Here is a 63,070-nt window from a genome sequence, read left to right as displayed (position 1 = left end):
ACTTATTTAAATAACTTAAAGAGTCATGTGATTTAATACATATAGATGGTTTTATAAATCTTTATATAACCAAATTGGAGGAAATATTTGTCTATAAAATATTGGAAAATGCTTGATGTGGGGCCTGTTATTTAAAAAGATATAGGAATCCTCAGAAGTGGGCTCAGGGCCCAACGGCCCAATCCGAGGACGCTTAGTTATCCGAGGATAGTGTAAAAGAATTATTGAGGGGATAATATAGGAGAAAGGGATGGATATCGTGTATAGTGGCATGACGCACGTCCGAAGACACCAAAGTCCGAGATGAACGTAACTTTCATTTTATTCAGGAGACTCTGCAAAGTTGTATCTGAACAGGAAATTGAATATAAACATAAGGAGGAATCGGGGAAGGTAGCAAATATCTTCCAAGGCTATCACCTCCCCATTAAATGCTTTCCAGCTAACCCTCTGGGCGCATTAATGTGGAGGTGATACCTGAACAGTAACTAAGCAGCTTTATGGCCACTGAGCAAAGGTTCCGGTAGGTGCTGGATGGGACAGAAAGGAGTTCCCAAAATAAGAACTACATGTGTACGATGGAAATGGAGGAAAGAACGTAGTATATAACATGGAAACGGATGACATTAAGGGGACGCTGGGAATTAGGAGGAAAAAAGAGGGAGAAAGGAAGAACAGATATTCCATGCATAAGAGAGGCTCACTAAAACCTAGCCGAGGAGAATTTTTCTCATACAATCAGCCTGACATATCCCTTATTACTCAACGAATATAACCTTTTCTGTCGAACAGTACTAGTTCTTGTACCCATGCTCTAAAAATTTATTGTTTGGTCTTGTTGGGCTGAAAACTCATTCATACTCTGGGTCCAATCCAAGTTGAGTCCCCACACTTGAGATACAAAATTTTTTACAAACTGTTGATATGGTGAGTGGTTATTGGTAAATGAAAAAGTAATGTTAATGGTAGATTCAGATGAGAAACAGTAAAAATTGGCCACAACAACAGTTTATAAAAATGTTATAAAATAGTTTGTTTCTATAGTATTACTCTGCAATATTTCTAATTGTGAAATGTAGTATGATATTAAATATGGGAGTAATGTTACAAATTATTTTACAACTTTTTTACAAAATATTTATGTGCCAACTTTTTTTATTGGTTTTCATTTAAGCTCACCATTAAAATCACTTTTTCATTTACATATAATCACTCATCATATCAGCAGTTTGTAAAAATTTTAGTAAAATAGTTTGTATTTCTAGCATTATTCTAAATATAAATTTTATGCAATTGCCCAACATTAATGACATTATTTATGGTGTCTTGTATGTATGTAGTTCCAATTCTCCTTCTCTCTCCCTATTATTTACCTATTAAAAACGAAGTACAATAATAAAGAGGTTTTTCAAATTTACGTAGCAAGTAGAAGTTGTCATCTAATCTAACGATGTGCATACTCTTATAGGATTAAATCATTAGAAAATAATTCATCATAATATTTTAATCTAATAATATATTCAATGTGTTCTAAATCTAAATGATGAATCAATATGTCTTCAGTTAAAAAGGAAAACAGGTAATACACTTCTAATTTTACAATTATTCTTTAAGAATAGGACATTTTAATCAATTTTTAACTTCTTTATTTAAAAACCAATGTTTAGGATATTTAAAAAATAGTAATAATAATGGAAGAGAATCAGTTTCTGAGTTGTCATTCATGTTGCAGCACCAAAGAATTTGCGTTTTTATAGATAAATCAAGTAATTATAGATAGGTTTATTATACTTTATAATATAAAAAATCTCCAAACCGATTTAAAGGAATCTTCTTTAACTTATTATATAATGACTCATAAAATCATTTATGTATATTATTTAAAAAATTTACAAGATTCATTAAATATAGGGGTGTGCAAAAAATTGATGAACCGAAAAAATTGGCCGAAACCGACCAAACCGAACCGATTTATATATATGTATATATTTATGTAACTTTAAGAAGTAAATGTTCAGTAGCTCAATGGCATACTTCCTGCGTTTTAGCTAACTAGTTCCCAGTTCGAGCCTTTGCGCGTGGGTTTTTGCTATTTAATGTTTTAAAACCCTAATAGTAGCATGATATAAATACTCTCCTTTTCTTTTCTTTAGCCGTCCCCTTTCCTAAATTTCTTTGTCTCTCTACCCTTCATGCTTCAATGCCTCCTCATTCTTTTTTTTTTTTCCTCCTCTGAGTCCCATGGTCCTTTCTTCAGCCGCCCCCTTCTCCAATTTTCTGTGTCTCTCTCTACCCTTCTCGCTTTAGCGCCTCCTCATTTTTTTTTTCTTTTTTTCTCTAAGCCCATGGACCATGGCCATGCCTCTCTCTTCTCTCTGAGTCACATATCTCTGTTCTTTATTGAAAAATCACTACAGAGACATGGTGGTAGGCTCAAGCATGGTGTTAGGCTCCTACTATGGTGCAGCAACGGTAAAGTTCTGTCTGGACCTTTTTGCTAATTCAAAATATTTTCAATTTTATGTTGGAATCTGTGTGTAAATTGTTGAACAAATATTGTTGGAAGTTTTTCTTTCTCTGTCGTTCTGATTTTTTCAACAACTCCCTCTCTGTTGCTCTATTGCTTTGTTTTTTATATGTGATTGAAGTTAGGCACTTAGGGTTTTGAAAATCTCAATAACCCTCTCTTTGGAAAACCGAAAACCAACCGAAACCGAAATACACCGAAACCAATTGGTTTCCAGCCATTTCGGTCGGTTTCAGTTGAGAATTTCACAAACCGAAATATTTGGTTTCGGTTGGCCATACTCATTAAAACCAACCGAAACCAAACCAAGCACACCCTTGATTAAATAGATTATGTAACTAAAAGTATACGTGGATAGTTTTATCAATCCACACGCAATGAGTTGGTCTCCAAATCGGTTTGAAGGTAAAACGTTTCCTATACTCTATCCACCTAAGGTTTGATTCAAAATCCAATTTGTTAATTTGTGGTTTAAAAACTGGTATTTATACATTACCCACTTGAAATTTAATTAATTACTTTTTTTTTTATTTAGGATTATAATATATTCAAATGATAATAAGTTTGATATGTTGCTTTATGTGTTTACTTTTTCAAACATAATTAAACTTTAAATACAAAGGTTTTTAACCATTTTTTTAAAAATCGATCTCAAATAGGTGATTTTAATTTTTTAAATCCTTGATATATCAAATTTATCCGATAAAATAATAAGAATTAGTCCTTTAATTTAGTCTAATTAAATAAATGAACACTTCTTATGGGTAAGGAAAAATTGGTGAGGTTATCCACCCTGATGGACTACCTTGTACCTCTATATAACCATAAAGAAAATTGAGACATACTCATCTAGGTCATTAAGTTCATTAAACGGCGATAGCTAATGACCATAACTCTCATTAAAAAAATGACTGTTACGTTCAGCATAATAACCCTTTTCAATTATGACAAATGGAGACATCTATGAGCATAACTGCTACAATTTTAGGCCTATAATCATGATTTTAAACATTAGAACCGTCAAAAAACTAAAAAGAAATAGATTTTTGGTTTCTAGCCAGTTCTTTCCTGGTTTTGATCATATTGATTCCCAGTTCGGTACCTGGTTGAACCGATCTAGTTTTTTTAAAACAATGCCTATAATAGGAGAATTAAAACTAAAAATTAGGTAGAGAACAAACTCTAAGAAAAACAAAATATTTTCATAAAAAGATAACACATACTGACTTAAGCATCAAAGTCTTCTCTACTAGGATACATCTTGATGGTCATTTTGATTAAATATTTTTTCCTTGCAAATTCTAGGAGATCTTCCGAAACTCGAAATTTGGACAAGCAACCTAATGAAAAATTTTGCATCATCAATATATATACACACACACATATATTGAGTCTAGTTAATAGACATCCTTAAAATATTTGTTAATGGATCATTTAATGAAAGTTTTGATACTACTTTTAAGAAAAATATAAGGATAAATTGAAAATTATACCCCTAAAGTTTGGGGCTGTTAGGATTTTATGCCCTGAAATTTTAAAATTTTAAATTTAGCTCTTGAAGTTTGGGGGTATTTAAATTTTACATTCTGACGTATGAGGGTAATTGGATTTTACACCCCCCAAATTTTGAAATTTTAGGATGTAAAAACCAAACATCCCTAAAATTTAGGAAATAAAATTCAAATACCTCTAAAATTTAGAAGGTAAAATCCAAATTCTGAAATGTTAGAATGTGAAATCCAAACACCCTCAAACTTTAGGTGGTAAAATTAAAATTCTAAAATTTCAGAATATAAAATTCAAACACTCCCAAACTATATAAATGTAATTTGCAATTTACCCAAAATATAAATAGAAAATAATCAAATTTAAAAAAAAAAAAAAATTATAAGTCAATATATATAATGTCCGCGACAAGTGTAAAGCACGCGCATGGGGGAATTTTAGGCGCAAGTGAGAAAAGAGTAAAAGACCGAAACGGCAAAACCGAAAGACCTCTTTTTTTTTAGTGTGAAATCTCGAATGTGCAAGCAAGACTGTGAGTGCAAGAAATGGACGAAAATACCCTTCCATCAATTAATATAATTCCGTGCTGTGGACCCTGTCGGTTGAAATGGGGTAACATTCTAGAAAGTCACAACCTAGGCAACAACAAATACCCCGTTTGTTTACTTGTGATTGTGAGGCATATTTGGGGTGGAATTACCTTCGCGACTTTTTTTTTTTTTTTTTTAAAAGAAACCGGACCCAAACCACACACACATAATACTATTATAAAAACCTGCAAACTATATAAATGTATATATTTATCAAATTTCATGATTAAAAAAAAGGCGCAGCTTCTATTTAGTGTCTCTAGTGCACTGCACTCAATACAGTTATGACACGTGTCCATCTTTAAATACGTGTTATGATCGTAGTAGATCCAGTGTCACGGAACACTAGACAGAAGCCACGCACTTTTAAAAAATATCCTTTGATTAAGGCAAAGTTATGGTCTATATGGTGTGTAAATTTATATTAAAACACTTGGCACAAGCATGGTGTGTAGTATGTAAGTTTATATTAAAATTAAAATAAATATTACCAAAATCAACGAGTCAATTTCGGCATGTGTTAATTTACTATTAAGGAAGTGGAAAGGAACTTCTCAGCGAAGGGGGTGGCACCTGCGTATGGGGACCATGAGTAGGGTCCACACTCCTTGTCAAATGGGGAGATTGAACAATATTTCGCAGTTTCGCTAATTCAAGGACCACAACGTTGTTATATATCATTTTAAATTTATATTAAAACACTTGGCACAAGCATGGTGTGTAGTATGTAAGTTTATATTAAAATTAAAATAAATATTACCAAAATCAACGAGTCAATTTCGGCATGTGTTAATTTACTATTAAGGAAGTGGAAAGGAACTTCTCAGCGAAGGGGGTGGCACCTGCGTATGGGGACCATGAGTAGGGTCCACACTCCTTGTCAAATGGGGAGATTGAACAATATTTCGCAGTTTCGCTAATTCAAGGACCACAACGTTGTTATATATCATTTTCTTTTTTCACGACTATTTTCACATTTACATAAATTTATTATTTTTTCTCCATAACTCTCGGTGTTCCACTTCAAAATTATAACACAAAAAGTATACTCCTAGAGTATTTTCCAGGGAAATTCCCCCAAACACAAAAACTTCTCCCACTTGAGATGTATATATACATATATATATATATATATAATTGCTAATTATTGTTGCACACATTAAATTACACATTTTTGTATATTGTCCAGTTGAAATCATGTTTGCCTATGTAACTATCACCACCTTAAAAATTTATAAGAGAGAGAAAGGTGCCACTTATATTTAAACAAAATTGAAATTGTGAAAATTTATAATTTCTCATTTTTTATTTATCATTTTACTTTTTAAATAAAATCACTGTGAAGAATGATGTTATTTTGTGTGGGTCAACATTAATAATTTGACAGAATTTGATGGTATATAATGACATCATTTTAATATTCAGTGGTGTAAGTGTGAGATTTAAAATTTAAGAAACCGATTTAGAAGCGACCCCAAATTCAAAGAATATTTTACTCTTTTTTTTCCTAATAAGAAAGCATAAATCATAAAAAAAAAATAACAATAGTTTAACATATGTACGTGTCGAGCTTGTACTTGATGGAGCATTAATTTTGCTTTTATATATTATATGTTTACTTTTTATTTTTTGGAGAAAAAGTACCTGGCCATATTATTCAAATACTAAAGAAGATCAAAAATTACAAATTGAAAAGGTCTAGAGGAACAAATTTCATTCTCAAAAAAAAAAAGAAAATAAAAAAAAGAAAATAAAAAGAGGAACAAATTTCATTCAAACTTAATGGACAAAAAGTCCTAGTTCTCCTTGCTAAATCATGAACGACAGAATTATCCTACTTTCTAGTATAGGAGAAGGAATAGGCTCTTGGTGAACCCGCAATAAACTTAACGTCTTTGACAAAATGAGCAAGTGGCGATAGAGCATCCACCCCTGGCTCTGATAATTGATATTATACGCTTACTTCATTTATGAAGTATTGAGCGATGTCAACGTTGTAATGTATGTAGTAAAATATAATTTCATAAAAAAGGTAGTAAAATATAAAGGTTATCTTGAGGGTCAAAATTACTTCTTTGAAATTATAATAAATTTTTCTTAAAAGAAAAGAAATTATAATAAATAAATAAATAATTTTGCAGGTTTTTGTTTTTTCTAGAAAAAAAAAAAGAATTTAAAACTGGAACATTAGTAGACAGTAGACATTTCCCTCTCTATTGACTAAAAAAAAAAAAAAAACAATGAAAGCCATATCAGCCCTATAGGGTAACTGAGCTACAAGATTAGATTCCCTTCTAGCATATTTAAAATGGCAAGACTCAAAACTCTTTGGTGTGTAGTCAAAAGTCTTATAAATCAAGGGAAATGTTAACGAGTGCTCTTAAGGCACTGGTTAATAAATTATTTTAGAAAAATTTTGATACTACTTTTATGAAAAATGTAAAAATTTGTCAAAATATTAATTACTTTTTTTTTTTTTTTTTTCATTTCTCATAAAAACTTTATTTGAAAGGATTATTAACCAATGTCCTAAGGGCACTCGTTAGCATTTTCTATAAATCAATTAACACTTCTCACTGTTTTCAATAAAAACGTATTTATCATTGTGCACTCTTAGTGTGGTGGTCAATCTACAAGTATAAGTGATTGTGGGTGTGAAACAAGGGCCAAGGTTCAAATCTACAGAAGGAAGTTTCACAGATATATACACTGTTGATACTTTATTAGTCAATGCAATTAATTATGTATTTAAATTTAATTAAAGAGCTTAATTTATTGCCCCTAAGAAACTTACCTAACATTTTGGTGTTTATTTAACCTTTCATGTATAGGCTACCTACACAAAATCACAAAATAGTTGCTTAAATAACACCCGTCTTTTTAAAAAAAATATAGAATTAACACCCCTTATAGAAAATGCTAAAGTCACAAATTATTATTTTACAACTTTTTTTTTTTACAAACTGTTGATCAGTTATTGATAAGTAAAAAAGTGGTATTGGTAGTGGACTCAGATAAGACACAGTAAAATTTGTCATATCAACAGTTTATAAAAGTATTGTAAAATAATTTATGATTATAATATTACTTGTTTGTAGGTATATTATAACTTTTATGAAAGAACCGATTAGTTTTGTAGCAATCATAATCAATTTAGGTTGAAAACTAACTAACAAAACTCCAAATTAGGTATCCATATCAATACAATGAAGAGTCTAGGTTCTTTGAATTGGGTGTCTTCATCTTCATCCTTTTTCTTTACTCTAGATTATAACATTTGGTGGCTCACAGGGACCTCCTTAATTAATGTCACACTTGCTTAATTTTATGTTTGGTTTGACTTTGGATATTTATTTTTCTTTTTTCTTTTTTGGCATGAAGAAAAGACTGCAGAGACAACAAATTTAATTTGTTGTCTTTGCAATCTTTTCTTCATGCCAAAAAAGAAAAAAAAAAAAAAAAGCTCGCATTTACTACTAAGTACATGCATTAATTACGTAAATAATACACGCAAAATGCCTTAAGTAATTTTATAATATATAAACAAAGTTTAGTTATAAAATTGGTTATAATATAAGGTTACAACTTTACTCAATAAAATAAACATTACTGCATATTTTAAAAATCTAACCGTTTAGTTACATGTTCTTTACACTTTTAATATACATGTCAACTTTTGTGTCAATCGAATATTATTTACTATAGGATTTATAACCTTATATTTTATGCATAACTTTAAACTACAAAAACTTGCAATTTAAACAATTTATTGATGATATAACTATTATTCTTTAATTTTCTAGAAGTTTTGTAAGCATGATGAGTAATATAAGAAGAAAAAGTAATCCAATGGTAGATTTGTCAAAATTCATATATAATAAAAAGATATTAAGTAAGGTTGTAGGTTTAGGCTGCACCAAATTTTGTAGCTAAATTTTGTTTAAAATATATTATTTGTGAAACCTAACCGCCAATTTTCTCATTTGGAGGCTGAGGTAGCTAACTAAATTTTTAGGTATGTGAGTTAATTAGTTGCTAGTATGATTCATGAAAAAGTCAATTTTGGTGGGCTTTTTTTTTTTTTTTTTTTTGTGTGTGTGTGTGTGTGTGTGTGTGTGTGTGTGTGTGTGTGTGTGTGTGTGTGTGTGTGTGTGTGTGTGCGCGCCTCTATTATTATTAATGATTGTAGGTGGCTCATCACTCAATTTCCTCATTACAAAATTTGACAATTTTTGCCTAAATAATTATTATCTAAAATATTTTGGTTTTTATTTGATAAATTCCATAATAGAGTTATTTTAGAAAATCTAGAGAATGGTAATTTATTTTTCATTTAGTTTCAGCCTCTTATAATTGGTCTCTATATAATTTTTTATTTACAAAAAAAAGATTAATTTACTCGTAAAACATGTTGTCATCTTGAGTCCAACTAGGTATTTTAGATTACCTTGTGCTTTGTGTTGGATTGACGAGTTATTGATTTGGTTTTCATTAACCTCCATATTTTCCAGCATTACATTTTATAGCCTACATTATCTTCATTTCTCATCACATGTATAAGTACAAGAAATAATTGAAAGAAGCGGCTATTTAATTAGCTGAGGCTGACCCAAAACAAGAAAAAAATTAGCTGAGGCATATAATGGCTAGAAAGGACTGGGGTCGAAATGGCAATAAATTTTGGGTAGAAAATGTTATACTGGAGATAGATTCGCAAGTAAATTTAATGTCACAAACTTTTTACAATTTTATCATAACTTTACTACTTAGTAACTTGTAAATTGTAAAATTATAAATCTACATAGACTTGATATTTTAATTTTACTGTTTATAACTTGTCCTGTGCAAAGTCGTGGCGAAATTGTAAAAATATTTATGACACTGGACTTACCAGTAGATTCACACCAAACCTTCTCAAGTTGACTAGTCAAAAGGATCTATTTTACTTTAAAGACAACATATATTCTATACAATAACTTATTGCCTAATAAAAACCTCGTACTTCACACTAATAAAAACAAATTGCCTAATAAAATAATGTTTATATAAAGTGTTTTGTTTTTGTTTTGGTTTTTGTTTTTGTTTTTATGAGAAACATGTTTATATAAAGTTAAAAGACTTAAAAAGTCATGCTGAAAATTAACTTTTGTATAGAGTTTTTTATTTTTCATTTGGAAAATCTTTGCATTAATTATTTTGTGTTTTGACAAGACATTTTAAAAGTTTGATTGTTTTTTTTTTTTTTTTTTTGAGAAACCAGATCAAGGACCTGGACCATTTATTAAAACCAAACTAAAAACTCAATGAACGTCAAGGAGAACTAAAGGGGCAATGTCTGCTGGCACTTCATGCAGCCAAACCTGAGCCCCGACAATTAGCTTAGCTTTTTTAGCTAGAGCATCAGCTACTGTATTACAACGACGATTAACAAACACAAAGTCTACAAATTGAAAACCATCGGAGAGCATGCGAATATCATCCAAAATGTTACCAAAGCTAGATTTGAATACTCAATTTAGTTCACCGTTCAACCAGTGAAATAGCTGATTGGGGTTAACCACAAAAGCTCGTTTGATGATAAGATATACCCATTTAATTGGCTGAGCTCATCCATCCTCTCTATTTTTGAATATTGTCAAAGTTGATTTGTCAAGCACCCATTAGATTTTAGCGTTCAGTTCTGATGTTTAGCTTTTGTTATTGTTATTTTTTTATGTTGCTACTTCTTGAGGTCAAAAACCATCATAATAAGAGACAGAGAAATCATAATGCCAAAAAGGTAGCATTTTACATATGTACTAACTCAGTATCACTTAACTACCAAAAGAAAAACCCCAAATAAACAATTAGGATTTGTTAGAAGTAAATACTTGGATTGGATTTGACAAGCTATGCTTTTGTTACTTGCTACTATTTTAGTGTTTGAGCAGGTTTAATTTTATTTTGAATATATATTTCAGTAGGTGGGCACCTCAAAGCTCCAATATTACATATTTTGTCGAACAATATTTAGTGGATACACATACTACCCACAAAATAAATCATGTATATACCAAACACATATAAATGGAAGTGTGATTGAATTTGAATTTGCCTCATGACTAGTTCCATGAGACTAAAATTTAATGCGTTTGTTTCAAATACTAGGGATTGGTCTAATGGTTCCACATCTCAAAGTTATATTTTGAAAATTCTTAAACCCTCATTTTAGGTGATTTAGCATAAGCAACACGAGATTCTTTTATATATGATATGTATAGGCTGTGGGACTGGACAATATAAATACCCATATTATATCATAGGTTCTTACATCTTACTGCCTTAGGTGGTGGCACTTGATATTAGAGCAAAACGCACAACTCCACAACCTAGAAATCTTTAGGGCTTGTTTGGTAGAGGAGTTTGAGTAATATTGTTTATATTTTTTGAAATACGTGTGAGTAAAAAAATATGTAAAAAAAATATGTAATATTGCTTAAAAACCAAAAATATGTTGTTAAAATACTTTATGAATCGGGGCGTTAACTTTTAGAGAGAGAATTGAAAGAGAGATTATTTTCTATTTGGTCACCTCCACACAGGTTGAGGAGAAAAAGAGACCCAGCTTTTAAACATGCTATTTTGACCAGTTTTTAGCTGTTTGAGTTGTCACTTGAGTCCACTAAATAGGCCACCCAATTGGGCCAAAATGGGTCCAATTCCAATCTTTAACAAGCCAATTTCCGCACATGCCACTTGTACTTGGTTACTTGGCTTTTTGTTTGGTAGCGGTTTTTGAAATCTTCTAAAAAAATATATACCACACCTTTCCAAAGATTAAAAACAATTTATTTTTTTTTAATAAAACAATGGGTCTCCTCCAACCCTCATTTCAGAATTACAGTATTGCCATTACTAGCAATTATCTTATTTTTCAAAAGTTTGGCCTTGGCGGCAAGTTGAAAAAACAATATTCGAAAAAAAGGTAAAATACAAAGACTATTCTTCAGCTTTGGGTTTATAATGGTGTACATGAGTCGGGTTAAAAGAATTTTTTGACCTAACACATTATGGTGAGTTGAAAAAAATTCAACCAAACTCAATTTATCACATAAGTCTAACTTAACCTAACCCAATCCACATGGATCGAGTTGTGTTGGGTTGAACCCATGAGTTGGACAATTTTTTTTTTTTAATTACTATTATTATTAAATTGAGCAGAAAAAAATATATCGCACCTGCCACCTGAGTTAATAAACAAATTATACATTAATATATGAACTAATATACCAACGTTATACATCCTTTCTCAAAAAAAAAAACTTAGTTATACATTAATATATTAATTAATATATATTAATATTGGCTTTTATATAAGATAGGAAGAAGAGTTGGTTATTATAAAAAAAAATTATTCATTAATAATATATATTAAATATATGGGTGGGTCGGGTCGGGTTGGGTTTGGCTAGTTTGAAATTTTATGACTCGAACCCAACTTGACCCGCTATAAAAAAAAAAAAAAATTGTAACCCAATCTAACCCACCAAGCCCTAAAAACCGGCAGGTTGGGTTGGGTTGGGTTAGTTTTGGCGCGTTGGTGGGTTGATTGCACACCCCTAGTTTATATACTATAATATATTTTTTCAAAAAATCTAATTTGTTCCTAAAGTACAAAAATTCCCAATTTAAAAGTTCTTGTACTTCTTCCCACTTATTATTATTATTATTATTATTTAATCTCTAACTGTTCTTTATTTAATATTGGCTACCTAGATATTTCATTACACATATAATTTTCATGATATGGGGCTGTTTGGTAACGTTGTTCTGTAATGTTGTTTATATTTTTTTGGAATATGCGTAGGTGAAAAAGTGTGTAAAAATGCGTGTAATATTGTTTAAAAATTGAAAACATGTTATTAAAGCATTCTACCAAACGAGGCCTATAGTTACTATGAAACCTATGCAATCACGACAAGTGATTGGATCTTCTCAAAAAAAGATAAAGAAAAAAAGACAAGGGATTGGAAGGAAGTTGAGGACTTAGGAGAACAATACACTTTTAAACAACATTAAATATTGTTTTTTTTAAGGTTAGAGAGAGTAGTAAATTCCAACTAATTTAACTAGTAAAGTCTTAAGCGTCGAGATACCGCTATAGGTTGAAACTCTCTTAACAAAAAAAAGTTTAAAGAGTAAATTAGATATTTTTTGAAAAATCTTGACAATTTATATGCTGAGCCCAACCTCATGAGTTGTTTTTGACTTTTTGTATTTTACACTACAAACAAAATCATGTTTTTCTTGGTACACTGCAAATTCACAAAATCATTGGGGACCTAATCAAAATTATGCTTAAAAATAGGGACATTCATCACAAACCCAAAAACCATCTCAATCAAACCAGGGACAATTCCGTCATTTCATCCTCTTTCCCACCAAAACTCATCCTCCACATCCACCAACCTTCACCTTCGTTGATACAAAAAAAAAACCCATGTCTTTGCTCTGCTCTCCGTTAATGGAGTCAGAGTGGCCACAAACTCAGACCCAAAATGACTATCTTATCCTTCACCTTCTTCTCTCTCTTCATCCTGACCGTCGGATTAGATTACCAAGTGCTCGGCTTAACAACAACAACGGCCTCAGGTGAGAGGTATGTTCAGATGCGGGCGAGTGCACCGTTCAAGATAGCGCTGTTTGCTGACCTGCATTTTGGGGAGGCCACGTCGACTGACTGGGGTCCACTCCAGGACTTAATGGAGTCAGAGTGGCCACAAACTCAGACCCAAAATGACTATCTTATCCTTCACCTTCTTCTCTCTCTTCATCCTGACCGTCGGATTAGATTACCAAGTGCTCGGCTTAACAACAACAACGGCCTCAGGTGAGAGGTATGTTCAGATGCGGGCGAGTGCACCGTTCAAGATAGCGCTGTTTGCTGACCTGCATTTTGGGGAGGCCACGTCGACTGACTGGGGTCCACTCCAGGACGTGAACTCAACAAGAGTTATGAACACTATACTTGACGATGAAACTCCAGGTAATGTTATCGCTTCCATTTATTGATAATGCTAGTATTATACACTATCATACATACGTTACCATGATTATCTTACACGATAGACGGTAAGCAGTGGAGAAAAAAATAGCGAATTTATGAAATAGTAATAGACAACCAATCATGGTCTATGAAAATACATGATATGATCTAATGGTCTAATTTATTAGTACCTCTTTTTATCATGTGCTAGCTCTGTTTGTTGTTGTATTTGTGTCATGAAAGAAAGAAAGAAAGAAAGAAAGAATGTCCCACGTTATTAAAACTTTGGTGAAGTACATGTCCCATGTTATTATTGTATATTGTCCTACTATAGAATAAAGAATAATCCCATTATTTTTTTTTCGTTGCAAAATGTTCATATGCTGTGATTTGTGAAATTTAGAGATAAAGATATGAAAATCGGCCTTTGTATGTGTGTGTGTTTTTTTTTTTTTCATTTTTATTATCATTTACAAAAGATATACTGTAATTAGGTTTTTATTTTTTGATGTAAAAGATAAAAAGTAAATCAGAAAGCCTTTGTTATTATTATTATTTGATTTTTGTATCTAAATCCCAAAAGTGCCTTTTGTTTTGTTTTGTTTTTTTTGTTTTTGTTTTGTTTTGTTTTGTTTTTTTTTTTTTTTAATTTTAGACTAAAAAGTAATTTTCTTAGAAAGAGCAAAGGATAATGCTTTTTCAAAAAACACCTTTTAGTCTCTTTTTTTTTTTTTTAATTTCTTTTTTCAAAATAATTGCACCCAACCCTAATGAATTTTAGTATTAAAAAAATAAAAGACCCTAATGAATGTGTGTATATAAATTCATCATTTGAATCGATTTGAGAGCTCAAGTAAAAAAGACTTGGCTTGGATCCAGCGTTATACGTGTCATCATCCTAACATGTTTAATGTAACTGGACACTGAAACCCAAGCTTTGTTCATAAAAGAAAGGTCAACTCATGGTAACGTATTACTTGTTAATGGTTAGTTTGTTAGTACTTAGTAGCTGTGGATGCACATTCTCTATGTAAAGTATTATGTCCAATTTTCTTGAAGGGAGTTTGGGATTAGTAACCTGGGATTAGTAACTTAGCACTTGTTCTTGTCGATCATTTGTCAAGTGTCTTTCACAGATGACTCGAAATGACAATGATATGGCTATATGGGCTTTACTAGTATATGTTTGTTGTCTCTGAATGCTACTTTAAGAAATCTTTATTTGCTGTTGAAATGTTCCATCTACTGAACTAATATGCTAGGAATAAGTATCACTTGTTGAAGATGACAAGATTATTATTATTTTGCAGCTTGCTTAGCGCTAAACAACCATAAATTTGATCTCTAGTTGGATTCTTCTGAATTGTTTGATATTCAGCTGACTTAATAGGCTGCATTTCTGCCCTATGTTTTGGTCTACCCTGACAAATTTCCATGATTTCTGCAATGATTTTTCAATTCAAAAAGTGAAGCGCTCAAAGAAAGCTTGATATAGAGCACCTTCACATAGTTAATAACTAACTGATTGTATAGCAGATTTTGTTATATACCTTGGAGATGTCATTACGGCCAACAATATACCAATTGCAAATGCCAGCTTGTACTGGGATCAGGCAATCTCTCCAACAAAATCCAGAGGTATTCCGTTTGCCAGTGTGTTTGGAAACCATGACGATGCACCATTTGAATGGCCGAAGGAGTGGTTTCCAGCCCCTGGAATTCCTCAACTTATTTGCCCAGCAGTCAACTCAACGCATTCAGGTTAGCATGATGTTTGAAATGTGGTATAAATAAGCTGGTGACAACCAGTCATCACTAGTGACAGGCAACAGGCCTTGGGATTCTCAATGTTTTCCAGAATTATGATTGACCTCTCATTGTTTCAGACAGCTGCCTCTTTGGAACTGACCTATTATAAGCTGGGAAAGAGTCTTAGAGAAATTCACAATAATGGAGAATACTGAAATTACAGAACCAAATGAACCATGTAATAGATCCCACCCTCCTCCCTTTATACAAAATATGAACATAATATACCCCTTCTAATGATATTTGTAATTTTGTAACTTGAAGATATCATTTATGATAGGACACCACTTCTTCAGTTGTAAACTTAACCAATAATCATAAATTCATAACAATATATGTTGGAAAGAATGACATTTTGCACAAATTGTTGACAAAATCAAGGAATTGATTGCATGGAGTAAATCGAGGGATTGGAAAAATCAATTATATAGATATGAAATTCATATTCTAAGTATATATGTAAGAAATTGATTGTTGACCTATTTTCAAATCCTGTAATGTGCTATCAATCAGGTGAATGAAAGATGTAGCCATTTGGTGTTGTGGATGTAGGTCTTAGTCACCAAACCATGTTAATCTCTTCCATTCTTTTCTCTTCTTTTTATGTTCCATAACTGGCAGGAGAAGAAGCATGTAGCTTCAGAGGCACACAGCGTATCGAGTTGATGAAACATGAGATTGAGCATAATGTGCTATCTTATTCTAGCAACGGTCCTAAAGCGCTTTGGCCAAGTATATCCAACTATGTTATCCAGGTCTCATCATCGGATGATCCAAAGTCACCTGTGGTGTACCTGTACTTTTTAGATTCTGGCGGCGGGTCCTATCCACAAGTTATCTCAAATGCTCAAGCAGAATGGTTCCAGAACAAATCTGAAGAGATCAACCCTAACTCAAGGTATTAGAACAAAGAATTACCTTTTTTTTTACACTACTTTTCATGGCACCTTATTAGCATTGACTAGAATTAAGAGGTAACAAGGTTTAAATATCTAGACTCTGGTTTGTTGATTTTAATGGTTTGTAAGTGATAGAAAAAAATGAACAGAAAACTTTTAAACATTTCTCCCGGCATGGTTTGATTAAATAGAAAGTGAAAAAGACAGAAGGTTTATTCTACTGAGGCAAATAGTTGTAATTGGCAATGCTGGGGTTTTGGTTTTCTTTTTTGAAGTACACCAATAAGATATGGTGAATATATATATATATATATATTTTTTGGTTAAATAAATCTGTTTCCTGCATTTTCTTATCCAGTTTAGTGTTACCTGACAGTGTGCCCGAGCTAATATTCTGGCATATCCCAAGTCAAGCATATAATAAAGTTGCTCCACAGTTTGGAATTCACAAGCCCTGTGTAGGCTCAATTAACAAAGAAAATGTTTCTTCACAAGCAGCTGAATTGGGTATCATGGAACTTCTTGTTAAAAGGCCTTCTGTCAAGGTAAGTACACAGATAAGCATGCATGTACACATAAATATATTCATTTCAAAGATAATCATGCTTACGCACAACCATATTCACTTGTAAATATATAGATTCACACATAAATAACATAAATTCATGTAAGATGTCTGCTCTCTAGGTAATGACGCAAAGGAATTGAATAAGCATATGCATATATATACATAAAAAAGTACATGTCTCCATACACAGATGAGACATTAGTGCTCCTGGATATAGACTGGGTTTAGACTTTAGATTTGAACTTGAAATTTGAATGACCCCATTTTCAGCTGGATTGATTGATTACCAATGCCAAGTCAAATAGGAAGGTTGGAATTTCTTGATACACAAGCTGGCCAGGCTTTGCCTGGCTTGAAATTTATGGCTTGGCTTCTATGGCCCAAAACGACCATTTTTTTTTTTTCGGATTTTGTTATTGTTCCATTTGATCGACAGGAATTACATAAGAAACGAATGAAACTTGAAATCTTTTTTCATGTTGGGATTTGAGTACCTTTTATTTTTGTCTTTTATAACTTCTTTGCAGTCAAATGGTATTATTATTATTATTATTTTTTTTTTCCATGTTATGTTTCTTTTGGTTATTCACCATGATTAATTTATCGTGTTGTTCTACTGCTTCCCCTTAAATTCGTTCTTCATACTTGGATGGTACAATTATCATTTTTCAGTTCTATCACAATACATTTACAGGAAAATATGAGTTCAAGCACCCATGACATATGAGTCACACACTCGCACCAAATCATCTTAAATGTGGTTTAGGATGGTCAGCTGAGTTTTAATTATTGTAATTATATCTCTCTTTTAAATGTGGAAGAAGTTTAAGCAAAATTGTTAATGTGTTGGCAAGAAGGTTGAAAGTAAGCCGATCAGTTTTGTCTTAAGAAAAGCTCCAAATTGGAACCACATATATTTAATATACAATACGTGTGCTTATGGTTCTTGAAATTCAGAAACTAAATGAATCTATGGCTTGAGTTTGATGGATATGAATACGATCATGTTGAGTTGTTTTTCTCTTTATTGTGGCAGGCAATATTTGTTGGACATAACCATGGATTGGATTGGTGCTGCCCCTATGAGAAACTCTGGCTCTGTTTTGCTAGGCATACTGGTTATGGTGGCTATGGAGACTGGCCTAGAGGAGCTAGAATTATAGAAATCACTCAGCAGCCTTTCTCCTTTAGAACTTGGATAAGGATGGAGGACAATATAGTACACAGTAAAGTTGTGCATGGAAGTGCCAATCAATTGAGTTACAAAACTTTTGACCAAATGATAGTTATTTTGTTATGTTATTTTATGTGTTTAATTTTTTAATTTTTGTTAAGAATATATAGAGAGAGACTAAGAAGTGAGAATTGTCTGTATATTGATGTATATTTTGTGTGTATAACACTGTACAATAGAGAGTTTTGTATAAGCATAATATGCGTGAAGTATAAGTAATATGAGTGTACTACAAGTACAATACTTTGGGTCTAAGTCCAATGGGCTATACTAACATATATACTAATACCTCCCTCAAATTCGAGGTGGCAAGGAGGAAGCCAACTGGAGTTTGGATAAGATCTCGAAGACGACTAAGTGAGTGAGTCTTAGTGAATATATTGGTTAGCGGAGGAGATGGAGTATAATTAGAGATAGCCTTTCTTGAGATGACTATAAGTAATGTGTGAAGTATAAGTAATATAAGGGTCCGTTTGGTAATGTTGTTCTAGTATCATTATTTAAGTTTTTTGGAAATACGTGTGAGTAAAAAAGTGTTATGAAAATACATGTTGTGTTGTTTAAATAACAAAAATTATTGTTTAAATACTCCTACCAAATACCCCCTAAGTGTATGGGAAGTGCAGTACATTAGGCCCAAATCTAGCAGGCTAGGCTAATGTATATGCTAACAATTTTAATTTTTTAAAAATAAATCTAGGTGAAATTAAAATTTTAAAATCCTTGATATATATAAAAAAAAAAATTATTCGGTAAATATTATAGGACTCAATCCTTTAATTTAGACAAATTAAATTAAAAAGAATACTTCAAAATCTTTTTTTTGTTGCAATATGTTACAAGCTACACCAAATTGACGAAAATAACCTCCTCAATTAATTTAATTCCGTCACTGTACACCTTGTCGGTTAAAATGTGGTACATATTCGGAAAGTCACAACCTAGGCGGCAACAAAGACTCCGTTAGTTTACTTGTGATTCCGAGCGCACGTTGGTAGAATTACTTTGATGACCCTTGGAGTCTACTTTAATTACCAAATGTAAATGAGTCAAATTAATCTAGCAGCAAGGCGTTATCCAAAACATTAACAATATATATTTATTATATTTTTTTTTTTTTAAATAACAATCACATGGCAGTATTATAGTTATCAATTGATTTTTTTTTTTTGGAGAAATAGTTATCAATTTAAATTGAGTTTGAATTGCTCTAAAAAAAAAAAAAATTTGGGTTTGAATTTTGTATTATAAAGCTCAAAACATATAAGTAAACCAACCATGTCTTAATTTATTATTTATTTTTATTTTTAAAAAGTTTTTAACAAATGGGCCATATCATGAGTTAGCTTGGTTAGGTTACGGTTTCACGCATTTTTGCTTTGATTAAAAAAATTTAGGTTCAGGTCCAATTTTGCCATTTCTAACAATAAGGAGTCCATGTTCTTTGAATTGAGTCTTCATCTTCATCCTCTTTCTTTACTCTAAATTATGACATCTGGTGCCCTAACAAGACCTCCTTAATTAATATCTATTGCTTAATTTTATGTCTGTTTTGACTTTAGATTTAGTTTGTTGTCTCTGTAGTTTGCACTCTTTTCTTCATGCCAAAAAAGGAAAAAAAAAAAAACTCCAAAAGAATGCTCTTTGGGTTTGCATTTACTACTAATTATATATACGTGCATCACTGAGACATTATTTGTGAACCTAACGATCAATTTACTCATTTGGAGGTTGAGCTAGCTAAATTTTTAGGTATGTGAGTTAGTTGCTGGTATGATTCATGAAAAATTCAATTTTGGTGTTTTCTTTGCCTCTATTATTAATGATTGTAGGTGGTTCATGACCCAACTCCCTCGTTACAAAATTTGACACTTTTGCAGAGAGGCTAATCGAGCAACTATGCTAATGGCTAGATTTTGGCTTTGGTCAATCTTATGGATTTTGTGCCATATGACATGACTCCACAAAGTTGTTTTGATATTGTAAACTTTCATGTTTCCAATCAATCAAGCTGTTTTTTTTTAGATCGATATCAAGTTATATTATTGTAGAATCCTTAAAATCTTAATTACTGATGATGGTTAAATGAATAGTTCAAATTTTATCACGATATTAATATTTAAATGAGTATTAACTAACAGAAATTTGATTTTTTATTTAATATATTGATGATGTGGCAAAATATGATGATTAATCATGAATGATCATGGTTTAAAGAATTTTGGGTAGAGTAATTTTAAAAAAATCAAAAGAATCTTCAATCATTTTTCATTTTTTTTTTATTAAAAAAAACTATTTATTTACTTGCAAAACAAGTTGAGTCCAACACTCCAACTAGGTAATAAGATTTCCTTGTTTTGTTGGATTGATGAGTTATTGATTTGGTTATCACTGTCATCATTTTGTTGTTCAATTTCACAACTCTTCCTAAGAAAAAAAAAATGGTAAAAAAGGTCACATTCAGAGGATCCATATGCTAGAGAATATACCAAGGAAGTATACGTAATATAGGTTGTGTGTTGCATCGACTTGGTTGAGTGAAATGACCAATAAGTTCTTTAATTAATTGTTTTTTGGGCAAGTTTTAGTTTCTCAGTTAAGCTCTCAAACTTCTAATTTATTTCATTTGAAGCTCTATCTTTTCTGTCATTAGCTTTTATATCCTACATTATCTTACTTTCTCATCACTTGTATGTATACGTACTAACTACAATAAGAAATTAAAAAAAAAAAAAAAAAAACTCAAGCTGCTTTGCCACAAAGGCACAAACAGATTAAGAGCTAAACTGGTTTTAATATCTCTGTCAATGAAGATTAAGCTGTCTTAATCCTTAAAAAATGAATAGATAGTTTCATAATTTCAATTCTATCATATATAGCCGAGGGCCTAAGGGTGGTGGTGGCGGGCTATGCTTGGGTATGGTCGTGGCGGGCTGTGCTGAGTATCAGTGTATGGTGGGGTTTTGTTGAAGGTTTTGAGTTTTTATTTTTTTATTTTTTTTTCTCTCTCTTTTGTTGAGGTTTTTGGATTTGGAATTTGTTGGAGGACTGGTGATTGTGGTTGTAGTTTGTGGCAGTGGTTAGCGGTGGTTGTTGTGGTGGTGGTTGTAGCAATGGTTCTTGGTTGGTGGTGACTGCCGGGGCTGTGTTTGTATATTGTTGGGTTTTGAGTAAATATATTATTTTAATGTATTGTATATATTATTTTAATGTTTAGAATGAAAAAATAGAACATCTGATAAATAGTATATTGTAAAATAATGTGATAAAATAGTAAAGTAGATTTTTGATGTGTCAAAATAGCATTTTTTATGAGAGAGCTAATGAAAATGCTCTCAGAGCTGATGGCAATAAGTTTGGGGTTGAAGGTGTTTTCTCAAGTTGACTAATAAAAAAAGATTCATTTTACTTAAACGTTAAAAGACAACATATATTGTACTATACAATAACCTCGTACTTCACATAAATAAAAACTAGTTACATAATAAAATCATGTTCATGTAAAATAAAAGACTTAAAAAAGTCATGTAAAAAATTAACTTTTATAGTTTTTATTTATTTATTTAATATGGAACACTTTCGTATCTATTCTAAAAGTACTTAATAATTTTTAATTTATGATATTAGTGTATAAAATATATATATATATATATATATATATAACATGTATTTCGTTGGGACAAGATATTACTTGTTTGACAAGTGTACAATCCATTGACCTAAGGGGATCTACTATTTTGAAAAATTTGTACGATGCTATGATTCAACTCCCAATTTTGACAACCATTGATTCAACACCCAATTCTGACAACCATAAACTACATAGAATTATTCTATAGTCACAACAAAATCTCATAACAATTTCATGACAGCTGAAACATCAATCTATTATAGGTTAAGACAAAATTAAATAAACTACAACTAAAAACAAAGATGATATGAAAATGTTATGACATTTTGTTGCATCCCTAAACTTTCTGGACTATAAAAAATGCATTTTGGGATGGTAAAACAGTCACACTCTTCTATATATGGGATTTATATGTGTGAGTTTTTATTTATTATTATTATTATAATTCAATAGTTACAAGGAGATGCGGGATTTAAATTCTATTCTTTTTTGTTAGAAATACCCAGATGTATTAGTTGAGTTACATTACTCTCTTGGCATATGTATAAGTTTCATATGTGAAAGATATTCTATATATGTGTGTAGAGATGGGTTCAAGTTACACCTGATGTAACTGCATAAAAGTTACACCTTTTTATAGCCATTGATTTTCATGAGATCTAACGGTTAAAAATAAAACAATATTATTTACATCACTATTAAATACTTACCTAATTAATAGCATCTTCATTATCTCCCTCCTTATTAATTACATTTACAATTTTTCCCAAAAAAAAACATTTACAAGTATCCGAACTTCATTTGGACCGGTGAGATTTACTTATTAAATTGGTGGGATTTAAGTTCAATTTCGTTGGGTTCATTAGGTAAGGCAAGTTTCGATCTAGCTATGGTTTTCTTAAAATTTGGGGTAATCTGGGAAGGTGGTAAGCAAAGGACAAAGGTTACAGTTGGTTATGGTCCACCAAATGTGATGGATAAATCCCATAAAAAAATTGTGATGGATAAATAAAGAGAAATAAGGAAGATAAACTAGGGGTGGCAAATGGGCGGGTTTGGGCGGGTTTGGGGTGGGCATAATTGGGTTGGGCATACAAAACCCATTTACCCATTTAAAACCCATTTAACTAATTGCTTTTAACCCAAATCCAACCCAACCCAATTATTATGGGTAAACCCCAACCCACCCAATTACCCAATTATCAAAATTACCAAAATGCCACTAAAGTGAAAATGACCAAAGTACTCTAAAATATTCAAAAATGACCAAAATACCCTAAAACTTAAAAATTACCAAAATACCCCCAAAAACCCAAAAAATGACCAAAATACCCCGAAACCCAAAAAATAATCAAAATACCACCGAACCCCAAGAAAATTACCAAAATACCCTGAAACCAAAAATGGCCAAAATACCCCCGAAACCCAAAAATGACCAAAATACCCCCGAACCAAAAAATTACCAAAATACCCCTGAATTCAAAAAATGACCAAAATACCCCTGCAACTCAAAAAATGACCAAAATACCCTGAACCCTAAAAATATTACCAAAATATTCATCCCCACTACTAAAAAATTTGATATTTTACCTTTATTTTATTAAAAGATAAATATTCATCCTACTACTAAAAAATATGGTTAGAAAAAAACATAGTGCAATAGCATTTCTACTAGTTATTAGTATATTCCTTTTCTTTTCTAAGCTTAGAAAATCAGGGGCCATCCTGGGCAATAATAAGATAATTTTCTTTGATTGGTGACAGTTGTGTAATTCACAAAAATCCAAAGAAATTGACATGATATTTAGGGCAGATTAGGAAGACCAACATCACCGTTTTTTTTTTTTTAATAGGAATATCAAATATGACAGCTTTTGACAAATTTCTTTAATGACAAATTGACAAATTGTCCTAGTTTGGAGTGTGGCAATGCCAAGCAGAGGGAACTTCAGCCAGATTTATCCTAGTATAAATATTTCCAACTTGAATAATTAACATGCCCATTTGCCAAACTCATCATCAGAAATTTCAAGATCCTTGGACATGAACTTGCAAGCCTTGAATCTATTGACCCCAAAAAGATACAGTGGAAGTTTTAGCCAAACTTCGCATGATAGTCTTGGATTATTTTTAATATCATGAGAGTTACAAAGCCACATACACACAATATATATATATATAATTCAATACAAAAAACCTACACCACAAAGGACGTGGAACTGTGAAGGTCTTTCATTGGAACAACTTATATAATGGAGCACGTGGCATTGTGGCAATCCTAGTATTAATGCTCAAAAATATGCAGATAGCTAGTTACAGCAGTAGCAGCAAGAAGTTAAAGAACTTCATCCGNTTATTAGTACATCAAATACAAATTAATGAATATTGCAAGCACATAAGTGATAAAAAATATGATATACCTGGTACTCCATATAGCCAATCACGAGCACATAACAAAGCTTCTGCAGTTTGTGGCAAAAGAGAACTGCGAAACTTATCAAGAATGCGGCCACCAATACTGAATGCAGACTCCGAGGCAACAGTAGTAATGGGAATGCTCAAAATATCACGTGCCATCAAGGAAAGTTCTGGGAAACGATTACTGTGAGACTTCCAATACCCCATAACATTCAAATCCTCGTGCAACTTATGGTCAAATCGAGCCTCTTCCAAGTATAAATCCAATTGTGACTTGCTTGAATCTGAACCAATAAGTTGACTCTTATATGTCTCAAAACCAGAGAAATCATCATGCCTAACATAATGACCATGCACTCCACCACTACTTGACGCTACTTCAACCATATTGCAGATATCACTAGTAGAATTCTTATATTCCTCAAAGATGCCATACAATGTATCACGAAGATTCGCTGCCATAGATATTGCTTCCTGCTTATACAACTTGCTATAACAAAATTCTACACATTGCAACTTGTATCTAGGATCCAAAATGACGCAACAAAGAAGTAGTGCCACTAGAACCGGCAATAAAAGAATTTTGACATTTTTTACACTTTGCTCTCTCTTTCCCATCAGAACCTATAGGTAATATTTCAAAATCCGACCATACAGAAGAAGTCCTACATCTCATTCTTTTTGGAGCACTTGAAACAGTATCACCATACTCATCATTTTCTTCATTCATTGAATCCATATCTAAAATGTAAAGGAAAAAAAAAACCAACAAACAAACAAACAAACAAACAAACAAAAACTCAGCATTTTGAACCATTCTAAAACCTGACCACTCAAATAATTTGGCATAAAGAATTATAGGTAAACAATGTTGCTTGTGCTGTTTTACAACTTACAAGTTCTTAATCTTACAAATAAATAATTATAGGTTAAAACAGAAAATGGCAACATTCAACCCTGCGAAGTAAGAGCTCCTTTTCTGTAACTTTCGGATTAATAGTGAGCTAAAGCATAAAGGGTTGTCATACAATGGCCCATTACGAAGATCTTTGTATCAAATGAAGGGTCAAGAGAATGACACATTAGCATTCACTCAAACCTCTGTTGAGTCCTAGAGTAAATGCCAGAAAATTTTAATCAATAAGTCTAGACTCACAATTCCAGAAGATTTATATCGGATTAAATCAAATGGTTAAATCAAACTATGTAATTGGTTTTCAACTATAAAAACAAAAATATAGAAGTGTATAATGAGTCAACATCACCTCAAATCCAAATATACACTAATCAAAGTGATAGTATCTCTATTCAATATTTGTCGTCAAAACGTTTCTATCTATCTTTCTGTATTATTAGCATTATTGCAGGTTTAAAGCTGGGGACTGAATTATAGCTTTGCAAGTTGAGTGAAACCTAATAACTTGGCCTAAAAAGCAAACAGACACACATTGAGGTGGCATTCTCTTTTTTCACTTAACGTAAATACCTGAGACAAACCCAAGTGGATAAACAATACTATAGTACTAAAAAAGCAAGAATTAATCAAAAATAATCCTATAATAAATCTCTACTTGGCATTCTATCAAACACTAACCGTGCACTTTGAACATCACCACATTTCACACACATGGTAATCAATGCATTCACCACATCCACATCTGACTCAAACCCAACTCTGCTTTTGCTTACCCACCCACCAACACATTCCAAGAAAACACATCCCTCTCCTCCATCTTCCCAAACACATACCAAGCATTACTCAGATCACCAAACCTCACAAACATACTCAACAAAGCATTACCGATGCTTACCAAAAAGATAAAATTAGAAAATGTAAACTGTTTGGTAACAGAGAAAACGAAGGAAAGAAAAAGAAGACTTTTGAGTAACTAAAGAGAGGAACCAAATCTGAGATTCGAAGCTTACCGATGAGTGCTGGAGTGACCGGAAAGAACTCAGAAATCCGCTGAAGCTTTGAAGAGTTTTGATGTGTCCGAAGCTTTGAAACTGCTGAAGCCGTGATTGGAGGGCGAGAAACTGAGGGAAAATGAGGGAAAATAAAACCTAACTCAGAAACGTCTAAGACTTTGAGGTGAGGGCTGGGTCTTTTTTTTTTTTTTTGGTGGGATGGGCTGGGTTGAGTTTGTTGGGTATATTATTTTTGGGTTAAATGGGGTTCAATGGGGTTCAATGGGTTTTTAATTAAAACCCAATTATTTTTGGGTCTAACTGGGTTGATGTCCATTTAACCCAATTAATAATTGGATAAGTTTGGGCTTAATTAGAGTGGGCGGGTTTGGGTAAGTAAATGGGTTTGGGCTTATTTTGCCACCCCTAAGATAAACAAAGGGATTTGCACGAAATTAATAATTTAATATTAATAGTTGCATCAATGGAGGACAATTTGTGTTATTCTCTTTCTCTCTTTGCATTTGACGACCGAAGTGACGACCACCAAAAACCTAGGAATTCCAATGTTTAAGAAGAGGGTAGAGAATAGAAACTTTGCAAAATTTCCAAGAAATGATCCTTCCTTCGCTGTGATTCTTGAATTAGAAGTTAGAACCCATTATATCACTCACATAAATTTGGTTGCAGTAACAGAATCATGAGATTTGTTTAAAGAAGTTGGTGTACTGGCGGAGACTTTAAAGGAAAAGGATTAAGTTCATCTCTAAAAATAAAAAGGAAAAGTATTAAGTGTTGGGAACGATGAACATGGATAGGTTTTCGGAAAGAGCTCAGAAATCCGCTGAAGCTTTGAAGAGTTTTGATGTGTCCGAAGCTTTGAAACTGCTGAAGCCGTGATTGGAGGTCGAGAAACTGAGGGAAAATGAGGGAAAATAAAACCTAACCCAGAAACGTCTTAGACTTTGAGGTGAGGGCTGGGTCTTTTTTTTTTTTTTTGGTGGGATGGGCTGGGTTGAGTTTGTTGGGTATATTATTTTTGGGTTAAATGGGGTTCAATGGGTTTTTAATTAAAACCCAATTATTTTTGGGTCTAACTGGGTTAATGTCCATTTAACCCAATTAATAATTGGGTAAGTTTGGGCTTAATTAGAGTGGGCGGGTTTGGGTAGGTAAATGGGTTTGGGCTTATTTTGCCACCCCTAGTTTGAGGGCCGTCATGCATGGCGCATACGAACGTAATAAAACCAAAAAACGGTCGCACCGTAGTGAAGCAAAAAGCACACACGTCTTAGGGAGTTGACGTTACTAGACTATCATGCAATGGACACGTGTCCCCCCGCAAATCCAAACGTACCCAACAGTCAACACACATAATCTAAATCTCACACACTTCTCCAAACGTAGTAACCAACCACTGTTTTCGGCGACGTCGCTTCTGTCACTCTCCAAAAGCACTTTTGTTTTGTTCCTTAATTTCCAACTTGCAATTTAAAAACCCCCAAACCCTCATATCACCACCAAACCATTCCACTACCTACTTAGTTTATGTTTTTTGGGCAAGTTGTACTGCCATTTTCTTTTACCAAATTACCCTCAACAAATTTGTGAAAAATTTCATACTACAACTTGAAAACATATTGAATTTCACGACTTATTGAAGTGGTTGATCATGATGGACATTTTCTTTTCTTTACTACTTACATAAATTCACCACCTTTTATTTACTACTTAGTCAACCATTTTATCAAATTAGAAAAAAATAAATCTAAAGACATTTACGACATATTAAAGTAGTCAATTATGAGTGATTAACATTTTCTGTTCACAACTACTTACATGAGTCTGCCACCTTTTATCTACTACTAAGTCAACCATTTTATCAAATTTGAAAAGAATAAATCTAGAGACATGTACATACAATCACACATTCTATTTCGCAATTTACTGATTTGTGTGATTGTGATTGTAATTATGCCTATTAAGTACTTTTTCGTCAATTACTCACAACTGTACAAGTCAATAAATTATATAATTGAGTGTGAAATTGGTAGTGTTTTGATAGTTTTATTGTATTGGGTGTGAAATTGATCGTGTATTTAAATTCGTTAAAGGAGGTTACTACTTTCACAACAAATTCACACAAAAATCATAAGGTGACAATCTCATACTCGTTCTCATTTAAGCCACTCCATATTATTTCTTACTTACAATGGATAGTTTGCTACATAAATTATGTTGTAAAATTGTTGTATAAATATTGTATCTCTATTATTACTCTTTATTAAATTTGAAACAGGATAGTTGTTACGTTACAGGTGTTGGGTGTGGCTCTTTGCAGCCCGCAACTTGCAAAGGACACTGAGTTGGAGCTGGAGGTGTAATCCTACGTACAGGGTGTGACTGAGGCTGCGTTTGAATCGGTGGTAAATGATTTCAGGAAATCATTTACCACCTGACCCATGCGTTTGGCTGGCAACGGAAAATTCATTTTCCGGAAAATATGCTTACACTTTGACCGAATTTTCACCCTTGACCCGGAAATCATTTGAAGTCCTTATTTTACCTTCAAATGATTTCCGGAAAAGAGAGAGAACGCACCACAGGAGCCAAGAACGCAAAAAAAAAAGAGAAACCCAGAACAAAGAAAAAGAGAAACCCAGAACAAACGGACCGATCCAACGCAGTCCGTTCACGAGCCTTCGACTTCGCCGGCGCCACGAACCGACGAACCGACGAACCGCGCCATCGCACCTCGAGCTCCGATCGCAGCACCTCGCCATCGCACCTCGAGCTCCGGTCTCGCACCTCCCATCGCACCGCGCTGATCGCGCCATCGCGCCATCGCCATCGCACCTCGATCGCGCCATCGCACCTCGTCGTCGACCCAGACCATCGCCTCCTTCATCGCGCCATCGCTCCAACGCCGCTCGACCCAGACCCAGACCCTCGATGCGCCATCGCACCTGGAGCTCTCTCTCCTCGATCTCTCAGTTTTTTTTTTTTTTTTTTTTTAATTTGATTGTTGTGTTGTTTTGTTTTTTTTTTTTTTTTAATTTGATTGTTTTATTGTTTTTTTGGATGAACTGATTGTTGTCGTTGGTGTTGTTGTTGCTGGAATTTGGAATTTGCTGTTGTTGTTGTTGTCGTCGTCGTTGTGTTGTTGCCGGAATTTGCCCGGAAAATAGCATTTTCCTAATATAACCAAACACATAAAAATATTTTCCACAACAATTTTCATAATACACCCAAACACTTAAAATTATTTTCCTTTTCCGGAAAATAACATTTCCGGAAAATACATATTTTCCGGAAAACGTTTTACACGAAACAAACACAGCCTGAAATGTAAATATCTCTCTCTCTCTCTAGAGTATCTTTTCCACTGTTCACCACGTGGACTATTTGCAAGTGCGTTGTCAATTTGCCATCTGTGAAACCAAGAGCAGAAGAAAGAAACTGTTTTTGTTTTCCTCTATTTATTATTTCCATTCAACACATTCCCCCCCTTTTTTTTTCTCACTTTCCCTCTCTGCCAAACAAAAAATGACAACTTTGTGTTACTAGTTCAAGTTCTGGACCCTTTTGCTTCACACAATCAACCTCAAAACCATGTAAGCTCTTCTGGGTTTAGCACTCTTTCATCAACTTTTTTTTTTTCTTTCTTTTACTTTGTCATGCTGATTATTTTGTTACACTGAGTTTTAGCTTATCTGGGTTTTGCATTATGTTCTTAATTTCCCTCATTAATTTAATTTCTTTGCCAAAAAAAGGAAACTCTATCATTTGGGCATGGTGTTATAGTGCTTAATTTGAGTGTTCTATGTCAAATTTATGCTTGTAACCTTTTCTGATTTTATTTTTTGGGATAACAGAAGGACGAGGAAGAATTTAGCTATTCTTCACTCCCTTTTTTGTGTGTCCAAATGGGTGAAGCAAACTATGGAATGAGCTTCCAAACAAAACTTTCCAAGCAGCAAAACAATGAAAACCCAAGAAACCTTTTACTGAGATTCTCATCTGAGCAAGAGTCTAACCAAACCCAATTATCCAATTGTGAACCACAACTAGACCTTAGTCTTAGACTCTCTCTGGGTGGAGTTTACTCTGAAAAATTCAAAGAAAAGCCTATAACCCGGTCAGCCTCTTCTGTCACTGGAGTGATAGCCAAGAAAATTAGTGCTGGTGAATCCAACTCGTCGATACCAGGGATCTTCCTTTCATTGACAAGATCTTGCTCATTGCCAGTGGACAATGAGCAAGGGCAGGTTAAGTTCAATGAGTATCAGGCAAAGAAGAGAATGGAGGCCCAGAAGAGGTTGGTGGAGAAGCAGAGGAGAAACAGGGTAAGCCCTGAGGAAGAGAAGACTCCAGCTGAGGCGCCCGTGCCACAGTCACCGGCGTCTGAAATGACGTCTTGGGCTGTAGCTTCTGCGGCAAAAAGCCCCGCACTTTGTCGTGCCATTGTCAAGATCAAAACGGAAGGATATGTATCCGGGAAGCGAAAACTTGAGGGTATACTTCTTTCAATTTTTTCTCTCTTGTGCTAATTATGAAGTTGAAATGAATTTTGATTGTTTTAATTATATAACTTACGTTTAGTCGCTTTGGTAGCAGAATTAGTTGACATTCCTGTGATATTTGTTGGCAGAATTATTTTTCATGATGCACTAGATTGAATATGTTTGTACTGTTTGGATTCTACTCTTGAAATTCTATGATTCTCTGGATTTTAATTGACTTTATCTATACTAGTAGAGTTTTTTAGGGGTATTTTTTTTGGTACTGTTTGGATTGAAAATTGAAATAGTGTCATAGGAAAACACATCCAAAGAGAATTAGAATAGAGAACAGTTATCTTACTGATGATATATGGCAGGAAAACGCAACTGATGCCAGAAGGGCATTTTTTTAACTTTTAGAATTGGTCGGTCTACTTTGAAATGAAAGGGAAATGAAGACACATAATTTAGAATGGAATTTGCATTCAAATTGTTAGTTTGATAAGATTTGTTCCACAGAAAGAATTGGAAACAAGTAGAGAAGAAATGGAAGGTGGAAATGTAACCGCTCTCAAGACTCAAATCCATGCACTTGTGCTTAACAACCTAAGACTTTATCATTGCAGTAGACACTGGTAAACAAAACAACTAACTAACAACACATAAGAATCCAAAGAAAGCAATACGTAAGCTTAGGCAACGTATATATAATATAGGAAAGAATCTATGTCTGATGATGTAGCAATGAACAAAGAAAATGATAACACATAAGCCTAGAATAGATTTGAACCTGCCCCATGTATCGACAAAAACAAGTGTCTTTTATTCTCGTAATCCAGTCCAGAATAGCATATCCAATAATTTGTCGACAAACAAAGAAAGCGCCAACTACAAAAATTAATTCTGACTGCATATCAACAAAAATAAGTAGTTTATCTTTGTTGTTTGATGAGAGCCCCCAATACTGCACTTTCTCCCAAATTGGACACAGTTTTTATGTATCCACATAATGTGGCGTGAATATAAATATTGAACCCCTGCGTTGGGCCCTCATGGACGCTCTTGAGACTAGAACTCACACAATTGCACTTAAGCACCTGAAACTTTACTATTGCACTAGACAATAGCCCCTATACTCTACCAAGTACAATGAAAATCATATTGATATCCATATCTTTGTTTTGGCATGATTTCTGATACTCAAACAATGTTCTGTGTTATATATAGATTTCCTATCATATGCAAAAATGATTAATTCTTTACTAATATGACTGATTTAAGCTAACATAAGAAATAGTTCTTGTAAATTGAGAAGCTTGATCACTTCTCCTGCTTCCTTCTTGCATCAAGCATGCATTCTTCACCTCCAACACCTGCTTCTTTGCAAATGAAACCCTTGTGAATTTTATTTTCAATGTAAATTCTCCGTTAGTAGAGTTTCTTTTCTCATAATGATCCACTCCCTATATCTTCTTCTTCCTTTATATATATATTTTAACTATGTTGTATTGTTGTCATATCCTGTCTTAGATTTCTAAGAAAATGAATCATGAGGTTATTACTGTATTTTGTAAGAAATTGAATGTATCATTTAAAAATCAAATGATTATCCACAAAGAATGGTTACCTTTCTCTTTAGCTAAGATGTTAATATCTTACCTTTAGAGTTCATTGGTGTAAGTATTTGGGGTTCAAAAGTGTAATATGTTAAGTATTAATAACAAAATAAGGCAGAGAGAGAAGCAAGAACATGAGGAAATAATTTAATGTTCCTTGCACTAAAAGGGAAAGCTTTCACTAGGGTGGCATTAAAGTATATAGTTATACTCCTCAAGTCCAATATAATCTCATTTTGTAAAGAGGAAGAAATGAAAACCAATGTTCTTAGCCTGACATACAAAGCCTGCAACAGTCTTGTGTTTATAACATTCGTTCAGGTGCCTAGTATTGTTGGTACTCTTTGTTAGTTTAACTCTTATTATTATTAAAATCCTTTTGCCTTACTTTCTGATTGTTTATATTTAGAAAATGTTTCTTTCTCCTTTCGAATTTTTTTATTTTTAAAATTTAATGATACAGTCCATTAAGTTGAAATGATTAATATCGTTAAAAGGAAATCATCTTTTTAACACAGTGAGTTGTCATAGGCAACTCATTCTTTTTTTTCTTTTTTCTTTTTTATAGGATGCTTTCCATTCTTGATGGGAAGAGGTTATGTGTGAAAGCATGAGGAATATAATGATTTCTATAGATAGTCTCAAGAGAATCATATCTCACTAACATTTTTGATCTCTGGATGACTATCTTACTAGGGAAAAAGATAGTAATAGTATATCTTTTTTTTTTCTTCTGTAAGCGTGACTGCAGGATCAAAGCAGGTACCCCCACCCAGTTATATTAAGTCTAAAAAGAAGCAATTAAAAATACAGTAAATTATTTGGCACCCTTGAAGGCAAAATAATGTTGAAACAAATTATTGGGCTTATAGCAAAGGAGAGCTTTGGTCAAACCATTTCTTAATAACTTCCCAAAAAATGACTTCAAGTATTGGTACATTAAATATAATAAGGTACTCATATTTCGCTACGAGTAACACACAAGTTAAGTATCAAATTCTAAAGTCTTAGTACACAAAGGTCTTAGTACTAAGATGAAGTTTAACCATAAGCAGTTCATGATATATCTCATGGTTAACTTCTACAATACTACTTTTTCCTGTCTATTACTCTAAAGTGTGTAAAACGCCAACATTTATAACTTTATGAAACAACTAGCTTACTTTAGAATGAGTAATTGCAGCAAGTACTACTTCCTTCCAATTTTGCTATGGGGAAAAAAGTGGAAAATTTTGAGGCTGTTTCCTATTTTTTGTGGTAAACACTTTAAGCAAGAAATTTCAGCATAAAATTATCTAAAGATCTCTGCAATGGAAGCCTTGATGAAATTTTTGTTAGCACTGACTTGTATCTTTTTCTTTCAATTTCTCTTTGCTGATTTATTCCTCAAATACTTTTTATTTGAATGGCATTAGCCCATGAAGGACTGGAAGGTGTAGCTGCAGAGAACGGTGCTACCAGTTCTCAGTCATTGCCTAATCCAAAGGACAGTGAGCCTGCAGACATCCCTGGAGCAATAACAGATGGAAAATCAATCAAACTTGGTGAGACTAAGCTGGAGAATCAGCCCAAGAAGGTTAAAGTTTCAAATGGCCGCTTTCAAGACAATGGGATGGATGTGATGAAACAAATGCCTAGTGTGACTACTACCGGCGATGGCCCCAATGGGAAGAGAATTGAAGGTTTTTTATACAGGTACACAAAAGGTCAAGTGAGTATAGTATGTGTTTGCCATGGCAGCTTTCTTTCTCCGGCGGAATTTGTCAAGCATGCTGGTGGGAAGGATGTTGAAAATCCAATGAAGCACATTAATGTGTGCACTACCTTTTAGTCCTTGAGGAAAATGGCGGTGGCTAATGTCACCCATTTTGAAATGTTAGGAAATGAACAACCTGAATCAGGGTAAGAAACCTGAATTGAGTAAACTTTTTGAAGTTACCATAATAGAAATGAACCTTTTCCTTTCTTTTGATAACCCTTTTATTAAGGGTATAGGATTAAAAGGCAAAAATAGCTTATCTCTATGTTTTACTGTTTTAGTCAAGCTGAGCTGAATTGCTCTTTTAGCTTTTGTATTAATTTGTGAACAATTCTGATAAAGCTATCTTGACCAAAAAAGGAAAATGAAAGATGTCCATAAGGTGATGTGAACATTTACTGGTCCAGGACCCCTTGGTCCCGAAAAGATTGGTCTAATCAATCTTTGTTGTCCTTGCCAGCTTTTAGATTATCTCATGCCTAATTATAAAGTTAGTTTCTTTTGCTGCATATTAACCACCCAAAAAAAAAATTTTGATAAACTTCACAACTTTCTTAATAATTTGTTGAGATGGTAAATTATGATTTCTCGTCACTTTGTATGGAATCAATTGTAAATTACTAATTTACTGTGTAAGTAGACTCGTTCTAAGTTCTAACGTCAGTGTTTTGAAATTAGAACTTAGTGTTTCTCAAAAAAAAAAACAAAAAAAAAAATTAGAACTTAGTGTGGCTGGACCAAAGGCCCCATTGAGCCCATAGACATGTCTCAGGATAGGATCAGTTTGGAAAAGGTCAAAAGAGTGGAGGAGGTTTGTTGGGCTTGTGGGCTTGGTGATTATTGATAGACTAATCCATGTTTAAAAACTTCTCCTTATTGCTTATGAACATCAAATTAGTAGCACCCTAAATAGAATAAAATAAATAAATATGAGTCTCAAAAGCCTAATCTCGTCTTTTTTTCTTTTCTTTTTTTCTTTTTTTTTTATGGTTCAAAAGCAAAATCCTAATCCCTACCATGGCTGTTAGGTCCATGTTATGTAGGTTGACAAAACGTGAACATAAAGTTTGAGTCTTGAGTATTTTAGTAGCTGGACACCTATCAAATGATTGAAACAAGGTTCACACGTATCTTCACACTTATTAATTAATCGAGAATTGTGTATCTCGATTCTCAATCATACCCATTAAAGTTGTTCAAACTTTAGAATTTTGAGCTTTACTTGCAAAGTATAAAAAGGACTAATTAGGGACGACCAAAAGAAGTTTTGAAAACTATGTTTTTGTATGCCGTTGGTTTTGTGACCAAGTCCTCATTCACCATCAAACTAAAGAAGATCTGAAAACCGGTTATCAAGCTGAAGTTGTTGTATTTAACATAAGGTCATGCTAACGAGTTTGGAAAAGGTCAAAAGAGTGGAGGAGGTTTGTTGGGCTTGTGGGCTTGGTGATTATTGATAGACTAATCCATGTTTAAAAACTTCTCCTTATTGCTTATGAACATCAAATTAGTAGCACCCTAAATAGAATAAAATAAATAAATATGAGTCTCAAAAGCCTAATCTCGTCTTTTTTTCTTTTCTTTTTTTCTTTTTTTTATGGTTCAAAAGCAAAATCCTAATCCCTACCATGGCTGTTAGGTCCATGTTATGTAGGTTGACAAAACGTGAACATAAAGTTTGAGTCTTGAGTATTTTAGTAGCTGGACACCTATCAAATGATTGAAACAAGGTTCACACGTATCTTCACACTTATTAATTAATCGAGAATTGTGTATCTCGATTCTCAATCATACCCATTAAAGTTGTTCAAACTTTAGAATTTTGAGCTTTACTTGCAAAGTATAAAAAGGACTAATTAGGGACGACCAAAAGAAGTTTTGAAAACTATGTTTTTGTATGCCGTTGGTTTTGTGACCAAGTCCTCATTCACCATCAAACTAAAGAAGATCTGAAAACCGGTTATCAAGCTGAAGTTGTTGTATTTAACATAAGGTCATGCTAACGAGAGCACTCGTTAATAATCTATTTTAAAAAAGTTTTGATATCATTTTTATGGGAAATGAAAAAAGTTGTCAAAATATTAATTTTTTTTTTTCATTTCCCATAAAAACTTTCTTTAAATAAATTATTAACCAGTGCCTTAAGAACACTTGTTTTGATATCATTTTTATGGAAAATGAAAAAAGCTGTCAAAATATTAATTACTTTTTTTTTTTTCATTTCCCATAAAAACTTTCTTTAAATGAATAATTAACCAGTGCCCTAAGGACACTCGTTAGCATTTCCCATAAATTAATCACAGTCTTCTATACTATCGGGAAAATAAATTAATCATTTATTGAAGTAGATTGATGTGGTTTTTTGAAACAGGTGTCACTCATTTATTGGGTAGGAAATACCAAAACAGATGCTGAATTGGTATTACCGAAACATAATATAATTTATCGATGCTAAGAGAAGCTCCAAGGTAGTCCTTGAAATCATGTACGAGTTGCTCGTGTGAATGAAATTCATAATAGAAAAGTCCAATAAGAATGGAGCTGTATGTGGTCACATTAAGCATCTACTAAAGGTAGCATTAAAATTAAGATTAATAATTTTAAAAAATAAATAAATTCTACTAGTGGGCTTGTTACCTTGAGAGTAGGCGGTAAACCCTCGAGAGTGCTTTTCTAGTTAGGATTTTCACTTCATAACCATATTGTTTATTCTATTTTATTTTTATTTTTATTTTTACACTTATTAACCAAAACTAAATGTGAATATCATAATTGGTTAATTAATCAGCATGACAAAAAATTGGTTAAAAACTAACAATTGAGCTCTAAAACAACGATTTTATAGCTTTGGTTGGCTAATTGGAAATGAGGAATTTTTTCAAGGGAGGGTGTACTATACAGACCAACATGACCAGTATTTTATTGTTCCTGTACTTGGATTGGTACAAAAATGTGGTTGTTTCATGCCGCTCCAAATACTAGAGTACTAGCAGATTTCAGCTATTTTGGTGGGTTTTGAATGTTTTGAGTGGGAAAAAAAAAATCATCTATTTTGAGAAAGTTTTTATTGGAAATTGAAAAGACTGTTAAAACAACTACTTACATTTTTGTTTTTCCAAAAAAAAAAAGAAAAAAAAAGTTTCTTACCACTTTTTCAAGCCAATTCATGGACTCAATGATACTTAATAGGATCTCAACTTGCAGATAGACACCAAAGCAACTAGAGATTTGAGTTATTGTGCCAAAAAGGTTGCAAATTGACCAAGGGTTGTTACTAACAACTCAAGCGGGTCGTCTCACTTCCAAATTGACACAGTATAAAGTATTATAAACGTTAGAGAAAAGAAAATGTTATTTTATAATTTTACCCAAGTTTTTATTATGTCTAATGAATTATTATTATCAACATATTAAAGGGATATAAGATTGTTAGATCATAGGCATAATGGTATAAAAAAAAATTTATCTTTTTTTATTCCCATTATTTTTTTTAGAAGATTAAAAATGGTAGATCCACATAGAAAATAATAATCTTTATCCTTCTATTCTACTCAACAAAATAAAATACATTTTCGTCCTACCAAACACAAATCTAATTGACATTGTACCAAGATGTATATATATATTAGTTTCTTAAATTTCAGTCCTGAACATGAATATTGATAGGGAATTTCAAATTCTTTTCACTAGATTTAATGTTGATTTTTTTTCCTACAAAAATTTATAAAAATATTTCTTAAATCAATGCTCATAAGTCTTAAGGCATTTCTTTCTCAAAAATAAAAAGTCTTAAGGCATTTATTAACTCTTCTCTTTATTTAATTAGAGTATAAATTTAGACGAATTTGTGGATATAATAATATAAGAATTTTTTTTGTTTGAGAAAGAATAATATAAGAATTTATGGCAAATATTAAAACAGTTCCAACTTCCAAGTCAACCAAAGGAACCCTTTTAGTCTTCACCTCCACCAGCTCACATTTGATTCATTGATCATATCACCATCACCAATCAATTTATTTTATTTAGTTTAGTTCCCCTTTCCCCAGGCTCCACGCCTCTTTTTTACTATCCAATCACCACTCCACGTGTCACCAATTACCAAAGGTCAACGGTCATTTTCGTCGTCAATATAAAACGCGTTTTAATTAAAGAATAGAATTTTTCAAAGTTCAGTCTCAACGGTCATTTTTTCGTCGTCAACGGTCGTTTTTTTTTTTTTTTTTTTTTGAGTTTCTCAACCAAAAAAAAAAAAAGATTGTGTTTTTATATGTCTTTTTTAAAAATAAAAAAATCAAGTCAAATTATACACAAATATTAAAAGAAAAAATGCTCTTTTTATACTAAAATTTTTATTAAATAACCAGTCTCACTAATCACAAAAAATAAATCCATCAATCATCATCATATTATTCATTGTTAATTACATTATCAATTTGTAAAAATTTATCTAATATAAAATTTATAACATCTTTAATATTTAATTAAAATTGAAATACACATAAATTTAATAAATTTAAAATAAGTGTTTTTCTAAACTAATTTAGAGAAATCTCAAAAAACCATCGACTTATATTATTTACATAAATATATATATTATATTATTATTATTAGATAAATAATGTGACTAAAACTATACCTTAATGATTTTACTGATGAGTTTGAGAAAATTTTCCCCAATGAAAAATATATATATATATATTTGAAATGTATTATTAATTTGTTATTGATAATTGAATAATTATTATTATAGTGGTCTAGACTAATTAATAAGAAAAAGATAAATATATTTAAAGAATATTATTCATTATTATGTTGTCAAATTGTAAAAAGTTATTGTAGGTGGTCGGGATTTTCATCTCAGGCGCTTGGCCGATATTGGCTTGACACCCTACACCTACCTTAGAAGGCTTTGTCCTCTTTGTGTTAGTGTACCACATGTGACACTTTATATGCCCTTGGAGCTTGAGTAGTGGTACACTAACACAAGCTCCAAGGGCATATAAAGTGTTGGTGGGAGGGTTCTCTAGGCGATGTGGGACAATCTCACCCTTTAAGAACAAATCCTTGAGAGCTTGGCTCCCCAAAGAAGACAAAGCCTTCTAAGGTAGGTGTAGGGTGTCAAGCCAATATCGGCCAAGCGCCTGAGGTGAAAATCCCAACCATCTACAGTTATCTAATATATAATGTATTTAATATTTACTTAAAATGAACTACACAGTAAATATAATAAATTTAAAATAAATTTTTTTCTAAACCAATTTAGAGAAAACTCATTGAAGACCTTCCACTTATATTATTACTAGCCTCATTACATGCGCTTGCATGTGTGATGAAGCTCTTTTTCATTTCATTTTTTTTTAATTAAAAAAAGCTCTTTTTATTTTTTATTTATTTTGGGTTTAGTGTCATAATGTTTAAAAATGAGATTGAGATAATATCTTAATTCTCAGATCTTTCTTTACATGATTTTTTTTTCTAATTAGTTATTTGTAAATGAAAAAGAAAAAAGTCTAAAACTTAGAAATGTTTAAAAAAAATAGTAAATTACTATTTTAACTGATTTGTGTTTTTAAATTTAAAATTATTTAACTAAAAATATGGGTATTTTAGGGAGTTTAAAAATTTGTCTGAAAATATTTTAGTATGCAAAATAGTCAAACCCAAACAGAAAATCAATGCATGATGAGTTGGAGAAAATTTTTCTCCATCGAAAAAATAAATAAACAAAATTTAAAATGCATTGTTAATTTATTATTGATAATGAAATATTTATTATTATAGTGGTTTAGACTAATTAACGGGAAAAAGGCGAATATATTTAAAGAATATTCTTGGATTATATATGGTAGTTGGTCCATTCTAATTCTCCAAGTCAAAGAACCTCAGATAAGATCATAATATAAAGCCTCTGTGCTACACGTGAAAGCTTATTGCAACGTTTGTTTTTGACACAAGCCCATAACTATTTTTCAAAGTCCATATGAACTGAGAAACACAACAACAACAACAAAAAGTTTAAGCCAAGCAACACAGGAGAGAGATACGAGAGAAGCAGGATCAGTGCCATGGCTCTCTCACCTTGTAAGTTTCATATATATGATAATTTTTGTGTATGATTAATTACTGGGTTTTGCAGATTTTTATCTTCTTTTATGTGATTTTGATGTTTTTGGGTGGTTGGATATGGTTCTAATATTGGTTTTCTTGTTCTTGTTCTTGTTTAATGGTTGCATTTTTTTTTTTTTCTCCTTGTTTTGGTTTTAATAACTTCTTTTGGTATAGACGTTTTGACTTTCTGTTTGAACTATTTTTGGACAAATATTATTGTATATGATTGGATTTTTTTTAGGGGGCCAATGAAAGTGTGCCAGTTCACCGTGCTTGGTAGATATTGGTTCTGGGTTTCTCTGGAATGATATTTATGGACTCCAGAGTTTAGTATAACATTGTTATATGATCACAAAAGGGGGATGATTGCAGAGAATGTGTGCCTTTTGCTTCTTTAGGAGATGGGTTCTGAGTTGGAAGAGTACTGCAGTTCTTTTTCTAGGCAAATGATGAACTTGGTCACTGATCCAAATGAAAAAAATTAAAATTAAAATTTGATGACCAGGGTCTAATTTTAGGTGCCTATTTTAAAGCTAGTTTGAATGGGACAACTGGTTTTCTGATACTCATGTATGGGAAATAATTCAACACATTGTATTGGCATAGATATGCATTTGTCTTGCTATAAGTAGTCCTCCATGCTTAAATGTTCTGTTTGTTACAGCTATCAAGTAATTTGGGTCCTTAATGATGTCCTTTACTAAGACTAGATTAGGCCCAAGATAGAGCGGATTGGGAGAAAAGCTTCATATGCCCAACCGATTCACCTTTCTTTTTGTTTTCGACTTTCATTCAAAAATCTTGGTTAAGGTTAAGAATTATACCTTTAGACTCACCTCTATTATCAAGCCCCCTTTTTTATTATTCTAGGATATCTTTTCAAGACTGAATTCTGATGTAAAAGAATACCAAAGAATTTTTATAGATTACATACAGGCACACACGCACACAACTAAGAGTGTACCCAAGGATTTGGAGTTAAGACACATCTGAGTTTAGTATTTTTTTTTTCAAATCAATATTATTTGTCTAAATGTCATAGATCTCAGTAGGAATGATGATTTATCCCTACCTTAAAGATTATTGCTGTAAATGAACAATCATTTTATTAATTTCAAGTATGCGTATGTGTTTTAGCCTTTTAGGCTGCAAATTGCCATCAAGAAATGCTATTTATGCGGTAATACCGTAATAGTGCTGTCTCATTTATTTCATTGATGAAATTTTGAGGCATGGCCCATTTCAAATCCTGGCTGACAATAGAAAGCTGACCATATGCAGACTATGTGTGGCTCAATGCTCATTTCTAGAATTTATTAACTATTTTGAAATAATGTATTGCTATTTGATGGTGACTTTATCAGATCAATTTTTTTTATACAATATAGATATTTAAATCTGATAATTGTTTATGTTCTTTATTTTTTTTCTAATGTGTGGAAATATGAAACAGTTTGTGCCTCTTGTATCATAGTTTCTATCTGATTCTGAGGTAACATATTTGATACTTAAATTTTGGTGTTCTCCACCTGGCAGGCTTTTCCCCTTTGGTATTTCTCTTTCTCATTGTTGGGTGTGTTGCACGGCCTTTCTATCCACTCCCTAGTAAAGTAGCTGAGGGCACTAGAAAGCCCCTACAAACTTCTCGTCCATATAACATAGCACATCGAGGTTCAAATGGAGAGATTCCTGAAGAAACTGCTCCTGCATACCAGGTAAGTGGCCATGCCCATCAAAGAAATTCGTATATTCTTTCAACCATTCTATTCATATGTCTCATCTTGAGATTGCGTAGTTCATGATGAATGGCAGATTAAAATCACTGAGCTCAAAAATTCCAATTTCACATTTCTTGTAATGATCTTATTCATATTGGTTGGTTGCACAGTATTTCAATCCACACCAATTAGAGTTATCTAAAAATGTGAGATTTTTGGGGGGCATGGCCGATATAGAGGTTTTGGCTCCATGTCTGTGTTTGTCATTTGTGTGTGTGTGTGTGTGTGTGTAAATATCATGTATATTTTTACCCAAATAAAAATGTGTACTTTGCCGAATTGGTGTAGTAAAACATGCTCAATTTCAATGTTTTCTGCAAATATGTAAATTTAATATGAGGTGCCACTGGTGGATGTGAAAGTATGGCCATTGGAAGTATTTTCCTCAATTAACTTGATGAACCTATTCCCTGTTCTCAAATTACATGTACACCATAAAAATGACTGTTTATTGCAGAGAGCTATTGAAGAGGGTGCAGACTTCATTGAAACCGATATCCTTTCTTCCAAAGATGGCGTTCTTATATCCTTCCATGATGTAACACTTGATGATACCACTGATATTCTTCAACACAAGGAGTTTGCCAATCGTAAAAGGACCTATGAAGTCCAAGGAAACTATACCACTGGATTTTTTACTGGTATGGAAGTCATTCAGCTTTCAACTTTTTTTTGTCATAGTTTCCAAATATTGATCATATAGTAATGATGGGGACAAGGTTCAAGCTTAATGCATGAGTATCCAACCAACTTGAAGCTTGCATTCTGTGTTTGTGCTTTTAAGTATCATTAATGTCTTTATTTCATTTTTCTCCTCCTGTTATTTTGTCCTTTTGCAAGATTTGATCAAGTGTGAAATACTGAAAATTATTTGAATTATGTACAGTTGATTTCACCATAAAAGAACTAAAGTCATTGCGGGTGAAGCAGAGGTACCCATTTCGGGATCAACAATATAATGGTTAGTTCCTTTTTGTTGTAAATATTTTGAACCAATTCAAATTCCCATTTTTTACTTCACTTGATTATGTGAAGATTATTTACTGCTCTATGTCATTTTTGTTCATGATTTGCTAAATATCATGCAAAATTTTGGAAGAGGTTAACAATGGCTACAACCTGTAATTACTATGTTTTCGGTCTGTAGTTATAATTGGATTATGTGCCTGGTAAGAATCATATTGTAAATCCATAATTTATTGGCTTTTGCTCAGCTATGGTTAGCAGGATTAGAGTAGATTTCTTAGAGTAACTCAATCATGCATTCCTAAAATCATATCCATCCATTTTAAAATGAGTGGATTGGACTTTGTGACATCATTGATAATTTAAATAAAATACTAGAATGGTGATAGCACTTGTTATGTAGATGGAGTGGTAAAATATCATCCACCTGTTTTAAAATAATTAATAGGATTTTTGGAACTCTATGGCGGAGTTACCCTAAGAACTCTAGAGCTTAGTAAGCTGAAAAGGCAAGTTGGAGATGTGAATTGCCCAAATGAATTAATATCCCATATTATGCTCTTACCCCACTAAACCCACTATGCTAATCTCCGTGAAAAAGTAGATATGGTTTCAATTTTTTTAATTGATTAGGTTTGAACATAGATTTTTTGGATTTTTTTTTTTCTGAACAACTACTCGTTGATGCACAATGTTTACTTTGCACAAAGTACTATTGACTAACCATTTTACATCTAAATTCTTTGCATTACTTATTTTAACTGTGTATTCATAGCAACATTTGTCATAAATTTTATTTGATTTAATTTCCTATTTCTTTCCTCGCCAAAACCAAATGCTGCACTACTAGGAGTATATGATTTGAGTTGGCAGAATACGAGACAAGGAGGCCAAAGTTGTGTGTCTCAAGGAAGTGGGAAAGGCATGTTAATCATTATTTAAAAGGGAAAAAAAGAAAAAGAAAAAAGATATGTCCCTAAAAGGATGTACAGAAAAGGGATACTCCGATTTACTGTGATTATGTTTTTGTGTTCAGTATATTAATGCATTGAAACATTTGGGTTGCTTCTTTAGCAATAAAAAATTAATCTGCACTAGTAAATAATTCAGTTATCTGGGAGTTTGGCGTATTAACTATCACAAATGTATTGAAGCAAATGAATTCCCCATCAAAACATAGTTTTGAGTCATTTAGTGTTAAATTGAGTCCACTTGCTCATTCAATGAAACTTGATTTATTGCACTCACTATTGATCACTTGTCCCTTCTCTTATTTTCAATCTTTTTGTTTTTCTCTGTCTGCCATGGTGAAACTAAAATCTTTGTGTTCATGCCCTCCACAAAGACAAATTAGTTGTTTAAGATTTAAGTGAATATCTAGTACCTTGGCAATACTGATCTAGATCATTATATAGAACTTGTATACAATATGCTATACATGTTAGGAATTTCTAGTTTTTTAATTTCTGTACTTATTTTTTGTTGTAAATGAAAATTTTTATCTTTTGGTCTGGTTAGATATTAATATACTTAACTATATTCTCTTTGTGGTGTATTCATCAGGAAAGTTTACTATTATTACCTTTGAAGAGTACATTGCAATTGCATTGGATGCTCCCAGAGTTGTTGGAATATACCCGGAGATTAAAAATCCAGTCTTTATCAATGAGCACGTGAGTGATTTCTCTCTAAAATCTGCGACAAAGAACGATTGTGCAGGAAATTATTGGTTGCTTTAGAACTTACTGACATTAGATCCATGACTACCCCCCCCTTTAGGTTTCATACTGAATGCTGATACACCTTGGGGGCAGTTGCGTGGTTGCACTAGAATAACTTAGGATAAACACAAAAACATTCCCCACTGATTTAGACAATGCGTATGACTTTAACTTAAGAGAGAAGCAACTGTAACATTGTTGGAAACTTTAAACGATGAGGCTAATGGAAAACAAGCACAACACTTATTATTTCTATGTTTTCCATAAGAAAGACATGAGGTGTGGTTTACCAGAGCATCTTGATAACAGATGATCATGGTTAAGAAATTGGTTTTTTATTGCTAATTCATTCTTTTAGACAGCAATTCTATTTCCCCTAACATATCAGTCGATACCTTCAACAGGTGAAGTGGCCGGGTGGTAAGAGATTTGAGGATAAGTTTGTGGAGACACTTAAGAAGTATGGATACAAGGGTTCATATTTGTCAAAAGAGTGGTTGGCACAACCTGCCTTTATCCAGTCGTTTGCTCCAACCTCACTAATATATGTTTCAAATCAGACAGACTTGCCCAAGATCTTCTTAATTGATGATGTTACTGTTCCAACTCAAGACACTAATCAGGTTTGTGTTCTCTCTAGTGTAACCTCCCCAGGAATAGTTACTCAAAATAAAGCCCCCTCCTATGGATGACCTACTTAATTTATTTGATTACTTTTACACTATTGTTCACTACAAGTTTTTGGATTAAATTGTACTAGGTGAGGTTACGGTCTGGGAACATCGCATTCATATTTAGGTCCCTTGCAAAGATCCCCTCCCTTTGAATTCTCCAATGCCCTCCAATTTTTATTTAGATGTAAAACATGAATCAAATAAATGTCACATGTCTCTTATCTAGCTAATAATGTTTTAGACTGCATAAATGTGAAGATCATGACAATGTTAGAAACAGGCAACAACATGCAACCTCAGTGCAGTTGTGATGCTTTGAGGCTTCGTATCACATATACAAAAGGAGCAGATAACGTTTTCCAAATCACCAAAGAAACTGCTTGTTTTGAACAGAATCCACCAACCCCCTGATTTCTGAAACCTCCTACTGTTCCTAATTAATTAAACGTTTCTTTCCCTTAAAAAGAATGTTTATTAAAACCATTTTCTTATGAGTATAAAAATTCAATAAAAAATTGCAAAAAGAGGTACAATCCTAGTACACAGGAAGTATACAAAGGAAAAGCCCAAACAAAAACTAGCAGAAAATATAAAAACAAATACAAAGATGACTAACAAAAGTTCAAGGGATCCAAGAACTCTAGAAAGTCCATAGTAGAAAAGGGTGGAGGTCGATGTCCAGTCATAAAGGGTCTTCAAAAATAAGAACTTCAATTTAATCAAGTTTTGTTCTTTCCCTCTAAAGACTCCACATTAAGCACAAAGGTGCTGCTTTCCAAATTATCTCTCTTACCAAAGTGCCCTTTCGAACATGATAGAAGCTCCATCATCGAGTAAAGCATTACCCAAGAAACAATATATCTCCTATAGCATAACTTAATTATTTACTTGGTTGACAATTGACCATTAACTCCCTAAAATAGATAATTTTGTAATGAGCCAGTAGTTGAAAGACATTTGACTGTTTGCATAACTCATTGTTTGGTCATAAACCATGGTCTTCTAGTACCAAAATTTACATGGTGTTTCTTGTTCACGTTTACCCTCACCAGTTACTGGTTTATGCAGTATGATTTTTATTTCCTTTTTGAATGTTCAATGCCTAGATTTCTAATGGATTAAGATGACTTTGATGACATGCAGTCGTATTGGGAAATTACTTCAGATAGTTACTTTCAGTACATTAAGCAATATGTGGAGGGCATTGGACCTTGGAAGGATACAGTGGTTCCTGTTAAAGATAATTATTTGCTAACGCCTACTGATCTTGTTGCCAGAGCACACGCCCATAACCTACAGGTACACACTTCTTCTGTCCAAAGTTTATCTGGGTGACGGTGGTAATATTATAAATGATTCAGGGTTGTCATTGTTACCTTTTTCTTCTATGTCACATTGTTATTTTGTACATGTCTATTCAACTTTGTTTTTTGTTTAAAAGTTTCCTCATCTTTGATGAGAGCAAATGGGGTAGCACAAAATACAAAGCCCGTATTTTAACTTACTGCCCAAATGTTGAATAAAGTTTTTATGGGGTGAATAGAATATGCCTTTTCTTTGCACTGATCTGTGGCACTCAGTGGTCACTGTGATAGTTTCATGCTAATCACTGTGCTAAGGGCTCTACCGCCTTGTAGCACCACAGTGCAAGTATCATACTGGGAGAGAAGAATGGGTCCAGGGATCCAATTTTTGTCATGGGTGCAATCGAAGGGAATAACAAAATTGAGAGAGTTGTACTTGTATGAGTTGGGCTAAGGAACGGCTATATGGGTTGTACATATAAATCCTTTTTAAGGAAATCAATAATTATGCGTCATCAAACTATTTATAAAGAAGTTCTTACATAACTTTAGGAATGGACATAAAACTTCTATTAACTTTATTTCTCAAATGACAAGTTGAGAAGATAAATGGTATCCTTTGTGATGCTCTATGTTTAGGGTTTGAATCTCAGCTCTCCCTTCCTCCTCTATTTACCAATCTCCAAAAAATAAATAAATAAAATTTTGAGACGGTAAATAAGGTTGATGATTATAATTTGCACTGTTTGGATTCATAAATTGGCTGGATAGCTTAATTTATAATTTTTTCCAAAAAGCCAGTGAGATTTTGTGACAGTGGCAAATTAAGAAGAAGCATTTCATATCAAATTCTCTTAATTATTCTCTTCAGAAACACGGCATACTCATATTGCATGGCTTGTATGGATCAGATCACCGTCCAAATGTGTTAATTGATTTCATTTTCTTCTTTCAGATTTGTTTGGCTGGAAATTCTTGACTTTCTTTAATTGCATAATTAATAATTTATTACGGATACCTTGAGCTGAGTGGCAATTTGTCATGTTGATTTAAATGCAGGTTCACCCATACACTTTCCGCAATGAGAATCAGTTCTTACACTTCAACTTTCATCAAGATCCATATCAGGAATATGCTTACTGGATTCACAAGATAGGAGTTGATGGAATCTTTACAGACTTCACAGGAAGCCTCAATAATTATCAGGAATGGACTTCTCATTCTTCAAATGATAGTGACAGCAGTGCATCTAAACTATTGCATAAAATTGCATTGTTGGTCAATTCCTATGAAAAGGTATGAGAGAACAAACTGTATGTGTAATGTATCACTATATTTTTATCATTAATTTTCATAGCAATTACTTTGTAGGATAACATTATTGAATCTGTTCAATTAAGGAAATTTATGAGTGGGTGGTTTTCTTGCTAAGAAAAATTAGTGTTAGCTGCTGGGGTAATCAGTATACAGTTTTGTAATTGGCCAGTGCTCCAGTTGCACATTGGTTGAGAAAAAGCGGTTTGTTTATCAATCTAATAAAATGAAGGTTTTTCTTTATATAATCTTTGATTTTTTTGGGGTTGTTCAGACTTATTCTTGAAACATTAACAATGGAATTGTGAAAGCTTGAGTTTCTATGGTGCCCCATGTTTCCATGATTGCTTTCTATAGAATACTCTTTCCGAGATGGACTTGGGACTTGAGCAAATGGGCCTCAATTCAATTTTTGTCACCCATAAAAAAAATATATATATAAAAAAAAGGGGGGGGTTGCTTTCTAAAAAATAGCATGTCCCTTGTTGTTTCAATCAGGACTGGGAATGTAAAACCACCACTTCTTTGATCCATTATTTTTTTGAGAAAAAAGACAGTGCATTGCATTAAGGGAAGCCGTTAAAATTAGCATGTAGTACAAAGACAACATCTGGTGATGTATCTTCCACCCAAATTTGATCATGAGAAATAGATATTACTCGCCTCACTAGGAAGTGAACTATAGTATAACATTGCCTACATAAACGGGAATAATGTATTTCTAAAAATCAAGGAGCAAGATAATGCATGTCTTTTACTATGTGGCCAAAGTGGGATTAGGAGTGAGTTGTTTTGGAGTGCGAGAACTAAAGCCCGCCTAGCTGCCATTGCTTCCACCTCAATGGCTGTGAAAGGGAGCAAAGCTCTTTCGCTGATGTCGATACCTTCAACAGGTGAAGTGGCCGGGTGGTAAGAGATTTGAGGATAAGTTTGTGGAGACACTTAAGAAGTATGGATACAAGGGTTCATATTTGTCAAAAGAGTGGTTGGCACAACCTGCCTTTATCCAGTCGTTTGCTCCAACCTCACTAATATATGTTTCAAATCAGACAGACTTGCCCAAGATCTTCTTAATTGATGATGTTACTGTTCCAACTCAAGACACTAATCAGGTTTGTGTTCTCTCTAGTGTAACCTCCCCAGGAATAGTTACTCAAAATAAAGCCCCCTCCTATGGATGACCTACTTAATTTATTTGATTACTTTTACACTATTGTTCACTACAAGTTTTTGGATTAAATTGTACTAGGTGAGGTTACGGTCTGGGAACATCGCATTCATATTTAGGTCCCTTGCAAAGATCCCCTCCCTTTGAATTCTCCAATGCCCTCCAATTTTTATTTAGATGTAAAACATGTGGCATATAAAAATCAAATAAATGTCACATGTCTCTTATCTAGCTAATAATGTTTTAGACTGCATAAATGTGAAGATCATGACAATGTTAGAAACAGGCAACAACATGCAACCTCAGTGCAGTTGTGATGCTTTGAGGCTTCGTATCACATATACAAAAGGAGCAGATAACGTTTTCCAAATCACCAAAGAAACTGCTTGTTTTGAACAGAATCCACCAACCCCCTGATTTCTGAAACCTCCTACTGTTCCTAATTAATTAAACGTTTCTTTCCCTTAAAAAGAATGTTTATTAAAACCATTTTCTTATGAGTATAAAAATTCAATAAAAAATTGCAAAAAGAGGTACAATCCTAGTACACAGGAAGTATACAAAGGAAAAGCCCAAACAAAAACTAGCAGAAAATATAAAAACAAATACAAAGATGACTAACAAAAGTTCAAGGGATCCAAGAACTCTAGAAAGTCCATAGTAGAAAAGGGTGGAGGTCGATGTCCAGTCATAAAGGGTCTTCAAAAATAAGAACTTCAATTTAATCAAGTTTTGTTCTTTCCCTCTAAAGACTCCACATTAAGCACAAAGGTGCTGCTTTCCAAATTATCTCTCTTACCAAAGTGCCCTTTCGAACATGATAGAAGCTCCATCATCGAGTAAAGCATTACCCAAGAAACAATATATCTCCTATAGCATAACTTAATTATTTACTTGGTTGACAATTGACCATTAACTCCCTAAAATAGATAATTTTGTAATGAGCCAGTAGTTGAAAGACATTTGACTGTTTGCATAACTCATTGTTTGGTCATAAACCATGGTCTTCTAGTACCAAAATTTACATGGTGTTTCTTGTTCACGTTTACCCTCACCAGTTACTGGTTTATGCAGTATGATTTTTATTTCCTTCTTGAATGTTCAATGCCTAGATTTCTAATGGATTAAGATGACTTTGATGACATGCAGTCGTATTGGGAAATTACTTCAGATAGTTACTTTCAGTACATTAAGCAATATGTGGAGGGCATTGGACCTTGGAAGGATACAGTGGTTCCTGTTAAAGATAATTATTTGCTAACGCCTACTGATCTTGTTGCCAGAGCACACGCCCATAACCTACAGGTACACACTTCTTCTGTCCAAAGTTTATCTGGGTGACGGTGGTAATATTATAAATGATTCAGGGTTGTCATTGTTACCTTTTTCTTCTATGTCACATTGTTATTTTGTACATGTCTATTCAACTTTGTTTTTTGTTTAAAAGTTTCCTCATCTTTGATGAGAGCAAATGGGGTAGCACAAAATACAAAGCCCGTATTTTAACTTACTGCCCAAATGTTGAATAAAGTTTTTATGGGGTGAATAGAATATGCCTTTTCTTTGCACTGATCTGTGGCACTCAGTGGTCACTGTGATAGTTTCATGCTAATCACTGTGCTAAGGGCTCTACCGCCTTGTAGCACCACAGTGCAAGTATCATACTGGGAGAGAAGAATGGGTCCAGGGATCCAATTTTTGTCATGGGTGCAATCGAAGGGAATAACAAAATTGAGAGAGTTGTACTTGTATGAGTTGGGCTAAGGAACGGCTATATGGGTTGTACATATAAATCCTTTTTAAGGAAATCAATAATTATGCGTCATCAAACTATTTATAAAGAAGTTCTTACATAACTTTAGGAATGGACATAAAACTTCTATTAACGAATGGGTCCAGGGATCCAATTTTTGTCATGGGCACAATCGAAGGGAATAACAAAATTGAGAGAGTTGTACTTGTATGAGTTGGGCTAAGGAACGGCTATATGGGTTGTACATATAAATCCTTTTTAAGGAAATCAATAACTATGCGTCATCAAACTATTTATAAAGAAGTTCTTACATAACTTTAGGAATGGACATAAAACTTCTATTAACTTTATTTCTCAAATGACAAGTTGAGAAGATAAATGGTATCCTTTGTGATGCTCTATGTTTAGGGTTTGAATCTCAGCTCTCCCTTCCTCCTCTATTTACCAATCTCCAAAAAATAAATAAATAAAATTTTGAGACGGTAAATAAGGTTGATGATTATAATTTGCACTGTTTGGATTCATAAATTGGCTGGATAGCTTAATTTATAATTTTTTCCAAAAAGCCAGTGAGATTTTGTGACAGTGGCAAATTAAGAAGAAGCATTTCATATCAAATTCTCTTAATTATTCTCTTCAGAAACACGGCATACTCATATTGCATGGCTTGTATGGATCAGATCACCGTCCAAATGTGTTAATTGATTTCATTTTCTTCTTTCAGATTTGTTTGGCTGGAAATTCTTGACTTTCTTTAATTGCATAATTAATAATTTATTACGGATACCTTGAGCTGAGTGGCAATTTGTCATGTTGATTTAAATGCAGGTTCACCCATACACTTTCCGCAATGAGAATCAGTTCTTACACTTCAACTTTCATCAAGATCCATATCAGGAATATGCTTACTGGATTCACAAGATAGGAGTTGATGGAATCTTTACAGACTTCACAGGAAGCCTCAATAATTATCAGGAATGGACTTCTCATTCTTCAAATGATAGTGACAGCAGTGCATCTAAACTATTGCATAAAATTGCATTGTTGGTCAATTCCTATGAAAAGGTATGAGAGAACAAACTGTATGTGTAATGTATCACTATATTTTTATCATTAATTTTCATAGCAATTACTTTGTAGGATAACATTATTGAATCTGTTCAATTAAGGAAATTTATGAGTGGGTGTTATCAGGAATGGACTTCTCATTCTTCAAATGATAGTGACAGCAGTGCATCTAAACTATTGCATAAAATTGCATTGTTGGTCAATTCCTATGAAAAGGTATGAGAGAACAAACTGTATGTGTAATGTATCACTATATTTTTATCATTAATTTTCATAGCAATTACTTTGTAGGATAACATTATTGAATCTGTTCAATTAAGGAAATTTATGAGTGGGTGATTTTCTTGCTAAGAAAAATTAGTGTTAGCTGCTGGGGTAATCAGTATACAGTTTTGTAATTGGCCAGTGCTCCAGTTGCACATTGGTTGAGAAAAAGCGGTTTGTTTATCAATCTAATAAAATGAAGGTTTTTCTTTATATAATCTTTGATTTTTTTGGGGTTGTTCAGACTTATTCTTGAAACATTAACAATGGAATTGTGAAAGCTTGAGTTTCTATGGTGCCCCATGTTTCCATGATTGCTTTCTATAGAATACTCTTTCCGAGATGGACTTGGGACTTGAGCAAATGGGCCTCAATTCAATTTTTGTCACCCATAAAAAAAATATATATATAAAAAAAAGGGGGGGGTTGCTTTCTAAAAAATAGCATGTCCCTTGTTGTTTCAATCAGGACTGGGAATGTAAAACCACCACTTCTTTGATCCATTATTTTTTTGAGAAAAAAGACAGTGCATTGCATTAAGGGAAGCCGTTAAAATTAGCATGTAGTACAAAGACAACATCTGGTGATGTATCTTCCACCCAAATTTGATCATGAGAAATAGATATTACTCGCCTCACTAGGAAGTGAACTATAGTATAACATTGCCTACATAAACGGGAATAATGTATTTCTAAAAATCAAGGAGCAAGATAATGCATGTCTTTTACTATGTGGCCAAAGTGGGATTAGGAGTGAGTTGTTTTGGAGTGCGAGAACTAAAGCCCGCCTAGCTGCCATTGCTTCCACCTCAATGGCTGTGAAAGGGAGCAAAGCTCTTTCGCTGAGAGAAACCACCACCTGTCCTACTACATTTCTAATAACCACACCCCAACCAGCGCATTGTTCTGAGTCAAACAAAGCGCCATCAAAGTTCACCTTGTATAGGGGGTTGTCTGAAGGTCGCCAGCTTGTAGGCGGGCATCCCATTGGTGCAATGGTCAATGTATTGTAGAGTGGGAGAAGAGGAAATGATAAGAGAAAGATGTAAAGGAAATGATAGGAGTTGAAGAGTAGAGTAAATGTGGTGATAAGGCATGTTATTGATTTAATAACAAAACCCTTAAAGCAATAATAGCCACTTGCCTCAATGATAGAGCATAATTTGGACTTTTTATTATAAATGAAAGGTTAGAAAACTCTAGAGGATCTTGATCTAATTTGGAAATCATTATCAGTTTATGAGTGAAGTTTGGTCACTATAATTTCAAAGTAATAAATAAATAATGGGATTTTCATAAGGGGAATAACATTATATTTAGGGGTTTAAGATGGGCTAAAGATTTAATTTGTAAAAACAAAAGTATTACATTTGTAAAGCAACCATATGATGCGGTTACAAGTCAAATAACTGGGTTTCAATCCCATTAATTCATGACTGAGACATCGCTAACTTCTAACTAGCAACCCAGTACTCACAATTTCTCAAAAATCAAAAAAAAAAAAAAAATTTCTCAAAACCAAGTATGCCACCATTTAAGCAAATCATGACCAGCACCTGCTCTTTGGTAAAACTTGATTTTCACAATTCTCCCCTAGAAAACAAGATGATACAGCTCTTCAGTGCTTAATATCAGACTCATTGTATAGGTGAGCACTATGCATTGTCCAAATTTATATATCAGCAGCATCCAACCATTATATGAGGAATTAGTAATAGAAACATTTCAAGTGCATCCTAAGTATCTAACAAAAGCGCCTGTATTAATCATCTTGAGAAACATATATTACATGGAATGGTTTGAAGGAAAACTTATCTTAAGATTCAAGGTGATCAAGAGGAATATTGCCTGGACAGCATCAAAATAATACCAAATAGACTAAACTACCCTATTTAGAAACTCTCATCTTTGAGATCTCTTCAAGCAAAAATCTTGATTCAGCAGCAAAATCAACAGGAGCAACAGCCCTGACTGTGATCCTTTGCTTCTTCTCATTATTGTACTCATTCTGAGCAACACTAACCCGGAAAAGATGAGAATTCCAGGTGGCTTGCTTCAATTTTAGTTGGTATGGATTCTCCTCCCCCTCCTGAAAATATCAAAATGGTGAAAAGAATTAGAAAGTAGTTCCCTTTTTTTTTTTTTTTTGGGTTTACATAATAAATTTAAGGAGTCAATTATTTTATCGGTCGTTTACCTCTGATTTCAACTTATCAAGCTCATCAGCAGAGCACCCAACAATTTTCTCCGCTTCCTCATTAAAGACAGATAAAAAAGCTTCACCACTTGCATCAGAAATTTTGACTACCATTATGTATCTAAAAGAAAAAAACAAAATTAAAGTTAGAAGGCTAGAAGCCCTAAGCAAATTGAACTTTATATTGATTCCAGTTGTCAAATTTCCCAACTCTCACCTTAAATTGCACTCCTCATCATTTTTCTGGCATGCTTCACACCAATACCCAGACCCCAAAGCCTCTGTCACTTTCTTGTTGCAAGCTTTGCAAGCCCGGTACCACATTGCCTGATCAGGCTTGATGAAGCTTATGTATCCTCTAATGCTGAAAAATACAGGCTAGCCAATGCAAACACAGTTCAGATCACTAAAACTGAATGTCCAATGGCAAGACAAAATCAACCTTAAATTGTTTAATTTTTACAACTGCAGCAATATGTGAACTTTTTAAAACATTACAAAATTTCCATAGATGAAGACATTCCCTTTTAAAAACCATTATCATCCCTTTAAAAAACATATCAAATTCTTTAAGGAAATTTTTTTACAGTGAAGAGCTCCTGATATAATACCTTTTCATCACCCAAGGATGGGTTCTTCTGTATGTGAGAAAGAGAGACCCGATCAGAGTACATTGACCTTGAACCACTCTTTGATGATGGACTCATACCAGAACTGACAGATGCCATTGAACTTTCTTTACCCTCAGAATCATACCTGTCGATAAAAAATTTTTACTTAAAAATCACAGCTAAAAGGCCAAGACAAGAGGGCAATAGCCTTCTGACAATTACATACCAGGATCTCAACTTCTTTGCTTCAGGTAAATCAGGATTTACAAGCGCAACACTTCTGCTCAGTGCTGACAAAGATACACCTAAAAACATGTAGAGCATACATCATGAGTTGAACCCCATTTTCCTTTCTTTCTAGAGAATACCAATAGTTGCAACTGAATTAAGCTTAAAACTAGGTTTACCTTGAAAATCCCCAACTTTGAGGGATTTAATTGCAACTATAGGTGATTTATCTGCAATATCCAGCAATTCCTGCCCCACACTTGTTGCAAGGTCATTCCACAAGGAGACCACAACTGTCTTTTTCCTGCAATTCAGGCATTCATGGTTTTAATATAACACACAGGACAAGAACATAAAAAATAGCAGTCAGCACCAAGCATAAACTCACGTCTCATCAGCAATAGTAATATCACGCTTTGGGATAGTATCATTGTTGCTCTTCCTCCGAATGCTCATTGTAGAGGAGACATTTTGAACAACACCAATGACATCTGAAATTTGTGGTCATAAACATTCATTATGCATGAAAAGAAAATACAAAACCATTTAACACAAATGGTAAGAGTGTGATCTTACCCACAAGCTCCGTCCCATTGACATAAGGACCTAAACTATCAATTGGGACAAAATTGAATGTTGTTTCAGGAACAAAAGTTTCTTCATTGCTAGCCTCTTCTACTTCAGAATTCTCATTCAAGGTCATTTCATAATCATTTTTCACTGTCTTAAACTGCTTATTAGCAAGTCTTAGAGTCCCCCTTGAAATGAAATATACCTTCCCCAATTGAAACCTGTCATAGAATTTCTTTGCAGCTTCATTGAACATTGTTGCTTGTATTTGTGTGCCCTGAAACAAAGGAACCAAACCATCACATTTACCATACAGCCAAAAGTCCAATAACAATGTATAACCAATATGATTTATTAAAATGGGAAATGTAACATTTTAAACAAAGAGTTTTTTTGTTTTAGGCTTACATCTTCATCTGTTAACTCTACATTGAAAACACAGCCTTCTCCTCTCGCGTTCTTATAGGTACGCATACTTCCTTTGCTTGTGACACGAACCTTTATGGTCCAACTACCTTGGTAGGGGTTCAAGGACACCAGAGGGAAAACTCTTCGCGTCATTGACATCCGTGCAGCTGGGGCCATACTGAATTTCCAAAAGAAAGAGATTGTTAGTGCACATGCTTCACAAAACTAGAAGAATCAAATAGCACATGCTATTAGATATCACAAACAAGATCACATACTTTTGGTGCTGTTCATGTACTATCTGAGCAGCTGATTTAGAAACAATTTCCTGCTTTGGCTTCAAAAAAATCCCAGGCACTTCACTTTTTACCTCGCTCTTAATCTCATTTTCTTGCTTTGGCCTCAATACAATACCAGTTTCCTCACTCTTGACCTCGGATTTGACCTCCATTTCAAGTGGCGGAGAAACCACCTCACATTTTGTGACAATCAGATACCTGAGACAGCAAAACAATTTCAAAATCCACACATTAAATTAATAATTAGGCTTGCAGAGACCAATAACTTAAACAAGGAAATTTTTTGTCAGAATCTATGCTTACTTCTCAGGCTTATTCGGAATGTCGTTGAGAGTATAATCAAGAATGCGAATCAGACCCAGGTTCTGAATATTTCCAGACATGACCTCGGAACCCATGTTTGTTGGGAGAATTCCCCTTAGCTTCATCTTTCCATCATTAGCTGTAAACCTACAAGCAAAAAATGAAAATTTCTTAAGCTCCAAGTAAATTACAATTCGTATATATAGTCAATAGTAAATCGTTTGCTACCGCCTTCCAATTGAACCATGACTTGGCTTGACCCAAATCCAATCAATTCACATTATTGTTCAATTTATAGAACACCCCACCCCCCCTCCCCCCCCCCCCCCCCCCCCCAAAAAAAAAACCCCCAAATATTCTGACCTAAGTTTGACACTCAATTTGCTTTGTATTCACAGTAAATCTTTTGCTACCACCTACCAATTAAACCATGACTTGTCTTGACCCAAATCCAATCAATCTAAATTATCACACTACTGTTTAACTTAAAAAATAAAAAACCCAGATATTCAAACCTAAATCTGAAGCTCGATTTGCTTTGGAAGGCAAGCTTGTTGAGAAAAACAAACTGATTATCCAAAACCAAACACTGAGAGAATCTTTTTCAGATTCAGATTATTTGACCCAATATCATGCACATTATGAAAACCAGACAAGAACATTTGTTGTCAATTAACGAATATACCCAAATTTTTAGGCACAAAGCAACGACAATCATACGTGTAAACTTCAACATACAAGAAATCTCAGAGACAATAGAAATGTCAAACTGGTAATACTAATTAATTAATTAATTAATCATATTTATTTCACCAGGGTCAGTGAAATGATAGAAACTTCAATTTCCTCAAACACCAAATAACAAAATATAAAATGGGAATAGAGAGGAAGAGTTAAAAGAAAAAGAAACTCACATAAAACGGTTACCGGAAGCACCGGTGGCCTTGAGATCCATGACCTGAACGACGATCTCAGGGACATCGGAGGAAGATTCCGGCGAGGGGTTCGCCAGAATAGTCGAGATCGCATCTGGACTCACACACTTCGTCATTCTCTCTCTCTCTCTCTAGATGATTTTGGTGTTTTTCTTTTTCTTTGTTTGGAGGGATCTGAAGAAGAAGAAGAATAGAGAAAAGAGAGGGAGGTAATGAAGTTTTTGTAGCTGGCCTTTTTGGCGGGAAATGGGTTTCATTCAATTCAATTGTTTTTTCTTTTTTATTCTCTTCTCTCTTCTATTGTCCCGCCGCTTATATTTTCACTTTTCATTTTTGTACTTTTTTACGCGGCAAATTTTTTTTTTTTTGAAGTTTTAAGTTTTTAACTCTGGTGGGCTGGCTGGCGCCAAATTGTACAGTATTTGTTTTTTCGCTGGAAATACTGTGGGGGGTTCGAGTTTCCAGCTTTATCCTTTCTTTATTGAGGTTTGAGTTTGGCCGCCCACGTCAGCGTATTGCCATCTGGGATGTTTAAACAATTTAACTGGATTTTTTTTTTTTTTTTGCAAAAATCACATTTTCATCTCTATATTTTCAAGTGATTTTCATTTTGGTTCTTTTTTTTTTTTTCACCTCTTTTAGTACCTTTTTTAGAAAATACATCTCGTTTTTTCTCCTACTATTACATTAAAGACGGGAAACGCACACGCGACAAACGGCAAAATTAAAAAATATTAAAAAAATGATTCCTTTAATTTTAAAATTTAATAAAATTTTACTTATCATTTTATTATTTAAATAATAATTGTTCTTCATTTTCTAGCATTTTCTTGCCCTTTCTTGTCAACCAATCACAAAAACACAAACACAAACTGATTTCCAGCAAGAACAAAAATACAAACACAAACCTAGCAACGGATCTTCCTTGTCAACCAAACACAAAAGCAACAAACACAAACCCAGTTAGAAGCAAACAATTAAAAACAGTTTCATCTAAGTGTTCTTCTCATGCATTAACTCTCGTCCTTTTTTTCCCATTTCAAATCATTGAAATAAATTATTTTTTTATTTCATATACGAGTCTTTGACTCCCTCTCTCTCTCAGTCACTGGCCACTACTCTCCCTCTCTCACGCTCTCTGCTATCTCTCTCTCTCTCTCTCTCTCTCTCACGTCTTGAACCTTCATGGACAAACTCAAGCTGTGCTACTCCTTCCTCAGACCACCATTCACCATCTCTGGAGTTCACCATTGTGCATCACCGGCTTTATCTCTCTCTCCTTTTTTTTTTTTTCACCGTAAGGCATCCAAGGCTAAAACCACAATCTTAGTCCATCGCCGTTGACCACCACCACTACGAACGCGTCAAATCTTGGTTTCTCCACTATTGATTTCGAGTTTGAGAACAAAACTGAGGTTTGTTATAGGTTTGTTTTATGGTGGATTTGTTGTGAAATTTCTTTGTATTTTTGGGGTCTCAACTTTGTGGGTTTGGCCGGTGATTGGTGAGTTCGATGGTGCAAATGGGTTTGGCCGATGATTGGTTGGTTCGGTGGTGTCAGTGGGTTTCGCCGATGGGGTTGGTGGTGCAAATGGGTTTGGTGGTTAAAGGGTTAGGCTTTGGCGGTGCCAATAGGTTTCGCCTATGATTGGTAGTGATATTTGGTGGTGGCCGATGGGGTTGGTTGTTTGCTTCTAACTGGGTTTGTGTTTGTTGCTTTTGTGTTTGGATGACAAGGAAGATCTGTTGCTGGGTTTGTGTTTGTGTTTTTGTTCTTGCTAGAAATCAGTTTGTGTTTGTGTTTTTGTGTTTGGTTGACAAGAAAGGGCAAGAAAATGCTAGAAAATCTGGGCTTGTGTTTTTATGTGGATCTATAGTTTAATTTTCTGGGCAACCATGTTCTTTGGGGGAAGAACATGAAGAACAATTATTATTTAAATAATTACATGATAAGTAAAATTTTATTTTATTTTAAAATTAAAGGAATTATTTTTTTAATATTTTTTAATTATGCTGTTTGCCACGTGTGCATTTTCCATCTCTCATGTAACGGTAGGGACAAAAACAATATGCGTTTTTCAAGACAAGGACTAAAAGTAGTGGAAAAAAACGTTAGGGACCAAAGTGGAATCACGTGAAAATGTGGTTTTCGCCTTTTTTTTTTTTTGGGTTGGGCCTTAGGTATGTTTCAATTTACAACTTAAATCTTGTGTTAATATTTTTTAATTATGTTGTTTACCACATGTGCATTTTCCGTCTTTGATGTAATGGTAGGATATGGACTAAAAGCGGTGGAAAAAAAAAGTTAGGGACGAAAATGTGGTTTTTGCCTTCTTTTTTTTTTTGTTTTGGGTTGGGCCTTGGGTATGTTTCAATTTACAACTTAAATCTTGTGTTATATGTAACTATTAATATAGAGTAACGCTACAGACACAAACTATTTTATAAAAATTTTACAAACTGCGACTTTAGTAATTTTCAAATAATCATTGATAAACATAAATGTGATGTTAGTGGTGAACCCATATTAGAACTAAAAAGAATTTGCTACATCAGCAGTAGTTTGTGGCTTTAGCATTACTCTTAAATATATAATTATAATAATTATTAATAGGTATTTATTATGGTTGTGTTTGTATATAAAATTTATTCTACTTATTTAAAGAAATCTGGACATCCTTGTTTGTCAAAAAAAAAAAAAAAAAGAGTGTTTAAATATATAATATATTTTAAACTCGATTGAAAATATATATTAGAATATTGACATGTAAAATTGTGAGATCTTAAAAACTTATACGACAAAATATCACGAGGTTAACCAAAAATCAAATGTTTTTAGTTTTATAGATTATAGATAATAGACCAAATAACAGAACTCAAAAATATAATTTCTTTTTTTTAGAAGAATAAAAAATATAATTTAAATAATGTATAAATTTCTAAATTTACACAATCTATAGTTCACAAATGATATCATCACCGTAAACGAATGAAAAATATATATATTAAATGTCGTGGAACATAATTTTAATTAGATACTGTATATCATGGATTTGGATCCGGTGCAATGTATTGCACCAGGTGCAATTACCCCATTTCCACACACATCAATTTTTACCATTCTCATTTTTTAACTTTAACTTTTTAACTTTTTTCAAAATTTTTAAAACTTTTTTATTTCAATGGTTGAGATTGAAAATTAAAAAAAAGTAACTTTCAATTTCAACCATCCATTACTATTGCACCTGATCTCAATCCGTATATCATCACTATAATCACTAAATATCATGAACTAATCCTAAAAGTTGATTCAGCATCAACTAAGAGATAGCGTACCATTAAGAGAGATAAAAATGCCATTTATAATTCTCTTTCCACCAAGGGAGAATATCCAACTTTGCATATCACATTCAAATAAAAAAATTTTAAAAAAAAAAAAAAAACAAAATTTGTTTTTAATAAATGTTTTCTTTAAAATAAACCGGGACATTATGGATTGACTTGACATTTCAATTGGTCAAGTACATATTGACCTAATTTTTCTCCATGTCAGGTCAGGCTAACGATTCTATTCCATTTTGCCAAGTTACAAATCAACAAGAAGAATAGTTATGTTGAATTATACTATAGTTTCTTTGTTGTGAAAATTTAATACACAAATACTCGCCAAAACCTTTTTATTTTATTTTATAGGTAAGTTTTTTTTTTTTTTTTTTTTTTTTTTTGAGAATCTATTTTATAGGTAAGTTGATTTAAACATATAGCATTCAATTCATGGTGAGTATATCTTTATCATTAAGCAAAGACTTTAATTGATTTTTTTGTCTAAATATGATGCATAAATTTGGTTTTCTTTTTACACATTCCAAATGCCAGTATGGCTTGCCATATCATTGCATAGAAGGAAAATTTCATCATGCCCCCAATATTAACCCAACTCTTTCACAAATTCCAATTTTAAATTTGCTAAACTATTCATTTGAGTGTTCGGTTTAACATATCTAAAAAACTAACAATTTTCATTTCAAGTAGTAATCAGTTATTATGCCCAAGGGATATTGTCCAGTTTATAATGTGTCAACCCAAGAGTGACAATTAGCTTGGAAATCATTATTTGTTCTTGCTTCTGGGATTTTGTCACACCACACCACTGAGAGCAAATTACACATTGTGCGTATCATCCATTTATGTCAAATAAAAATTATGGGATCTCTGAACTTCAATACAAATAAGTAAATGCAAATGTGATTTTTCATGTATGGTTGCTGAGTGATAATTGCTTAAAAGTACAATATTATCTTAGTTTTGATAAGCATTATCATGTATATTTTGTGTTTATTCCCGCACTTATACGTAAATATGAGAGTTTGCAAATTTTCTTTACAACATATTCATTACATGAATTTTTCTCTCGTGCAAGATTAAAACTAATCAATTGAGCATGCAGACATGAATCCAAGAGAATCTAAGAGTCAATATCAATTGAGAAGTGGCTTTTGAAGAATTTAATAAGTCAAACATGTGGGGACATATAAAAGGAAAGAGAGAAATTCGTTCAAACAAAAGTTGGAAAATATTATGACATAGAAATATTCTTACCATTTTTGGTATTTTGATCATATCACTTTCTTGCGGCCACAAAAAGAGGACTTCAAGATCTAAAACTTTTACCATCGCACACCCTTGGTGCATTAGTCATTTTACAAGTATAAGTTTTTGTAGGGTGTGGGGGGTAAGGGTTGAGGTTTAAGTCTCCAGAAGGGAGCTTCACACACATATATACTAAGATTAGGTTAGAGTAGAATTTCTATCTTATATTAAAAAAAAAAAAGATTTAAAAGTTTTTAATTCACAATTTCCAATTTTAAATTTGCTAAACTATTTATTTGAGTGTTTGGTTTTACATATCTAAAAAAACTAACCATTTCCATTTCAAGTAGTAATCAATTATAGCTATCTAGCTTAGGGATATATATCCCTAAGTGACCATTAGCATGGAAATCAAACTAAATCATTATTTGCTCTTGCTTTTGGAATTTTGCCACACCACACCACCGAGAGCAAATTACACATTGTGCGTGTCATCCTTTTATGTCAAATAAAAATTATGGGATCTTTGAACTTTGATACAAACAAGTAAATGCAAATGTAATTTTTCATGTATGGTTGCTGAGGATAATTGCTTAAAAGTACAATACTATCTTAGTTTTGGTAAGCATTATCATATCTATTTTGTGTTTATTTCCGCACTTACACGTAAACATGAGAGTTTGTAAGTGTTTTTTTACAATATTTTCATTACTTGAATTTTTCTCTTGTAGGATTAAAACTAATCAATTAAACATGCAGACATGTGTCCAAGGGAATCTAAGGGTCAATATCAATTAAGAAGTGACCTTTGACGAAT

At 33.1% G+C, this 63,070-nt stretch overlaps 5 protein-coding genes across 8 annotated transcripts; 4 read left to right on the top strand and 1 right to left on the bottom strand.

The window, feature by feature from the left end:
- The first annotated feature begins 13,367 nt into the window (after window positions 1–13,367).
- Window positions 13,368–18,413, top strand: LOC112006834 (probable inactive purple acid phosphatase 16). 4 transcript variants are annotated; one of them, XM_065782682.1, is made up of 5 exons: window positions 13,368–13,648; window positions 15,185–15,409; window positions 16,079–16,355; window positions 16,733–16,901; window positions 17,961–18,413. In XM_065782682.1, exons 1-5 carry the CDS (start codon window positions 13,399–13,401, stop codon window positions 18,246–18,248), a joined length of 1,209 nt encoding a protein of 402 aa, XP_065638754.1. In that variant the 5' UTR covers window positions 13,368–13,398; the 3' UTR covers window positions 18,249–18,413. The 4 variants fall into 4 exon arrangements, with proteins under 4 accessions (XP_065638754.1, XP_065638752.1, XP_065638753.1 ...); XM_065782680.1 differs by having other exon boundaries at window positions 16,715–16,901; XM_065782681.1 differs by having other exon boundaries at window positions 15,182–15,409.
- Window positions 18,414–29,604: 11,191 nt separating this feature from the next.
- On the top strand, window positions 29,605–34,386 carry LOC112017681 (ninja-family protein AFP3). Its single transcript, XM_024050134.2, has 3 exons — window positions 29,605–29,729; window positions 29,991–30,630; window positions 33,649–34,386. The coding sequence occupies exons 2-3, from the start codon at window positions 30,042–30,044 to the stop codon at window positions 34,062–34,064; spliced, it is 1,005 nt and encodes a 334-aa protein (XP_023905902.2). The 5' UTR covers window positions 29,605–29,729; window positions 29,991–30,041; the 3' UTR covers window positions 34,065–34,386.
- Window positions 34,387–39,872: 5,486 nt separating this feature from the next.
- LOC112017679 (glycerophosphodiester phosphodiesterase GDPD6) lies at window positions 39,873–48,108 on the top strand. The gene is made up of 8 exons (XM_024050132.2): window positions 39,873–40,076; window positions 41,640–41,818; window positions 42,339–42,522; window positions 42,768–42,842; window positions 44,411–44,520; window positions 44,973–45,191; window positions 46,386–46,541; window positions 47,606–48,108. The coding sequence occupies exons 1-8, from the start codon at window positions 40,061–40,063 to the stop codon at window positions 47,846–47,848; spliced, it is 1,182 nt and encodes a 393-aa protein (XP_023905900.1). The 5' UTR covers window positions 39,873–40,060; the 3' UTR covers window positions 47,849–48,108.
- A 627-nt stretch (window positions 48,109–48,735) lies between these two features.
- LOC112003518 (glycerophosphodiester phosphodiesterase GDPD5-like) lies at window positions 48,736–51,962 on the top strand (the record flags this gene model as incomplete). Its single annotated transcript, XM_024035730.2, has 3 exons — window positions 48,736–48,972; window positions 50,178–50,333; window positions 51,610–51,962. Coding segments are annotated over 3 exons (636 nt in total), but the record flags the coding sequence as incomplete, so codon positions are not given.
- Window positions 51,963–53,853: 1,891 nt separating this feature from the next.
- LOC112017680 (replication protein A 70 kDa DNA-binding subunit B) lies at window positions 53,854–57,915 on the bottom strand. The gene is made up of 12 exons (XM_024050133.2): window positions 57,643–57,915; window positions 56,729–56,875; window positions 56,405–56,623; window positions 56,127–56,304; window positions 55,725–55,995; window positions 55,537–55,639; window positions 55,328–55,452; window positions 55,147–55,225; window positions 54,921–55,065; window positions 54,527–54,687; window positions 54,310–54,430; window positions 53,854–54,201 (listed from the first exon to the last, which is right to left on the bottom strand). The coding sequence occupies exons 1-12, from the start codon at window positions 57,777–57,779 to the stop codon at window positions 54,001–54,003; spliced, it is 1,887 nt and encodes a 628-aa protein (XP_023905901.1). The 5' UTR covers window positions 57,780–57,915; the 3' UTR covers window positions 53,854–54,000.
- Window positions 57,916–63,070: the final 5,155 nt, after the last annotated feature.

Source organism: Quercus suber, unplaced genomic scaffold (assembly GCF_002906115.3).
Source record: "Quercus suber isolate HL8 unplaced genomic scaffold, Cork oak 2.0 scaffold_310, whole genome shotgun sequence".
NCBI classification, from domain to species: domain Eukaryota; kingdom Viridiplantae; phylum Streptophyta; class Magnoliopsida; order Fagales; family Fagaceae; genus Quercus; species Quercus suber.
The sequence above is the reverse complement of the archived record's forward strand: the minus strand, read 5'-3'. Positions and strand labels throughout refer to the sequence as shown.

Coding starts and splice junctions, on each gene's coding strand:
- LOC112017679 (XM_024050132.2), top strand. Junction 41,819..42,338: donor AAACTGCTCCTGCATACCAG/GTAAGTGGCCAT, acceptor TGTTTATTGCAG/AGAGCTATTGAAGAGGGTGC. Junction 42,523..42,767: donor TACCACTGGATTTTTTACTG/GTATGGAAGTCA, acceptor AATTATGTACAG/TTGATTTCACCATAAAAGAA.
- LOC112006834 (XM_065782679.1), top strand. CDS start 13,399: ATGACTATCTTATCCTTCACCTTCTTCTCTCTCTTCATCCTGACCGTC. Junction 13,649..15,181: donor ACTTGACGATGAAACTCCAG/GTAATGTTATCG, acceptor CTGATTGTATAG/CAGATTTTGTTATATACCTT. Junction 15,410..16,078: donor AGTCAACTCAACGCATTCAG/GTTAGCATGATG, acceptor CATAACTGGCAG/GAGAAGAAGCATGTAGCTTC.
- LOC112017681 (XM_024050134.2), top strand. CDS start 30,042: ATGGGTGAAGCAAACTATGGAATGAGCTTCCAAACAAAACTTTCCAAG. Junction 30,631..33,648: donor CGGGAAGCGAAAACTTGAGG/GTATACTTCTTT, acceptor GAATGGCATTAG/CCCATGAAGGACTGGAAGGT.
- LOC112017680 (XM_024050133.2), bottom strand. CDS start 57,779: ATGACGAAGTGTGTGAGTCCAGATGCGATCTCGACTATTCTGGCGAAC. Junction 56,305..56,404: donor GTACATGAACAGCACCAAAA/GTATGTGATCTT, acceptor TTGGAAATTCAG/TATGGCCCCAGCTGCACGGA. Junction 55,066..55,146: donor GCAAAGAAGTTGAGATCCTG/GTATGTAATTGT, acceptor TTTTATCGACAG/GTATGATTCTGAGGGTAAAG.